Here is a 71342-nt window from a genome sequence, read left to right on the forward strand (position 1 = left end):
GTATTTTTACTAGAGATCAGGTGAATCTGACCATATATATACAGTGAGTTATGGGAGAATCTGATCATTTGCTGTTAACAAAGGATTAAAGAAATCAAATAATCAATGATCCATGTTCAATTTGCAAAAGTTAAATTAAACTGAAGGGTACAATATATACACAAATTAATTTTCAATTCTCGCCCATATATGAGACGAGGGCCAACCAAATGAACGGCTTCGATCATAGCATACCCGCCGAAATAACAATAATACAATAGTTTTCCTTTTGTGTCGCCGAAACATTTCGGCAATGAATATTCAGCTTGTGTCACATGAAATGCCCAAGTTGTAATCTTTTCCGTCCTCAAATGCCATTCATCTCAAGCCCCTAGGCCAAACTGATCCATATCGAATTATCGGTGATCATCGCGGTCCATCCAACGGAAAAATTTTACGTCTCGGAATCATTTTTCTTTCTAGAATTCGATCCCTCTCGTGTGCCAAAGTACCCACTCACCTGGCGGGCGTAAGTAACTACAGCTTTTGCCCATCTCTTGATCTCATTCTTCAACTTCTCGGAATCCAATTCCTTCAATCCGCCCGCTCCGATGGGAATCGAGACTTGTAGACCGGAAAAACACCGATCAAAACGCGCGGACTTACTGGGATTTTCAACCTTCATTCCTTCACCAGCCTCCACAAGTTCTTCTCCCACAGACATGGCTATGGTGCAAATATATGGTGTATTAATTCAATTGGGTTTTGATTGTATTTGGAGAATTTATAAGGTCTGAAATTTGGTATTGTTTTCATGGTTGTATCATTGAATTGACTTTTGAAATTTGTATAAACTGTGTGCTTTTTACTAGTTCTCCACACGCTTGGGTTAGAGAGGTTTCTTGGAAAATCTTTCATTCAAGTTTACTTGTCTGCCAAGGAATTAGCAATTTGATTGAGTCCAGGCACGGCCAACATCCGCATGTACAAATGTGGGAGGTGATCGAGTCCGTCAATCTGGACGGGTCCACGAATCGGAGTTTATTGTTGCAAGTCCCACCATGATCGAACGATCGTGACCCTTCGATTCATGGCCATCCTTTTAAGGTTTTGCAAGTCCCACCATGTGATCTCATATATGGTATTGTCTGTGTTTCATGAATTGTTGGCCCCAACCATCTCAGCCATACATGCGGTCATGATCGGGGCCGTTGATCTGGTGGTGGGTCCTAGCCTTTTAGGAGGTTTTCTAACTTTAAAATCAGCCCCCATTCCATATTTTCAAGTTTTGCTCTTCAAAAAGATAATCCAAGCTGTTCATTTGTTTGGCCACAACAACATAAATAGGTTGTAGTTTGTAGATAATCTTTATAGGATGATCCTAACCCTCCGAAGTATTTTTCAAAAAAAAAATACAGTGGGGCCCACTTCAAAGGATAATCCCAACCCTTCATTTGTTCAGCCACAAATTAAATAGGTCGTACCCGTTTCCATGGTTGTATCAATTTCGCAGTCATTACTTATCATATTGATGGAGGAGAGTATAGAAAATTAACTAAAAATTTGATTCCATTCAGAGGGTTGAGATGGATGGTAGTACCAAACACTGGAATCAAAATTATAACTGATTATCTTGACCATGGAATTTCACATTCCCCACCAACTGGTTATTATCAAAAAAATCCTTAGCTGCCACTATCATTTTTAATAATTGCACAAACTCAACTTGTCTTATCATTTTCTTCTGAACGGTTTGGTTTAATTTTTTCGTTGAGTTTATTGTCGGTAAATCCAGAATTTTTCTGCATTGAAAATAGAAATTAGTGAGAGGGGGAACAGAGGATTGAGGGCTACAAGTAAAATTAGTAGAAAGATGCAACCAAGAGAGGGGAAAAGAGAAGAGAAGCAACAAATTTGTGACGATCAAATCAGTTATCTTTCAGATGACATTCTCATTTCTTTGAAGGTTGCTCCATGCTCGGAGAATGTTTTCTATACACAATGTTACTTTTCTGATGACAATGATGCCAACATGCTTGTTGAGCTACTGATGAATCTGGCTCGTGTTGTGAGTCTCAAGTTACAGTTATTTGAATTCATCTCCGAGTCTTTGCACAGAATGAAAGTGCCAAAAGGTTTGCCTGCCCTTAAGCTAAAGAAGGTTTGCAAATGGCTTCTCTACATGCTGTACTGGAATTCAACCTAGTCTCAAATATTTATGCTGAGCTTTAGAAATCAACATAGTCACAAATATTTGTGTTGAGACTTTCCAGAGAAAAGTGTATCTTGGGAATTTTTTTTTTTTTGGGGGGGTTTATTTATGGAAAAATTGGGAATTTAAGGCCATTGCTTATAGAGAGAGCTCTGATTCCTCAGAACGACAATTCATTGAAAGAGCTATTTCAATATGCATCTATGAAATGCTTGGCTTTAACTTTTGTTTTTGCCTCCATAAAGAGCTTGAATTTGAATTTTGTTCCGGTCAATGTCTTTTCCGCACTCTCTTTGTTCATGTAGGCTGTCAACAGCTCTTTCAAACTAACACTAATATGATGAAGCTGTGTTTCAGATCATGATATTCACTTACCTCATTAAAAAAATACAATTAGTGCAAAATTGATTGCTAAATTTATTTGCCCCTTAGTTTTGTAAAGCAGTCACTGTATGGGAATATTTAAGGGAGTAGCTGCATTTGAATCTTAATTGGTTCATTTGTGATCGTTACCTACTCGAAGTTGAGACGTAGACATCTCGAGTGGTGATAGAATCTGCGTGAGTTTTGGAGGTGAGGTGTGTTTGTGTTGAAATTTGACATCTAATGCTACTACTTCACTAATTGTTGAAGCAAGCTACATGAAAAAGGGACATGCATTCCTTATAAGTTTATAACATGCCGGAATAATTCATACATATTCAATTCAAACCTATAAGTGAGAGGCTAGAAGTGGGTTTGAGAAGTTATGAGTGAGAATCGTACACTTTTACGTTTTTTTCTACAAGCTAGAAGTGGGTTTGAGAAGTTATGAGTGAGAATCGTACACTTTTACGTTTTTTTCTACAAGGCTAATGTGTTTATGCTTTTGTACGATTACATCAAATTGATTATTCTTTTACACCATTCTTCATAAATGTATTGAGGACTCTCGATAATATTGTGGTGGAAACTTGCTTTGAAGAGGGTTTGAGGCATGCTGCAAGCTTTCTAAACTGTATTGGAAGTTTAAGCTTTCAGTCTTTGGCCATCATTCTCCAATTTCTAGTTTAAAGGATCTTAGAATTTGTGTTGCATCAATTCCCTCCTATTGTCTTCAAGTTTTTAACGAAGATACTGGGGTGATCCCTTCCATCGAATGAGGTACTTAGAATCAGTATAGCGCCTTTCCGCATCATTTAGCTTACGGCTCTCGAATGCTACAGGTTGCTCTTCTTGCATCAACACGCCACCTATGGCGAAGTCCGACGCATCAGTGTGTACCTCGAATGGCTTGGTGAGGTCGGGAAGTCGCAAGACTGGTCCTTCGGTCACGGCCCTTTTCAGAATCCTGCATACATATAGTTTAGAAATTCTTGTTCACATACTTCCATCTTTTAGAAATATGTTTGAAAGCTTTAATTCTTGCAATACTAAATTATTGAAATTGAATGTAAATCACAAATCAATAATGAGACTCCATCATCATTATAGTTTTTATGGTTCTTGGATTCATCAATTTCTTCATCATACATTTGTTCATTGATTGTTTTTTGTGAGATCCTCTTATTTATCATACATTTCAAAAAAAAAAAAAAATCCTCCTATTTATCATACATTTCAAAAAAAAAAAAAAAATCCTCTTATTTATCATAATATTCATCGGAACCTGACTCTTCGTAAAATCGCCTTCTCTGTAAATTCCTTTTGGAAATTCTTCATATCCTTCTTCATTTTCGATGGCGTGTTTGATGAAATTGAACTCTTTTTACAGCCTTCATACGTCATTTCAACAGTTTGAGTTTGGTTCTCCAAAACTACTCAATGTTGATCCATTAAATTAAAACTTGTTGCAAATCAGGGGTTAGTGCTTAAGTTTCACCTTGGACACCTTTATGATGATTAGTGGAATTCTTTAAAAGATTATCGGTCTTCGTCAGTGTGGCCTTTGCGAATCCTTATCGCAACAGTTGAGTCTCATGAATAACTCGATCCATCTGTTTCATTAAAATATATACTTGTCTTATCAAGACATTAACAGTTTCAAAACATCGATTGATATTTTCTATCTGCCTCCACCAAAATTTCTATGACTACGATTTCTTGCAGCCATGTTACCAAATACCAATCCTAGATCGAACTTACTGCAATTCCAATTATGGCACAGCATAAATAGAATAAAAATGAAAAAATTAATGAAATTTATTTCTTCGATGGTCATCCTTCTCTGTTTTAGGCTGCCTTCTTTCAGTAGAGAGTTGCTGGTCCCCAATGCAATATATACTTATACTGTAGGATTTGCCCTACAGTAGGCAGCCTATTATCAGAATCACCTCTTTGGCATGCATGAGACTGCATATATATGTGGTCTGCAATGGGATTGAATTGAGTGGTAGTGTTTTAATCTTTAAAAGGAAAATCAAGGTTATAAAAATCAAAATAAACTTGATAAATGGGAATGATCATATTATATATGGTATTAGACTCTAGGGGGGCGTGGAATGGCATGCCCATATCAAACTAGAAAAAAACAATGACTGGATCACCTTGTGAATTGTCTCCTGTTGTTGTAGGATGGCGAGTCAGCCAGCCATGAATGCGAGCAGACCAGCAAATGCGGGGGCAACCGGTTGTTCAGAAGGCCACCTGTTGTTCCACTTGATTCAACCCTTTTCCTCGGTCACATATTTGGGGACCTGCTTCCAGTTGAGATATGTTTTGAAGTTGCAAGCCGTGGTGACCAGCACAACGGGGGCGGGGGCTGCAGTCCACCTTAGTAGCAACCTTTATGTGTATAGAAGGAAACGAGGTACATGTGGTGCAAGGTATGTGAGTGTAGAATTGGAAGCATGATCGGAAAGCCACTTTACATGGATACCCACACAGCTGAAACTTCAAGACTCCACTTTGCAAGAATTTGCATCCAAATTTCAGCAGAGCAAGCCCTCCCTGATTCTATAAAGCTTAAAACTTCCTCAGGGAGATCATTCAAGAAATTGTTTATGATTGGAAGCCCAAGGCATGTTCTAGGTGCAAAGATTTCAGCCACTCTTTGGAGAATTGTACCTTAATTTCTTCTCATTTGGTCCCCAAAAAGGTTTGGAAACCTGTCCAAAAGAGTGTAGTCCCTGAGCAAGCTAAGTCTTCTCCCGAAAATCATCATCCTACCTGTAGGAGCCTACCTCCTAATCAGAATCTTCTCTATAACAGATTTGATGCCCTCTGTGATCAAGGAAATATGGTATCCAAGGGAGCAACCATCACCCCGATTCCCCCAGATGCAATTGACAAAGGCAACGCAACTGGGATAACAAATGTGATTGATAGTAGTAAGCCCCCATTAGATAGTCCATTATCTAATTCAGCTTCTATTCCCTCTTCTTCCACTGGAGAACCCTGGAATTTAGTCTCAAAAAAGAAAGGGAAGGTTTTGCCTTTTGTTCCCCTCCTACCTGGGTTTCGAACTCCACCAGCTTTCAAAGGCCTTATCCCTGGAAGGTTCTGATCCTCAGAGGGCTGTAGCTGATTTTCTCCGGTCCTTGCTTGGTGGGTTGCTATAGTCCCCCCCTGCAGTGTTGGAGCTTTGTCCTTATTCGGGCTTGTCTTCTGTTTTTTTGCAATATCTTGAGGTTTCGCCCTGTTTTGTTGCTTTTGTTTTGGCATGTTGCTTCTTTGTTTCCTCCTTTATGTTAGGGGGTTGCTCTCTTGCTCCTTGTATATCTTTCGTTTTCTATTAATATATCTGGTCAGGGTCCTGCCTAACCCCAGCTTACCCATAAAAAAAAGGTATGTGAGAGTGACTACAAGCACACCTCTAAATTGGATTCAAAATGTTAGTAATTGATGTCTATTTGTTTTCGAAATCTTATATGTCTCATTGAGTCATATTTTGTTTCCACATTACCCTAACATCTGAATGCAATTATATCTTTATTTTGCACAATTTCAGTTGAGTAAATTCAATTTGAAGTTAAAAAGGTTGAGGTTCACTGGACATTCCACGCCCTCTAGTAGCCCTCTAGTATCAAACCCAAATCCCTAGATTTTTGCCATGCTATATTCAAGTAGAGAAATCATAACCTCTTAAGAATGTCCCACAATCTTTTGCTGTAGGTGTTCCGCTTCAACTAACATGACTGCTCTCTTATCCGAAAACTTTACTTGGTGTGTGTGTGTGTGAGAGAGAGAGAGAGAGGGTATTGTTTCCTCCATAAATGATTTCAGGTTTTTCTAGTTTGTCTTTAAACCATGGTTTCAAAACGTCCCATGTTTCTGTTCAAGTCTACATTTTTTTCTTATAAAGTCAATCAAAACTCCTTTCGACTCTCCTAGTTATTATGACCTCGGCTGCACCTTCCGAGTTGTCTAGGATTTGCTTTGTCTGCGTTTTGGCTAACATCTGCATTGTGAACCTCTGCTTTAAACATGATGATCACAACCGTCCGATCTGGTTTGATTATGGAGTTTCTCTCTATAGCCCGGACGGCTAGGATCATCCTATGGAAATGAGTTTTGAGGGCAAATCTATTTACATTATGGCCCATCAAATTGGCGGTTTGCGGTGTCGGCTGTACAGTCCATTTGGTGAATTCATCATAGAAGGGGATGACTTCATCACTGCCCTTTAAAAAAATTGGCAGATCTATTCACTCTATCAATTCAATATCCGAGCTGGATCTGGCGTATCATAAGAGATTTGCCTAGACTGTATGAGCTGTAGAGAAATTTCACTGAAGTAGTTACATCCAAGAGGTTTGAGCAGAATTTTCTCCCATTCACAGAGCCCTGAATGAGATGCTGTTTGATTATAGATTTTTATTACATTAACTTTGATGCAAAGGAAAAGAACCATAAACCTAAATTAATTCACTCAGAAGAACACTTAAAAAGGATTACATGGCACAACTATGCCCTAATATTCTCAGATAAAGATTACATTAACTTTCTGGGCTTGTAACACAGAGTAGATAGGTTTTTTGGTTCAAGGTTCTTAACATAAAAATCTTTTGGCCAGATACAGGACATGTAAATTCTTGTGGTTTCTTCTTCCTAACTGTTAAGTATATAATGCCAAGCATAATCGAGGGGAATGGAGAGCCTCATTACACGAAGACTCTCGACTGTAATGTTTTTCCCATGATGACCGTGCCGAATAAAAAGTTATCATGTGCATGCTTATTGTCAGTATCTCGTAAACAAGCATGAAAATGCACAAAAGTGACAAAATACAGGAACAGTGTAATCTGTTAAGTAAAGCCCCGACTACTTTAAAACAGGAATTAATGAGCCAGTAAAATGAAAAGAAGATGCACACAAAACAGAGAAAACACCACCACCTAAACAATCTTAAAACTAGGGTAAAGGTAGAATCAGGCAATAACAGGAAAAATACCACCTTCTAAAACATCTTAAAACAAAATAGGAAAAACACCACCACCTAAAAAACTTAAAACTCGGGTAAGGACAGAGTAAACATGTGATAGTGTAACGTAATCTACAATTTGGAATTATCCATTACAAAACTAATCTATAAAATGATTAAGTTTACTGACTAATATAGCCTATATTTCAGAAGTATACCAAGGCATGAACAATATGTTTGGGAAAATAAAAGATAACTTGAAAAATATGCCTAACATATATAATTTAGTTGTGAGATTGTAGAGAGCAGTTGGTCCAAGATGAATGTTCCCCATCATACCTTGGCTCATATACTTTAAATAGCATGAGCCTAAATACCTCAAAATTCTAGCACCGAGTTACCTCAGGTAAAAAATTACACTTACTGTTCAAATACTAAAAGACAAGAAACCTGAGCGGAAATATCAAAACATTGGAGCGTTGATATCATTTCCCTAATTAAATATTTGAATTGCAATAAATATAGAAGGAAGAGGGCAAGGGCGAAGGGAAGGACGGGGATGAAGTGATCATACTTCTGAGCCCGAGGGAAAGAGGAAGAAAACTTAATATCTTTATATTTGATAAGACTTGAGAAATTATGTAATTGATATTTGAATTTTAAATTTTTTAATAATGGTTGAGAGCTAAATGCTTAGATTTGAATGTATTGTTTTTTATTTATTTTTTTCATTTTTTAATTATTTAACGCTTCCCTAACGCTTCCTTTCATGCTTCCCCGACGCTTCCTTTCATACTTCCCCGTCGCTTCCTTACGCACTACTCCGTCACTTTCCTTCGCGCTTCCCCAACCCTTCACACTTCATGCTTCCCACCTTCACCGGGAGAGCCTTCATTCTCCCTTCATTTCCCACTTCCGCTTCCTATACTGGCAACCTTGGTTAAAACTCATCAATCGAATCATTAACTTGCCTGGGTAGACCAGGTTTTGTTCACCACAAGTGAATCAAAAACATGTCAAACCACCCAAATCAATCAACAATCATTCTGATTTTTCTCTCTCTCTATTGACAATAAAAATTAATTCAATCAATCAAAGACTCGACAGAGTTCAACCCACCTTTGCCCTGGGGAAGTATAGTCTAGCTATGAATTTTTAAAGCACTGCAAAGAAAGACACATAGAAGGTTTACAATAAAAAGATTGAATCAAGTAGAAATCTTGGAGCAATTCATAAGCTCGCTTGATTGACCATGAGTTTATAGAACATTCCATATAAATGTCAAATAGAAGGTATCATTGAAATAAAAAAAAATCAAATAGAAAGCTTACAATAGAAGGATTCAATTAGGTAGAAATCTTGGAGCAATTCATAAGCTTTTTGTTCTCCAACAATATAAGTTTTAGCTTTCGAAGAAAACAAAAACAAAGGGACATACAACAAGGACGTAAAACAATATGACGGATAAAACAACTTAAAGAAGTAAGATGCTCCCATATAGCAAGGTCCACCATATCTCACCCAAACATACCATGTGAAACCAGAATGCATAATGACTAACTTTAGATACAATCGGAGCACATCAGATAAAAGAAGCTAATAATTCGAGTAAGAAAGCTCAGAAGCCAAGCGTAACAGGTATATTTCATAGAAGACCATTTTCAAATGGTTCTTCTTACATGTTAGCTTCTCATCACCGCCAACAAAAAGTAGTTAAATAAATATATAATAAAGTAATTCTTTCCTCTAAACCCCTCAATTGTAAAATATTTTCCGACAAGTCATTTCAAATGCTGAAATAGCCAAAATGCTAACTTTTTTAAGAGATATTTCAAAAAGGTCCCAAAATACTACACAAAATTTACGTTGGCAAAAATTCCCTTCAATAAACTCAAATCATATTATTTGTGAGAGTTAATCAGAGCACGACAGATTACAGAAGCTAGCCATTGAAAAAAAAGAAAGAGCAGATAACAGAAGCTGATAAGGAAAAGCTCAGAAGCCAAGCGTAACAGGTATATTTCATTGAAGACCATTTTAAAATGGTTCTTCTTACATGTTAGCTTCTCATCACCGCCAATGAACAAAAAAGTAGTTAAGTACATAAATGTTAAAAAGTGTTTCTCGCTTATAGATCCCTAATTTGCGAAGTATTTTCAATCCAATCCCTTCAAATTATGAAATGTGGAAAAAATAACTTTTTAGAGAACAACCATAAGGTCCCTAAACACTACACCAAACTTATGTTAAAAAAATCTTTTAAACAATTATAAAACCAAGATTTTTTGGGAAAAGAAAGTTTGTCTGTGCATTACTCACAAAAAACAAATGAAGTTTTCAGAAGAAATCTAGAAAAAATCATGACCATTCCTCTTCTTTCATAACTGACTTATGGAGCAGATTTGCAGGCTGGTTTTGCTTCATGTTCTTTATCGTCAAAAGAACGACAGAAAAGTCATTCCCTCCCAGCTGGATCGAGACTGTCTTCTTGTTTACTAACCCTAGAGTCCTAGACTATTCAAGAAACAAATGTTGAATTATAAATGATAAATAATAATAACTCTTAACAGTTTAAGCTTTTGGAGTAATTGGTTGTTTGACATGGTAGCAGAGCAATTGCCTCACGGCAGGTCCTGGGTTCAAAACCCAACAACTCATTGATATTAATAATCTGTGTGCAAGGCCAAACCAAAAGAGAGAGCCCACTTCAGATTTTGGAGTAATTAGTTGTTTCACAGCAAATAAGGAAAACACAAATATGAAACTTTGGTGATTCTACAATAACTTGAAAAATAAACAAAATAAAAGCTCTCCATGAGATACCTGAATGCTTGAAGGAGTTGACATTGTGGAGTTGTTTTTCTTCACAATCTACCAGATCGGATTCCCGGGAACAGAAGCCATTTTACCTACAAGGTTTATATGAAAAAATTCAGAAAAAATAAGAAAATCAAAATTACCACAAATTCTGAGAGAAAAAAACAGAGCAATAAGGAAAAACCAAAACGTAGATTCAAAAGCACTCGTCGGTATACATTCATGGAAAAAAACTAAAATTCAGAGAGAGAAAAAAAAAAACAAAGTGAAGTCCAAAAAAGAGAGAGAAACTACAACAGATTCATAGAAAAATTGTCTAAAAGGAAGATAATAGGTAGGAAAAGCTCTTGTTAGAGCTCATTAATGGAGCAAATAGAGAGAAAAGCCCATAAAAACTCACGTGATAAGTGAGATTAATGTAAAGGAAAACATAGAAATGAAGGGAGGAGTTTCTCCATGGAGAGGAAGAGTCTTCGTTCGAGCTTAGCAGAGTAGAGATGACGAACAACCCTAGAACCCCATTTTATAGCAATCTCAAAACCCTAATTCGGTTGGGTTTAGAAATCATGGGTCTTGGGTTGGGTCGGGTCGGGTCGGGTTTTGGGTTGAAAAGCCCAACCCAATCGCCGGTGGAGCGAGGTCGGGTCGGGTCGGGTCGGGCTTAAAGATAAAATAACCCAAAACCCGACTCCAACCTTACTTTTATAGGCATACTACTAGTATCCAATCCCATGCTATGAATGGGTGTAAAATGGTGGGCTCAGTTAAATGCATAGGTTTGGATAGAAACATTGGACCCCACCTCATCAATAACATTAGTGGTAAAATGATGCGCCTCACCTTATGCATTAGGTTAGGTTTTTGTAGAGACGGTGGGCCCCATGCTAGGCATGTTCATTAAATATTGGGTTGGGCTAACCATTCAAAACACTCAATGCAGTTACTTTCTTCCATTAAAGTTTTTAAAGACAAAATTACCCTCAACCTTCTATATCTCACTCGACCATTGCATGCGGCCCCTCTTTGGGGTTGGCCTTGGCCTTACATGTGATTTTTTAATATCAATGAATTTTTAAAAAGCTTAAGATGTTGAGAAGGCTTTATTTAGTCATTTATACTTTAACACTCCCCCTCACGTGCGGCTCCTCTTTTTAGGGTTGGCCTAGTGGCACATGTGGCCTCTCTTGTGGGTTGGCCATTAGATGTGGATTTTTAATACCAAATGAAACAACCAATTACTCCAAAAGCTTAAGCTGTTAGAGATGGTGTCATTTAATCTTTTATACTATAACACACCCACTCACGTGTGTCCTTCTTAGGGCCCCTCTTTTTACGACTGGTCTACATGTAACCCCTCTTTTCGGGTTGGCCATTACATGTGCAATTTTATCATCAAGGAGGTTTTTTTGAAACCATGACCTTTGCTCTGATACCATTTCAAACGACCAATTACGCCGAAAGCTTAAGCTGTTGGTGTTGATTAATCACCTATACTTAGTCAACAGTTCCCCTCATGTATGGCCCCTATCTTTCTTTTAGGGTTAGCCTACACGTTCCCTCTTTTGGGTTAACCATTACACTTGGAATTTTAATATTAAGGAATTTTAAACACAAGAAGACCTTTGCTCTGATACCATGTGAAAACAACCAATTAGTCAAAAAGCTTAAGCCGTTGTTGAAGACGTTACTAATCTCTTATACTTCAACACTCCCCCTCACGTGTGACCCCTCCTTTTAGGGCTACCCTACACGTGGCCCATGTGGCAACTCTTGTGGGTTGGCCATTAGATGTGGACTTTTAATACCAAGGATTTTTTAACCCAGTATCTTTGTTCTGAGACCATGTGAAACAACCAAATACTCCGAAAGCTTAAGCTGGTAGAGTCGGTGTTATTCAATTATTTATACTTTAACAAAGTGAAGGCATAAAATTAATTTTACTCCCATTTTTAATTGGAAAAATGAGTGTAAAATTTGAATTAAGACCATTTTAAGTGGATAAAAATAGATCCCAAGGGCAGTTTGGATATCAATATTTTAAAATCCTGGATTTCCTCAATCCTAAATGGTAAACAAGAGAAGACCGTTGTTTTCTGATTTCTCGCCCCTCTTTTCGTCGAGCGTAAGTAGGAGATCATCTTGATTTTCCCGACTTTAAAAATCTCGGGAAGGGGGAGAGATTTCTAAAACCTGGATTTCTTAAACCAGGACAATGGATTGTAAAATCAGAATTTTACAACGCCTTCAAACTAAAAACTGGATTCTAAAATCCAGGTATCCAAACAGCCCATAGAGTAAAAAAGAACACAAGAACAAGATGTTCAAAAGAAAACAAAGAAAAAAGAGAACAGCACAGCCCCTTTCAAACGTACCAAAACCAGTGGCCGCTGGCAGTAGTTCTATTCCATTTACACGAAAACAGAGATTTTCTTGTTCCTGTTCAGACCCAAATCTTCTTCAGGCAATCTTTAAAAGATATATCTTTGGTAATTTTCCTGCTTTTATGTACCAATGTTTCTATGCAGCACATCCCAAATAACAACACATTCTCCTTGACGATTGCTGCATTTTCCTTTTTCGCTGTCCTTTTTTTAAGTAAACTAGATGTATTAAAAGACAAAAATCAATAATGACAGCGGCACGCCCTCATAATTAATATATTTATATGATAAAAGATCATAATTCTATATATTTTTTAATCTTTTTAATAAGATGAGAAAAAGGCGCACACTAGAACAAGAGGAACTCAAAGCTCTTATTGTTGTTCACTATTACCAGTCCGCCGATATGGAATGTAGCGGTGGTCTTTCGAAGCATTTCTCCTCCTCTTCTTCTTAAGGAAAGATTCAAGCTTTCCAGCTGCCTGCAGAATCATAAGAAAAACAAAATAGAGTGAAGAACAATAAAATACTATTGCATGGTATGGTCCAAAAAAAAATCTCATCACAGCCTATCACTCCCATGTACAGTTCAAAGACAATCCCGTTTATCTGCTGTTCATACATACCTTAAGATTGTTATATTTCTCAGCTAGCTCCCGTTCCCGTATTTCAGCTGCACAACCAGAAATCGTTTAGGCTCAGGAGGTGGTGTAAGTACATTTTGAGCGTGCAGGAGGGGCGGCCGTGTGTGTGTGTGTGTGTGTGTGTGAGAGAGAGAGAGAGAGGAGACAAACATTTCTTGAGATAAAAAGGTTGTTTCCCTCGCTTCAATGCTTCTCTTTCCTTCTTCTTATGTTCTGAAAGAATCTTGGCATTGACACCCTTTGCTGACCCTGAGTTCAGTTGGTTGTCCTGGAAAGAAAAAAAAATTGTGTACATAAAGAGGTCAACTATGAAGGAACATACCAGGAAGCAGAATATATCAAATAAAGTTCACTATCCAAGTAACATTAGAATCTAAAAGATATTGTATTTGTGCCACTCCCAGTCAGAAATGCTGTAAGAGAAATGCAGTAAAAAACTAATGAACATAATCTGGTCACAGCTTCATTCAAGCATGTCGGTTCATTAGCAAGCATGATGTGGTCCTAAAAACACGAGCAGGAGTGCGACAGTTTGTATAGGCATAGTTGTCAAACTCTTACAAGTCGTAAGAGTCAACTCTTGAGCGGAGTCTGAGTCACTGGGCTTTCGAGGCGAGTCACCGCCGTAGAAGAGTCTTACAAGTCGACTTGAAAAAAGAAGACTCTTACGAGTCAAGTCGAGACCCTAGGCCTGGGCTTTCTTGTTATGATGCTTGAAAACTTGGAAGTTGGAACTTAGAATTTAATTTATTTATTTATTTTTGGAATGGTAGGTGTTAAAGTATAAAAGATAAATAATGCCTTTCTCTAACAGCTTAAGCTTTTGGAGAAGTTAGTAAGTTAACATGGTATAAGAGCCAAAGGTCTCGAGCTCAAACCTCCTGGATAGCAAAGATCCACATGCGATGGTCGGCCTAAAGTGGGACCACATGTGCCACATGTTTGCCAAGTGGGCCACATGTGCGGGAGAGTGTTAAAGACTTAAAGTATAAAAGATAAATAATGCCTTTCTCTAACAGCTTAAGCTTTTGGAGAAGTTGGTAAGTTAACAGTAGGCAATTGCATTAAATGCGAAAAAAAGACTGAGGAGGTCTATACAAATAGACATCAAAAAAAGGAAGACAATAATAAGCCCCATTGCAAGGGTCAAGGAGGAAGTCAAATAGTTCAACTCTCTCCCCAGAGACACCATCTCTAGCTAAAGTATCCGCCACACCATTAGCTAATCGCCTAACATGATGGAAAGAAATCGATACATCCCCCACCTTGTCTTGGATCTCATCGAAGAAAGAGGCAAATCTCCAAGGGTAGGAATGAGAGCCACTTAGCCACTTCATCACAATGCGCGAGTTTCCTACCACTACCTTATTCAAATCTTGCAAGATCTCCATTGTCTTGGGCACCATATACAAACTCTTCTAACATTTCCCAAAGTTCCATCTTAAAATTCCATCATTTGAATATGTTTCCACACGTTTTTGTGCTTTTACAAGATCTCCATTGAAACCGAAATGTTTCTGTATCAGTCCCCACCGAAACCGAAATTTAAAACCTTCCCCTACTCCTCAAGAACCAACATTTATCAAACCCCCCTCCCTATAATCAACCTTTATTGATCTTTACCCTTTCTTTACATTCTATACTCATTCTTTATTAAATCTTTAACTTTCTTGAACCTTTCAAGGACATTTACCATTGATCAACCTGTCCTATGTCAATTAGACTCAGAACTACATATCCAGTGATCTCTTATCTGTCCTACATCATAACCTCGCAATAGAGATCAAAGCTACTACAAGACCAGGCACACAGCAATAGTTTAAAATAGTAATTCATAATGAATGCAGGCACAAAAAAAAAAGTCCATCAAAAGTTTCTTGAAAGAGGACAAATAGAATAGGCCACATACAAATTTAACATCAAACAGATTGGCAAGACAATTTAAAGCATCTTTCCAAAGTTGCAAGTTTGCAACAACTTACAATCCAAGAAACGTGATTCTTTAGTTCCTCAATTACTTTTGGGTCATTTGATTTTTTTATCAGCTTCTGTAGTTTCTGCAGAATCCAAAATGTAATAACAGTTCAGTACCAACAACAACAAAAATTATTTCGAAACAAAAGTGCATTGTATCACTTGAAGAAGAATCACCGCTCTTTCTTTAGGAAGTTCAACCTCAAATAAGAAACTGTATCTCTTCTTGAACCTATAAAAACAGAAATCAGAATAAATTTCACAGTGACATGAAGCTTACTGGAAAGTTGTTAGTACACTAGCAAAAATAATAATTTACAGCTTAGCTATCCAAAACATTGGAAAACACATCGCACAACATCCTGCCCTTTTCATCAAACCAATGATTGGTTTTATTACAGAGTAAAGATTTCCTAAAACTTCTTATTTTTGCCTCCTAGTTTATAAATTAAATTACCAAAAGCTGCAATATAGAGATGTAATTCTACTAAAACAGTGAAAAACGTAAAATGAAAGGTGTACACACAAACCATACACCATCTATGAACCTCGAAACCAATCACCTTAGAAAAACTTCTTCCATTGATTCACCTAAAAGACATGACACAATTACATAGTAGTTCTTACCTATGATTGGGCAAAAACATCAGCACAGTGATGATTGATTCATTAACTCCTCTGATATAGCAATTTGGACCAAGGTTTCATGTTTTGGTTTTGGTATGAGTTTCAGTCATGTTGTAAAATGGAAACAAAATCAGTTTCGGATGGAAATCCTGTAAAATGATGAAGACATGCAAAGTTGCAAACATATGCAAATGATAGAAATTTACGATGAAACTCCAAGAAGTTCTAAACTAAGCACAAATACAAACTCAAAAACCATTACATAGGCAAAAAACCCACCCAAAAGGGTCTAACACCATTGAACACCTAGTGACATGCCTGATAATATCATATTTCACATGCAATTCATACAAAAATATTTATACACATTGCATACAGCACAATTCACATGCAATTCGTATAAATATAATTCATTTTTACCACTAATATACTGGTGGTTTTGTTTTTGTTATGCATTTCGGTTTAGGTATGTGTTTCGGCGGGGAAAAAAACAAAAATATTTGGTCATTTTGTGCAGTTTTGGTGAAAATTTAAAACTATGATTTGGACCATAGTTATCACAATATAATTATGTGACACAATCTATATCTGACGTGCAACCACATTTAGCTTCTTGACGTGCCAAGTAACTAGGCTACCTCGAGCAAAGGTACAAAAACTAGTAGTCTGTCCGCCCTGCCCAATCTATATCTGAAAAAACTCTGCAGTCTGCACCCTTAGATGGCCTTTGTTCTTGAATATAGGCCTTTTTCATGGTGCTAGTGTATTGCCTTCTTTTGAAATTAGGTAGCAAACTAATTGGCCAGATTCTAAAACCTTTCTCTAGCAAGGTGGCAAAGAGCAAAAGAAATTGCACCGTGAACAAATTCTGGGTAGGGCATTTGAAATTTTTGCATCGCTAGACTTGAATTGTATAATAGGGGCTTCTCCTACTGGTTTGTTAATTCTTGGGAAAAAGGAAAAGGGATCAATATCAACAACAGATATTGATAAACTTGAGAAAGCCTAGTGCTATAAAAATAACATAGTACCTTTTATCTTCATTGTATTTAAGAATCTATTCAAACATCAACATTTGAACCTTCATGCCTACTATGATCCCTCTAGGTGTGATATAGGCTAAAAAAATCGTCTGAATGTCTAAGGATTCTTGAACTTTTTGGGGGGACTGAATTTTTTTTACTTCCGTGAATAACTCGATGAAAGCAAGCCCCCTTGTCCTTAGTAAGTAGTGTCTAGTTCTAAAACAAGAAAAGAAGCACATGGCAAAAATCTCAACATGAGTGTGTGTGTGTGTGTGTGCGCGCGCGTATGTAGAGAGAGAGAGAGAGAGAGAGAGAGAGAGAGAGAGAGACAGAGAGACAGAGAGAGAGAAAGTAAAGCTTACCCATCAACATCAAGAGTTCCACTTAAAGATTCAAATCGTGGGTCTCGTACTACCTGAAAAATGACAAATTAAATAGCAAAAACAAGACACAAGCAGTAAAAGTGTAACAATTAGCAAATTTGAAAGATGGAGAATAAAAAACAATTGCGGTGTTATCTAGAAGAGACTGGAAGCCCAATAATACACTTTGTAATCATTTTACAGAGCTTCATTAATTGGAAGGAAAAAGAACAAACACGTGTCACCAGCCCCTTAAAGAACTTCTAGCATAAAAGTCCACATCTAAAGCCATCTAACCACTGGATTTGCTTCCTCATGCACAAGTAATAGTTTTACCATGTTGGCTATGTTGCATCAGTATGAGTACGAGTGCCAGATTCGGCAAACCTCCAAAAGAAAGCTTCGTAGATTTGTAAAAATATTTCAATTAAATCTAAAGTCAATGTTGATGGGCATCAATATTAGCGAGAGGGGCCAGTAAAGCTCTGTTAATGTTTTGGGGTGTAAGGTAAGGAACATTCCAAGCACCTATCAGCCTCCCGATTTGCTATGGAAGGCCTTGAAGGCCTGTGTGGTATTCAATTGTTGAAAAAATAAAGAAGAGGCTATCGCTGTAGAAAAAATAAGACTTTATCTTTGGGTGGCAAAACCATGTAATCAAAGTTGTGCTGCTTAACTTGCCCCTTTACTTTATATCTCTCTTCAGATGTTTGGCTAGGGTTATAAGCCATATTGACCAGCTTCAGAGGGACATTGTATGGGATGATTTCAATGAAAAGAGAAGATTCCACATGGTCAGATGGGAAGATGACTTTAAGCCTAAATCTGTTGGAGGTCTGGGTATTAGAAATATTAAGGTGATGAATAGGGACTTGTTAAGCAAATGGATGTGGAGGTTTGGACAGATCTCACCTATGGCGAGAGGTGATTGCCAATAAATATGGTGTCGGGTCTGGGGATTGGCACTCGTTAGATGAGTATAGTGACGAGGATCCCCAAGTGCCATTACTTTTCTTCGATGCCCAAGATATTGCATTTGATGAATAGCCTTCAACCCGAATGTGCCATCCCGTGTAGTTCAATAACAGCTCTAGATTTTCAATCTTCTAAAAAGTCCATAACTTCATCCTCGTTAGAGTTTGCAAGGCCAATGGGATCTGAAGAGGAGAAAATGACGTCACCCATGCTGTCTCTGAGAACGCCGCCAATATCGGCCAGTACCAAGTTGCCCATCGAGCTACCACCAAAGCTTAACTTCAACCAACTGGGACCCGGAGAGGGAAAATTCTATTTTGTGATTTGCCTATTAAACTTCAATAAGTAATTTGTCTAGGTATTCAACTTACGAATACCATCACTCCATATCCTCCTAAGATTACTAGAAATAACAAGCACTAAAAATTTTAAAATTTCAATGCCCATTGCTACTACAAAATTCTTAATCTCATATGGTTGTATGGTGAATGGTTGAATGATATGGAATTTTATCATTACAAAACCTATAAGTTGTGAACCCAAAACATGTTGTCAAATTTCAGCATTTTGCCTAACAAGTAACAACCTAGTATATGCCCATGAGATCAACACAAAAGCAATGAAATATTCCACAAACGCTAAGCTTACCTTTTTGGGTACTTGAATGATTTGCCTGAACCTCCCCACGGGTTTCTTGCTACTAATCTCCATTGGTCTTCATCATAGATTCCATGATGAGATTTAAAACCCAACAACATAAAAATAAAAAAAAACATATAAAATTACAAAATACCTGTTCTTGTTTGCCCGACCGACCTTCCTCTCCGAATCAGGCTTAGAATATGAGGAATGAAAGCCATTAGAGCGTGCTTTCTGAAGCTCTTCAAATGAGACATCAGCAAGCTCCCGCTCTAGTTCATCTTCTTCCTATCAAGATTGATAACCAGTTAGCTAAAACAATGGGGTTCTGATGGAAGAGAGTATGGGTTCAAGTTGTTAATGAAAAACCTCTTCTGAAGAAGATCCTTGTTCGTCACTCTCCTCTACCATTTTCTTCCAATACAAGTGGCCACAACAGATTTCTTTGTTTGCATAGACGATAGGAGAGTTAGGGTTAGGGTTTTCCAAGCTCCTCGGGTCTAAGCCGTGTAGTTCGAAAGAACTCCGATTTTAACCCTGAGCTGCTTTTAGACCTGGCAAGCGCGTGTGCCGGGCCGGGTTTCACCCAACCCGTACGGGTCCATGTGGTACGAATCTTACGGGTTAATATTTTGTGAACCCAGACCCCACCCAGACCAGTACGGGTCCAGTTTTTTTTCCTTCCCCGCACACTATAGGATGATCCAAACCGTTCATTTGATGGGCCATAAAGTAAATAGGTTGTGCCTCAAAAATCATTTCCATAGAATGGGCAAAGCCCTACTTAAGTTGTGTTCCATCACATGGACGGTATAGATCATCTTATGATGTGGTCCGTACAGTACTTTCTGAAAAAATACGGGGCTAAAAAGGCTTACACCATATAAAGTTTCAATCATTTGGGTTTTTATGGGCACCCATGGTCACCCGCGGTTCCCCCAACCCATTCCAGTTTTGATAAGTTGAGCTCGGCTGGGTCAAATTTCTACAGGTCAATAATTTAGTGACCCAGACCTGTAAATTATGAGTGGGCCAGGTGGACCCGTGGGTCCGGTTCACTTTTTCCCGGGTCTAGCTGCTTTGCGTGTGAAAGAAATCAGGAAAATCCAAGTCATTCATTTGTTGGGCCAAAATAAGCCATAGCACAAATATCATTTCCATAGTATGATCTTGAGAAATCGTGGTGGACAACTGTGAATGCACGGCAGCACATAAATACGGTGGGGCTCTGGGTGATCCAAACCATTCATTTGTTGGGCCCTGATATTGATAGGGGTGCCCAGGAAATCTTCTCAATAGGATTATCCTAACCCTCTGATTTTGTGGAGGTTTGAAATTGACGGCAGAGTATTGAAACCTCACCGGACGGGAGAGTTAGGATCATCCCATGGAGAAGATTTTTCGAGGCATGCCCTATTTATTATAGGGCCCAACTGATGAACAGTTTGGACCACCTAAACAATGTGGGCGCTACACGTGCATGCCAGCCGTGCATCATATGCTCGTATGATTCTAAATTCTAATCCTCCGACCTATAGAGAGACCTATATAGTTCGGAAGGTTAGGGTCATCCTATGGAGATGACTTATGTGAAATAGCGTATCTCCATAGGAGCTACCAGTGCATTGATAATGAAATGAAGGTTAGAAGCTTGATAATGGGGCTCAAGAGGAGTAAGCATTTTCAAATTGGACCATCCATCAGAGTGTTTTTCAAAAACTTAAGTATCGAAAATGAGTTCGCCCCATTATCAAAACATGGTATTCGAACTGGATTTCTGAACCAAGCGAAGTCCAACAGCATTGAGATGAACCATACAATACTTCATTACCCATAAAAAGTGTTACAAGAAATCTGCAAATAAATATATATGTTACAACTTACAACTAAATGAAAGCTTTCATATGCATCTCAATGTCACCTTCCACTAATTAGGCTATGAAACTTCCTTAAGACATACATACAAGCAATACTTCATTACCCATAAAAAAATGTTACAAGAAATCTGCAAATAAATATATATAAGTTACAATTTACAACTAAATGAAATCTTTCAGATGCCTCTCAATGTCACCTTCCACTAATTAGGCTATGAAACTTCCTTAGACATGCATACAACTGGAACTGGTTGGTGATTTCACACATAAGTTGGCGGCCGAAGGGAGCTTTCCACGCCTGAGAGGGAGTTTATTCCCATGGGAATCACTTGCCGGAGAGACTGATCGTTGGTTAAGCAATCATATTAGCTTTAAACGCATCCTTGATCACACATTGCTTGAGCAAGATTTAAGAAAGCACAGATGTTCGCCCCATGTACCAAAGCCCTGGAAAAAAAAAAAGAAACAAAAAGAATATAATGTATTTTTTCAGGCGGAATTCCTAATATTCGGTATAAGTGATTTCTTTCTTCTTCTTTTTAGAGTTTTGAGGTAAGGCGACATGTCCTCTTGTATCTTTTGCTTAATATCAATAAAATTTAAAGGGGATTTGCCAGGCAATTTTGCAGAAAGCCATTTTGTGGCTGGCTTTTGCATGTGAGAACATCCACCTCATATGAATTAAATGAATAAGACAAAATATGCCCAAAAGTCAACTTATGTGGCTGTTCTCACATGCAAAAGCTAGCCGCGAATGTCTTCCTACAAAATTGCCTAGCAGATCTGAATTTAAGGTGCTGGCCCGGTTCATAGATAAATTCCGGGTTTTTCTTTTTTACCGAAAAAATATATATATATTTCATTCTCAATGCCAACATCTGAATCTATGTACTGAAGAGATCTGCAGCAAATTAAGGCAACAAGAGGATTTGGGCACTGATTATCAACACTGACATCATTAGGTCCCGTTTGTTTTGGATTTTGAGAACTGATTGTGAATCAGAAACTGATCATTGGGCTCAAAATAAAACGTAAACTTGAGTCCAATAATCAGTTTTGGACCCACAATTGTTTCTCAAAATCTGAAACAAACAGGGCCTAGCTACATATTGAATAAAATACAGTAGTGTTATTTACTTTAGGTGGGTGTGGTCGGGTGCTTACTCAGGGTTCTCTTTTAGAAACCCATATTCATTCGCCGTCTTGATGGCTTTCTGATATGTTTGCTTCATTGTATCCTGCCAGGAAAGGAAAAACAACAAAAAACAAAGAGGCAAGAAGTTTAGTCATTAGTAAACGCAGGAACTGAGAAAAACTATTATGATCTATTCAAATCAAATTTCCTTCTAATGATGTCTCACAAATTCTTTCTTAATTGGTAGAGAAATACTGTCGATGAAAATTACGGGTAACAAGAGATTACTACAGTTCATTGGATCTGGAAATAATGTAAAGATGATGGCAGAAAGCTGTATTTCATTGACCTACTAATGAGTTTGGAAAAAGTTTTGCATTACCGTGAATATATAAACAAAGATTTTAAGTTACTTACTCCTATCCCCCCACCCCCAAAACACACACACACACACACACACACACACATATATATGAGGAAAGTGTTCCTGCACAGCTGCGCTTAAGTGGCTTAAAAAGCCTCCCATTGGCTCGTATAGCGGGTACACATCAAATGACCAATGGGAGGTTTTATAAGCCACTCAAGCGCAGGGAGCTCCCTGCGCAGCTGCGCAGGAACACTTCTCTCTCTCTCTCTCTCTCTCTCTCTCTCTCTCTCTCTCTCTCTATATATATATATATATATATATATATATATATATATATATATGAGAAAACTGTTGGTGAGCTTAAGCGCACCAATCACATGGGGGCCCACTTTGTTAGGTGATCCAAAGCATTCATTTTAAAGTCCCTTACATGGATAGGGGGTGTACCAAAAATCAGCTCCATAGGATCATCCTAACCCCTCCATTTGTGGAGGACAAAAATGGACAGACACAAATCTGCCCATTTTTGTCCTCCACAAATGAAGGGGTTAGGATGATCCTATGGAGCTGATTTTTGGTACACCCCCTATCTATCATAAGGCCTTTAAAATGAATGCTTTGGATCACCTAACAAAGTGGGCCCCCATGTGATTGAGGAGCTTAAGCTCACCATAAGTTTGGTGAGCTTAGCAGTTTCCTCTATATATATATATATATACAATGTTTTGAAAATCGGAATCGAATCGTAAATCGTAATTAGGGTCGAATCGTATCGGATTGTAAATCGTATCGTAAATCGTAAGATTCATTCAAAAATATAAAAAAATATGTATAATAAAAAATTATAAATAAATTAAAGAATAAAAATAGCCAATTATTCATTTTTCATCCAAATTCATTAATTCAAACAGAAACTACCATGATAAGCATTCAATATCGTAATACAAATTGTTTGTTGACACACTTTACACATACTAATCATCTAATTCTCATCCAAAACCATGAATTTTGGTTAATAATCTTTAAAAAAAGGCACATGATCATATCAATTCTCAAAGTCTCAAACATCAAATGAGAAATATCAATCATAAAAGACGGGAATCAATGTTGTCCTTATTATGGTAGCCTCCCACGTCGACTCCCACCTCGATGTGAGTAGAAAGGAAATGAGGTTTTTTGAAAGAAAGACATATTTTCTTTTATACAAAACTTAATTTGGATAAATTGCATAAATCATATGAATCGTACGATTTACGATCGAATCGTAAGATTCAATAAAAAATCGTAAGATTCATACAAATTAAGATTCATCATGGGATTCAAATCGTTTTGCCTAAGAATCGTAAATCGAATCGTAAATTGAACCGTAAATCGTAAGATTTTCAAAACAATGTATGTATATATATATATATATATATATATATATATATATATATATATATAGAGAGAGAGAGAGAGAGGTGTATCTACTCATGGAAAAATGTGTAGCCATTAAACCATGGAAAAATGATTGAATTTTGTTGATCCTAATTGTTTTGATAGGTCTGATGGATAGAAAATATGATACAACATTTTTCAAGATTTATAACATGGGGAAAAATGATAATGCATGAAAGAGCCTAATCCTACCTGCAATTTACTTTCAAAGTCTTCCGGTGACCAGTGCATCAAATTGTACTCGTGATTCAATTCAAGTTCTCCAACTGCAACCTGCAATCCAATTGATTATATTTGGTACATGCTTAAGAAGAAACCTAGTCACATAACCTGTTAAGAGAAGTACTTTCATATACGAGCATAGACTGATAAGAGACAAAATAAGGAAATCCATTTTTTGGTAAGTAAGCTGGGTTTAAACATGAGACCTCGAGGTTGAGAAATAAAACCTCAACCATTGAGCTACAGGCCCAATCCCAAAATAAGGCAATCTTACTCTCAAATAAAATGTTGTTTAAATATCATCAGCTGATAAAGAGCTGCCTAAATTTTGAGCCACGGGCCCAACCAAGGAGAATATCATTCGATAATGTTTAAATGGCAGACATTGCAAAATTTTAACAACTATTTACTTCTTTTCCTGAGGGTTCAGTTTCCTTTTTTATTTCATTCTTTTTTTTCTTGATAGGATTTCACTGAAGTTTCCAATCAAACTTCAACATTTCCGTTTCCGTGGCGACCAAAACCGAATTCTAAATTGAAAATTAGAACCTTGCCCTTGAAAAGTCAAATTTTGAACAACAAAATGCATAAACATAGTACGGCGATGTTAAATTGTGCATAGGCTGGAGAAAGGGCATTCTTAGTCATACCCCGCCAGCACTAGCGGCCTTTGCTGGAGCAATCAGAACCTTAGCTTTCCTCAAAACATCAATTGCTTGAGGGGTACAAGGCATATTTGATCCTGGAAAAAATAGGGGAAATTATAATTATTATCACAAAAGAGAAGGAAAACTGGAAAACAGATATAAAACATTAAAAGGAATTATATGAGGACTTAGTACCTTCTATCAAAATACAACAACCTGAATTAACCAACGCAAGAGCATCAGATTGGTCAATTTCATTTTGTGAAGCACAAGGAAATGCAAGATCACACTGCTCGTTCCAAGGTTTTGCATCCTTGAAGTACTTAGCTCGAGAATACGTTTTTAGATAGTCTCTGTCCAAGACCAGAAATGTGAATCAGTGCAACATATAAGAGGAATGATAGAATGAATGGCGCCCTTGAAAAAATTAGCTACAAGGGCGTCCCCATTGGTCGGTTTTAACAAAGTCCATTTAAGATGGCGCCGAAAAATATGGAAACGGCTTTGCCATAAAGGCGCTCTGTTGAAACCAACCAATGGGGACGCCCTTGTAGCTGATTTTCAAGGGCGCCCTTCATTCTATCATTCCTCAACATATAATTGCTAAAAGTTGCAAAGCAAATTTAAAAAGGTTAAAGCAATAGTTGAGAAACATGGTGGAACCTCAAACTTCTTTGTTGAACCTTGATGTCCCTTAGAAGTGTCAATTTTGGATAATCAAATCCATCTTCATCTAGTAAATATCCCATGGAGTCTGCTAAAAGCATGAAGCACGATGTGAGCATTTTCTTGACATGCAATCTGTAAGCTATGTCACAAATATCTCCAATATATTCAAAATATTGCGTTTTTATCGCGACATTTTGATAAAACGACATAATCCCGAAATAATCCTGAGATTTTTAAAATATAGCGATATTTTCATTTTATCATAAAATATCGTGATAATATCACAACATTATCCGTATTTTTATGATATTTTTATTTTCTATTTTTCTTAAAGTTTATATATTTATATATTTTTGAATTTTTTATATTTTATATATGTTTTTTTGAATGAAAAAAAGGAAAATTAATATTTTTGTTTCCATGGCGACCGAAACCGAAACCGAAACCAAAATTTAAAACCTTGTACATAATAACTTAAAATAGACATAAGTAAAAAATATATATATGAGAAAAATAAAATATATAGAACATACATAAATTATCTATATATGCCTCTAATTAAATATAAAATTATGAATAATTATAGATGCAAATATTTATAAATAAAATCATGTAGAAATTTGAAATTAACAAACTCTAACTCTACAAACACACATTTCGTGTTTCCCTTGTGTTTCATATGCATCATTTCACTTGATGTTTTTGTATCGCCTCTAACGTATTTTCTAAGACATTCTCATCAGATTTTCTATCGATTCTCAATTTCTCATTTCTCTTCGATTGTTTCCCAGTGTTCTCATTTCTGTTTTACATTTTGCTTCCCGAATTCTTCCCAACCTGGCATCTATCGTGTGGAGTAGCTAGTGTGCGGCCCTATTCACTGATATCGCCTAGTCCCGTGTGGACTACAAAGGTGAGCTATATTGATTATTGTAAATCCTTCTTGTGAAATATGGTACAACCTTAATGTATGGCTGCTAAGCCCTTTCTGTGGGCTATTATGCTTTATTATAAAGACAATCATATCTTTTGGTGGCTGTTCCAGTGCCTTTGTGTGAGTTGTTATGTAGCCTGTATGGGGTGTTTCATAGCCTGTATAGACGGTGGAGGTTCAGATTATTGTGTAGCCTGTGTGGGCTATGTTGGAGCCTTTGTGTGTCCTGTTGTGTAGCCTTTGTGTGGGCTGCTTTGGAGCCTTTGTGTTGATTGTTGTGAAGCCTTTATGTGGGTTGCAGTACAACCTTCGTGTAGACTGTTGTGGAGTCTTTTTTGTGGATTGTGGACTCATGATCACTAAGAGGATGTGGACTCAAGGGGAGAGCATTGCTATGATAGAAGAGGTGTAGGATTTCATGCGATGACTCATACATGCGTGAGAGTAGACGTGATTAAGTCAAGTAATATGTGTTCCAAGCAGAACATAGATAATGATATCTATCCTCCAGCTTGAGGGGAAGTGTTGAAGACATGACTCTATTTCTGTGGGGCCCATTTTCGTGGGTAAGGTTTTTCCCATTCACTACATATTTGATAGAGCACTAGAAAATGAAGGAGCCCATAAAGTTTCTAAAGTTCTGATCAATCGTCATCATCTCTCTCTCTAAAGATGGAAACCCAGAGAGAGGGAGAGACATTCATCTCATATAGATCCTAAAAAGTTTTTATCTTCATCTTCTTCACTTCCTTTTTTCTTACTTTTCTTGGTTTCAATATCCATTACGCATGCGTAAGGAAATCCATAACAATACATGATTTATTTCTTCTATTGAATCTAGAAAATTTATCCAAGCATTCAAGGGTTACCTGATATTGTAATAGGGAGAGCACCAAACGAATGAAGCTTCTCTAGGACATGCACAGCTATCTTTCCCGCACCACTTACAACACATCTGTACGTGCAGAAGTTCAAATGGATATTACAAAAAAAGAAAAACTACAACCTTTTTCCTAGATGCCGAAATATCAACCACAGTATCAAAGCACTTCACTAAATGAACAAGTAAATGAGCCTACAAATTACAGATTATTCGAGTAGGTGGACATTTAAATTTCATTTATTCACCAAACGTATTAGAGGAAACCACAGTCAAGGCAAAGTCCCCCAATCCTTCACGATAAAATCAAAGATGCTGTTATTTTGTTAAAAAATAACAAAAGCAACAGCACCATTCAATATCAAAATGGCAAAAGAGATTTCTATAGGAAATGTGTATCAAAGATAAATCACTCATTAAAAATGTCCCTTACAGAGATCAAACGAAGCCATATCCAAAGACGGTATTACATAGTATAGAATAACAAAAAAACAGCATCTTCTTTACCAGAAATATTGTACGATTGCAAAAGAAATTTACAGAAGCAATGACTATCAGGAGATCTATTAAGTGTAACCTTAGAAGCAGGAACCTCCTCTCGAGGTGCCGCACCCACCTCGGAACCTCGATTCCGCACTCCTTAGGAAGGAGCTTCCAGGGAGCGCGACCCTAGAGAGACAGGAACTGCTCTAATAACGCTCACAGCTTACTTCTATTACTTTATAAGTCCCACAATCACCAACTTCCTTATATCAAACTCCTCCAACTCTTCAAAGTAATTCGTTGGAGAAAGCACAAAGGCTTGTGTATCATCAGAAGGCACGAGGAACGAGTGCACACAAATGAAGATGGTGAAGATGGTTAAAAATTAGCTTTTAGATGTACTTAAAATTTGAAAGATACATATGAAAATGGTTAGAAACTATTATTTTTTGATGTGCTTGAATTTTGAAAGATATATAAAGAAAATATTACATACACGCTCCGTTGGCGCTCCCAAACTTAGACTCTTCTAGAACCCACGCTTCCCCACCCCTGCCCCCACTTCGTGCTTCTAAGAGTGTAACATCTCTTTCAATTAAACAAGGCACTCAACCAATGATTATTTTGCCAAGGAGGGACTTTACAAATGGTTATTTTGTCGATGAGGCACTCTATCGATAGTTACACCATTTTTGGGAAGACCTCTCGCAGTTGAAACTGCATTGTAGATAAGTACTTTAAGTAGTAATTTTCCTATATGTTTGAAGTAAATTTTCTTTTAACAATACACAAAAACATTGGGCCTGGGAAAATATTTGGAAAGTATTATTAAATAATAACTTATAGAAGTTACGCACACACGTTTATATGTGTGTATGTAAATTTATTAATAACAAAACCAAATCATAACATTTTCTAAAAACAGCAGAATAATGTGTGTGTTTGCATTAGCTTCTGAGATAAAGTCAAAAACCTCAATCCTTTGATTTCTTTATTCATTTCCGCAAGTATTAGATGGGCAAAGAAAACCTGTAGAAAAGGCGGGGGCATTCATGAGAAAGCAACACAGGTATAATTTAGAGCAGAAGGTCAAAAAGTGTAAACACGGACGCCAATATAATGATTGAAATGACAGTGATCCCTAAGTAGCAGGTATTAGGATTCAGAAGAAATAAAGTACCAGTCCATAGCCAGTAGCTTCAGTCCGTAGCCTAAAACCTGACCAGAAGTTCTTTGGTCCTGTAAAATTTCCCTGCATAAGTAGAGCATACTTATGAAATTGTAAAGATAAAACCCAAAATATCCACTCTCCATGAATGCATATGTCAAAGAAATATTATAATACAAACATGATGTCATTTTCCTTTCCTTTCATTGCAGTAAATAAGATCGTGGAAACAACCAGTGTATAATAGTGGAAATCGCCAAAGTATTAATATGTGGTTCTTCCTTTTTAATAGAAAAGCGCACTTTTGGATACCAGAACCTCAAGCCAACAGTTGAGGAGACTCAAATCAAGACTACTACAACATGACCAAACAGGTTGTGACCATGGCTGATACCGAAAGTACCTTGAATCCATGTCGGTCCGAGATTTCTGCCGATTCCGAAATTTTCCGAAATTCCGGTAATTTTGGCCAAAATTTTGGCTAAATTTAATTATTCAATTTTTCCCTGGAGTTTAAAATTTTAGCCGAAATTTCGGCTAATTTGTACTGAATTTCGACTGAAAATTTGGTTTCGGCTGAGGCTGAAACCGATACCGAAACTGAAATTTTAAACCTTGGTTGTGACTTGTGACTGCACCACCTTTTGCAATAGGGCATTCATACTTTCCAGCATTCTAATGTATATAATTGGCAGAAGTATTTTCAATACGCAATCTTCATTTCCCAGGTAAGTGTGAAGTTTCAACTCTGGAATGGTATAAAGTTGGGTTCATCACCAATAGGGAAGAGACTCTTCAAGCTACTCCTTTTACACAATGCATTAAGGCAACCTTAAATCCAAAAGATACCAGCTTGAATAAGAAATTCAAGTATCTCATGCAAAACGAGAAACTGAATAGAATACCCCCATATTTTCAAGCATAGTAATATAGAAAGCATTAAAACTGTTCTTTCATCAAACAGGTTAGACTGTTAGTATGTTGGTGGTCTTTTGACCAAATTTGAAATAGTTTGGCGACAAGCCAAGAACCATCCTAAGACACCCGCTAAATTTTGGGCGGTAGTGGAAAGTTTTATGGAAATCTCAATACCGTCGACTCTGTTATAGTCTATCCTTTTCTTTTGATTCTCCAGCCAATAGGAGACAAGTACTATTGCAACTAGTTCGGCCAATAGAGGGTAGAGGAAATGATCTATTATCAGGGCTACGACCCAAAGTTTTTCACCTAAGCTCATATCCCCTTTGCTTTGTATTGGCTTTTGATTCTTTTAGAGAATTCAGGTTATCAATAAAAATAAATTAATGAAAATAATAATGACAGTCATAACCAATAATAATAAATATCTTTCTATCATCAAGTTCTGAAAGTTGTAGGAATTTCTGATTTTATCCTTACGCAACTTACAACAGCATACAAAAATGGGCAGGCATCCCCTGGTACACTCATTTGAAGATAATAATATCATGTAATAGGTCAAATTCAAAAGTTTGCCAAGAAGTTTCTGTAGCAATTATTCAGTTTGTTTCTAGACATTAGTGAGGAAGTGTCATAAATACCTGAAAATGACCTGCAAGGCGTCTGTATTGTCCAAAAAGGTAACCCATTTCTCGAAGACCAACACCCATATCTTCCGCAGGAAGGTCCTACAAGGATTTGATACATGAATATGACACGGAAGTGTCAAATGCATATTGAAAGATTTAACATTTTAAACCACTTAGAGCAGGCATTTTTTTTTTTTTAAGAGAGAGAGAGCAGGCATACTGACCAACTAGTTTCGGACAAAGGCTTAGTTGAGTTGAGTTGTGTTGAGTTTTTAGAGAGAGCAGGCATACTGAATCAGATAAAGAAAAAATCATTTTCTAATTACCTGATCGGGACCCAAATACCGATATAACTCATCCATATAACTTTGGCAAAAGCGCATGATCTGTTAGCATAGAATACACATTACACTTAGAAAACAAACTTGAACATTTGGAAAAAGGTTCGATCTCGGAACCATCCTACTACAGGATGCATTACCCCCAGAACAGTAAAATTCTTTTTTTTTTTTTTTTTTGAATGGTAAAATTCTATTCAAAGGAAACACCTATACCTCATTCTCACTTTTTCCTTTTGGATCAAAATCACTTCCTCCCCCAGCACCACCAAGTTTGTATGGTGATAAAGCATTTTTTAGAGTCTGCAGAGAAATAACACAATACAACATTGTAAATCTGTAATAAAAGTTAATTCAGCTTTCACCTACTTCATCCTAATAGTCAATTAATGATAATCATAACTAAAATGACCACAACAAACCCAAGTACGGAGAACGTGACCAGTTCCAATGCAACTTATTTTAAAAAAAAATCATCAAAATTCTCGAAAATTAAAACTTCAATCAATGGAACAAGAAATGGATGTAGAACATGATCACCCTAGTGAAAATGGGGATGACATCAACTGAAAGCAGAAGGAATCCCATGGCATATAGAGTTGAGCATTTCTTTATTAAGATGAAATTCAAGAGAAAGCTTACTTACTAGTTATTTCTTGCTTAAAACATGTGCAAAGAAATGGAAAAAACATATGCTTATCCGCTACCCATCTTAGGTGGAAAGTGATTAAGGCTCCACCTGAAAATGATATGGGTATTTATTTAGTATCATTAGGTGGAAAGCTATCAAGAATCAACCTCACACATGCATGGATCATTATCCACTACTCACCAAAACTCATATTTGGCAATCTTCCAAATTGCCAAATCATCAATTCCCATATGTGGGCAGGATCTCTATGATCCAATTCCCGCTAACATGGATAGATAGTAAGAATGAAACAGGCCATTATCTATCAATACAACAAAATAATCTCTATGACCCACGCTCCTACAGTTCTCGTAACTTGGATGGATGAAGCTTAGAAGTCTCAATCACGTAAATCAATGGTGCAAGATTGAACATTATTTATTTATGCAAAAGGTTATCTCAATCAAAATCAGAGGTTACTTCCTCCTAAAGAAGATGTAGTTTACGTAGTAAATCCCAATTGGGAGTGGAAACCCCGCTATTAATGAAAACCCCTATTAATTAGAAAGTTTGCTAATTTTATTCATTTCAACTTTGTATACTTTTGCATCAAATTTTATTTCGAACAGTCTTTTTTTTTATGTGAAAAAAAAAATGCTGATCCATCGATTTCAATATAAAAAAAAATAGAACAAATAGGATTGAAGCATACAGGGTAAAATCTTGAGCAGCAACCTATTTTTTAATGGCATCTTGAGAAGCAACCATGAACTATACCTGCTCGAAACCTAGAAATTTCGCAATATTTAAGTTCATCATTGGATGAAAACGAAGACCACCCCTGCAAGGACCCAACACCTGGCTAAACTGTATGCGGAAACCTCGATTCACATGCGCTTCTCCCTTATCATCAAGCCATGGGACTCGAAAGAGAATCATTCGCTCAGGTTCTAGCAAGCGTTCTAGAATGTTAACATATCTGAAACATATCAAGATAAAAAATAAATATAACAACACCACCTAGAATAGAAACTGCCCAAGATAAATATTTGTCATATGTAACTTACTGAGAATTTTTTGCTAGCACCGGTTCTAAAGAATGAACAACTTCTTGCACTGACTGTATAAATTCAAGCTCGTGAGGGTCCCTTCTCAACACGGCTTCAACAATTGACCCAGCAGTCTTTGACATATGGGCTTTTAGATTCCAATTGAGAGAAAAAGGCCACATTTAAAACCGGCAGAATTCAGTAGAAAATGGCAACAAATATGAATAATATAAAATTCTGATATAAAACATTACAGTTCACATCCTTAATCAAATTTTTAAAAGAAGAACAAATGAAGACATTATACTCGAATTGTCCAATACATCTACTTAATTATTCTTCCAGCCCATCAATATGAAACATAGACGGGGCTTGAAAAGTCCATCACTCAAACTAAATAATACAGAATATGATCCAAGAAATGGCATATAATTAAAAATTTAATACTTCATCATTCAAGTGCTTTTTGTCTGGATTACACCATGGTGTATCCTGACAAAATTACACTAACCAAATTTATATCAACCCCAAATCACAATGAAAAATGTATAAGGTTATACTTTCAGAATATGACGACCAGGCCACATCAACAGATCTTTTCAGTTGACGAAGGAAAAATGCCATACGTACCTAAAGCATATGCACAATGGATAACTAGGGAATCAAGTTCACAGAAACTAGTGTCGGTCTTCATAGGTGGATTCTATGCTTGAAATCAAGTTAAACTCTTCCCAGCTGCATGTAAATAGAACCTTTTGGTGTCAAGATGGGGCTTTTTGTCAATTGTGATAAGCTGCATTGTTGCATATAATTTCAATCAAAGGTAACACCAGGCATTCCAGATTCATTCACAAAAGTGATGAAGGTGGCCCTAAAATTGGATGACCACAAGAATTTTCCAAGGAGGATTAAACAAAGTGAAAGTTCAGCAAAATTTGCTTGGAGGAGATACATATGGACCTTGAAGAGATGTTTTATTATTTATATGAATCTTTTATAATTCACTGCATAATAAACGTAAGTTGTTCCTCTTTGTTTGTCCAGCGTATCTTATGGCACTGTCAGGGGAGACTTTTTTTACTTCATAAACTGACGTAATTTCTCCAACCATTTTCTACGGTTCCATGGTAGGCATCAATCTTCCATTTTTCTCAAAGTTTTTTGGGCTGTTTGATTCTAAAGTTTTTTTTTTCCATAAAAGTTTCAAGGTCCAGACTCCAGAGTAGGGTTGCAATTTTCTTAGAATAAATGGGATTTTTTTTTTTTTTTTTTGGCGACGAAAAAAAGGCCCATGCAAGATGAGTTGATCAAATGCTGGAAAACTCATTTTCCAGGGAAATTTTTCTTGGAAAATTTTTACTCTAGATCCAATAAGCCCCTTAGAAATCATATGCATATGGTGCAATGGATTCATATGTAACGATGAATACATGAAGATGACAATTTGAGTTGGGAGAGAATTTGAGGCGTTAATGGAAGGCTTTTACAACAAATTCTACGCTAAGGATGGCATTTGGAAAACTAAGTTCGTTGCTTCATCGATTTGATACATCAGCGAAGCTACAACAACTGGTTGAAAGGGGAATATGAAAAAGAGAAAATAAGAAAGGCATATCTTTAGAATTTAAAGGGATAAGGCGATGGGATTTTTGGGATTTGTTAAAAGTGATGGTTGTGGTTAGAGAATTTTGAACGAGGTGAATGCGACTCTCTCTCTCTCTCTCTCTCTCTCTCTCTCTCTCTCTCTCTCTCTCTCTCTCTCTCTTGAAAATTAACAGTCCAATTGCATTAAAAGAAGATATTACAGAATAGAGGGGCACAAGATGTCCCCACACCATGATTGTACATATCCTACATGAAGTCCCAGCAAAAACCGATATCCAAAAACTAAGTAATATTATCCACTAAACTAGCGTGAATAACACGAGTTGCGACCAAGAGGGCCCCCTCTTTTGCAAGGCCGTCCGCATCAGAATTGGCAGAACGGCATTTGTGCGTATTTTGGGCCAGATGACCCCTACAAGATCCCGGATTTCGTCGAGGACATATGAGAGGCACCACAGGCCCGTACATCAACTCGATGCCCAGGCGATAACATTAGCAGAGTCCCCTCAGTCCATTCTTAAGTGACAATCTTAACTTAATAATCAAAACTCAAAACAACATGAAGAGAGAAGGGGAGGCGAACAACTTCACAGACCCACTAAAAGGAGAAAGTGAGAGAATTCCTTTCCCATGGCCTTTATAACAACATTGTGTCAATTGCATTAACACACCTACTTGCATAGTACATTCACCAAGGGGCCTAAAGGTAATATCATGCCTAATATACATATCTATGTGTGTGTCTACACATGTTTTAAAAAGGAAATCCATGTGATTTATATACACCAAATAATGATGCATATAAGTCAGCTATGTTCAACACTGCCCCTCAAATTGATGTATTGGGTCATGAAGCAACAGTTTGTGAATCAAAAACCTTTGTGAATATATCCACAACCAGAAGAAACATAAGGTAAAGGGATACATCCTCTGGAAGAGCATTGTCGAATATAATGGCAACCCACCTCAATATGCTTTGTTGTCTCATGAAACACTAGATCGGTAGCAGCAGTCTGAATAGTAATCTTATTACATGCATAAAGAGGAGTTGATTGAGGAATGTAATGACGAAGTCTAAGAGAAGAGAGCAAAGCTAGACCACCTCGCTATGTGCTGATAACATAGATCGATAAGCCACTTCAGCCAAAAATTTAGAAACAACAACCTGCTTCTCATATTTCCATGGAATCATAGAATCTTTGATGTGAGACCATCCAATGCGCCATGGAGGATCAATTAGTCAAGAACATAGGGCTCCCAGTCAATGTTAAAAGAATTGTATTTAGTTTTCAAAGTGTTGTCTCCGTAAGTCGTAGGAGGTTAGTAAAGTCTTTTCCCATAAAAATCACTTAAGTTCTTTGAGTTATGAGTGTTTTAAATAGGACCCCACACATTTATTACGAAAAATTTAACTTGGGATAGAGTTTAAGTCATAAGAAGATATTTTAGTCCAAAAGTGTAAAGTTTTTTTCAGGGTTTTGGAATTTTTCTTTCTTTCCTTATATTTGTAGCCTCAAAGCACTTTTCAATGATCTGCAATGATGGAATGAATAAAGATCTGAAGTTTTTTTTTCTCTTTTGTGGATGTGATGTGTGATGCTTCATATCATGTCAATTCCTACCCTAAACTCTATTCTTTCTTTCTTTCTTTTATCTTCTCCTTCTCCCCTCCTCTCCCATCATCCCCACTCGGTTGGAAATATACGCCGACACCCCACTATCCTTCTCACTTCTAACATGATTTTCTCTATCACCTTTCTTTCTTGATCTTGATCTTTCTTGATTTTGATCTTTTTGTATCTTAATCTTTCTTGTTCTTGGTCGTGATTTATTCTTTCTCTCTTCCTCTTGGCTGTCATGGACTCACATCAATTTGGTATCAGAGCCTGGGTTCACATCAATTTGGTATCAGAACCTAGGTTCGAACGACTACTCGTAATAGCATGAATATGACAATAAGATCCCATGGATCGTCATCAATACATTATGAAGATTAGAGACATCAGGTCTTTATGGAGTTAATGGATGAGAATATCTTGATTGGGTAGAAGCGTTGGAGACATATTTATAGCAGCATAATCCAGGTGATAGCGAAATAGCTTGCATTACCATGATAACTTTGATCGGGCGTGCCTTAGAGTGGTGGCTAACTTTGAAATTTGAAACAGCATCGATGCGTAATGGAAAACCACCTATTATTCATTTCGAAGAAGAATCACTGCCTTCTTTGTAGCCATGGTGTTATTGGCATGCATCTAGAGGCTTCATTGTTAGCCCGCTACACCTTTGTTTCACTTTGGCCCTTGTTTTAGATAAAAAAAACATCAAAATGGAAACATTAGTAGGACAAAGTGATAAACTAATAAAGAGCTCCAATCAGTAGAGGGGGGAAGCACCCACTAGGACAAAAAAGTTGGTGATAAATCAACTTTATATATTGTTAAAAGGTGAAATTATCTGGAAAAACTATGATCACCAAAGCAGGTAAGGATAGCATGTAATCGGTAAAAAAATTAACGCACATTGCCCCTGAATGAGAAACCAACGGCATGCAAAAATCGCATTTCACTTCCAACCAAATATTGAACAAAGAAATTGCACGGAATACAAAACCAAATGATTAAGAAACGCAGGGTCTACTAGTATAGGGCAAGCATAATGGAACTAGATATGAACCTTTAACGAAAATAGGCCTTTCGACAGAAGGTTTATCCTTTAGTTCATGATCTTTCTTGATCTTAATCTTTCCTGTTCTTGATCTTGATCTTGATCATCTATTCTTTGTCTCTCTCTCTGGAATGTCATGGATGGATTCACATCAATTTGGTATCAGAGCCTAGGTTTGAATGGCTACTTGGGATAACATGAATATGACAAGAAGATCCTAGCCTATGGAACGTCATCAATACGCTATGAAGATTAGCGACATATCATGCTTTTAATGAGTTAATGGATGGGAATATCCTGCTTGGATATTTATAAAGTGTTGGAGACATATTTATAATAGCATAATCCAGGCTATGGCCACATAATTTGGCAAGACAACTTTGATTGGTATGCCTTAGAGTGGTGACCAACTTTGAACTTTGAAGCAGAATCGATGCTATTGGGGGTAAAATTTGGCAGCCAACCAGAGGCCGGATGTGGCATCCACAAGCTTAAATTCAGAAGAGGGTAAAAGGGTAACTTCACAGCTCTTCTGGAAGCCCTAGAAACCCTAAAACTACCACCTAAAACCACATCCGCCAAAGGATAATCTTGGAAACCGAGATTCCAGGAAAACTAGCCAATCAAGAGAGAGTCCCAAAGAGGCAACTTTTCTAATTGGCTTAGGGACTCTTGCTCTAAAAAGAGGGGACCAAGGCCCAAAGGTACGGATTCCATTCTCCTGCTTTCAATCCACTGAGCCCGCTAAATTCGTATCTATTGCCCATTCTGACTTGGGCATCGAAGAGCCTCCCCGGAGTCCAAACTCTGGAAGCTTTCTGACGTTTCTTCATGTCTGAAGTTGCAGATCTTCGATCTGGTAGCCATCTCAGCATCGCTTGCCACTCGAGACCTTCAGCCCAAGTTTCACCGGCAACAAATGCATAATGGGAAAACCACCAATCATTCATTTTGAATAAGAATCGGTGCCTTCATTGTAGCTATGGCGTTATTGTTATGTACCTAGGGCACTATCGTGAAGAGGCCAAACTGCTAAGAAAACCCATACCGAGTGACTTAGCTGAAATCCTGTCAAAAGCCAGAAAACAGGGCTTTTCAGTTTTCTTCTTTAGAAAGAGAGTTCGTGTACAAGAAAGAAAAGAGAAAATAGCATTCTCAAAACTAAACTCTTTTTCTCTTTCAAAAACGGAGGATTGGCATTGGGCCAAGATGTATCTATCTACTCTTTCCAATACATTTTGGTTGGCACTGAACCGTATTTCTCACTATTACATAAAAAAGATAGATGATTGCCTCTGTGGAATTACTGCCTTTTCGATAAAGTGGGAAGGGATATTTGAATGCCCCCATGGCAAGGAAAGCACCCACTAGTGCATAGAAGTTGGATATAGATCAACTTTATGCATTATTAGAAGGTAGAATTATCTAGAACAATTATGATTGCCAGAGAAGGTAAAGAGAGTATGTGATCGGTAAAAAATTCCATGCACGTTTCCACTTAATGAGAAACTAATGGCATGAGAACATCACATTTCACGTCCAACCAAAGATTGAACAAAGAAATTGCACAGAATACAAAATCAAATGAATAAGAACCAATAGGTTCTACTAGTATAAGGGCAAGCATAATGGAACTGGATACAAACCTTTTACGAAAACAGGCCTCTCGACGAAGGGTTTATCCTTAGAAGCCAGTTGAAGCCGAAGAGCCTCCTTGTGAAGCAAACTATTGTTATGCTCTTCGAGTGCACTCATCTGCATATTCCTACTGCCTTCATTCCCATATGGATTTCTTTTGTGTTTCCTCCCATAATCCCTACAAACAGAGCAAAATATCCTCGCGGTTCCATCTTGAACATGAACATAGGCCCACTTGTAGGTATCAGTCCATTCTTCCCTCCATTTCTTCACAACTTTCTTCTTTCTTTTTGACGGTTGTAGCTTCATCATCTCTTGATCTTTGCCCTGACAGGCCAAAATATGATCCTTGTTCTCTTCTTGGTCTTCAACAATTGGTGGTTCTTGTGGGACCACCCCGAGAGGGGTGCTAGCAAATGAAGTATCGTCATCGCCATGTCCTATCTCCAAATCAATTTCTTCCCCAATTTCCCTCACCACCAGATGATGTCGTTGTGCCTGCCTAAGCATATTGATCTCATCCATCGCAGAATTCATCCCTAAAACGCCCCTCGATATCAACATTCAGTCTAAAGATCATACTCTCACCTTACATACTCACCCCACATATCTCACTGCAACTATGATGATTCCCTCCCTCTTCTCACCATCTAAACTTGAAAAAAAAAAAAAAAAAAATTTCCTCTCTAATATCAATGTTCAGTGTACAAAACCAATCCAAATCCTTAATTCACCCCTTTTCTCCCCAAACACAAAAATTCCGTATCTAATACATCTAAAGCCATACTGACTCCAACTTGAAATCAATAAATAGGAAAAACCCAACTCAGTAATAATTCTATCAATAAGATAAAGTTGTTCATCCACTGAATAACACCCAAAACTGACCTCAAAAAAACCCTTTTTCTCTATAAAAGCTCTCCTCCTTCCTGTCAAATTCAGACCATCATCAAATTTTTAAAAAAAATTGACACAAATCAAATCCATGAAAAAAGCCAAAAAATTTCAAATACACAATATATTCTATGACTATAAAAACCCAGAATTGAAACAGAGAAAATAATAAAAACAAAAACATACATCGAATTATTAAAGGATAAGAGGAGAACCCAAGTCCTAGTTTTAGCTGTTCTTGCAGTCCTTATACTCTTACCATAAAACTCAATTTTCCCTTCTATTTGATGGGTTTCTTTTCCCTCAATTGAAGGAAAGAGAGTGTGTTTCTCTACGATGGGTTTGTAGAATCAGCTCTCTCTTTCTCCCTCTGAACCCAGAAAGATCTCAAGGCTTTCCACATCGGGCTGTTTTATTACTATGATCTTCCAAGCGGAGAACATACACAGATGTAGTTCTTCCACCTGCAAGGCCTCTTCTTGTCAATAGAGTCATCACATTTTCGTGAATGTTGCAAATCGGGCCATGCCATCAATTTGTGACCAAAATACCCACCCTACATTGTTTTTTACTTTGAAGACCAAAATATCCTAGTGCGTGAAAGGACAAAAGCACCCTGCTAGGGAAACCGGGAGTGGAATTGAAAAAATCCCTCCACACCACTATGCATCGGAGGGGTAGTTTTGCCATTTTAAGGAAACAAGAGGGCAAAAGAGGAAATGACTGCTAGTGTGGGGAAAGGCTATTTGTTGAATTCCACTCTCGGCCACCATATCATTATTCAAAACAAAAATTACACTGTCAGTGATATGTTTTGAATGCTCAATTACACTAGCTGCGCATCCACCCTTGATATTTGATCCAACAACAGCCCACTTTTTCAGCTTTTTAAGAGGCTGCCGTTGGATCATTTCATCTTCAACTTTTATGACTGCAAAAAAAAAATATGAGTCCACCCTATCAAAAGATGATGTGTAGATTGGTGGGCCCTCAATATACATTAACTTAGACAGTTAAACCTACCCATCAAAACATGAGGCAAAATTATGGGCCCTTATGGGTTCAAGTTGAGTTGGTGGGGCTCACCCTATCAAAACATAAGCCTCACGGGTACTTTGGTCTTTTAAAAGGTAATATTCATCTTTTCTCACCCGACGGGGCTAGGACACCAACCCTTCCGACACGAGCAATCGCGCATGTTCTTTGGAACCGGCCATCAATGCCACACAACGGCACCAACACGAGCAATCATCCGCGGTGAAGTGGCCTTACACGGCCTTTTGTCTTCCCTCCCGACAATTTCAAGCACTCTTTGACTCTCTTTTCAAAGTCCTTTTTATCTTTCCCTCGTGATACTTGTTCACTATCGGTCTCTCGCCCATATTTAACCTTTGACGGAACTTACCGCCCAATTTGGGCTACAGGATGGGTATTTTGGTCTTTTGAAAGGTAATATTCATCTTTTCTAAGGACATTTTGGTCAGAAAAAATCTACAATGCGTATTCTGGATTTCTGGTTACAAAATCGTGTGCCTTTTTAGAGTTTGCACCCATTAAAAACAGAGATTTGCTAGGGACAATTGCAGAAGGCATTTCACGGGTCGGTTGTTGCATGAGAGAGCAGCCACATAGGCTCACTTTTCAACAGATTTTGTCTTATCATTTAATTCATCCGAGGTAATGTGGCTGCACCCTCATGCAACAGCCATCATCCCTAGCAAATCTCCTAATAACGCTGTATTTGCTTTTCAAATTACAAAAATACTCACTTGATGGTGGTGATTGACGAGGGAAATTTTCAGTTTTAAGGGAGACTCATCATTGAGGAAAAATAGGATTTTGATATAGAATGTGTATTTAATGCCTTTCATTTGAAAGGAAAAAACAAAGTTGATGTTGTGAACTCTATTCAGTGTAACTGATTTTGAAGGTAGCATTTTGGTCATATTCCAAAAATAGGGGTTTGCTAAGGTCCATCGCAAAAGGCTTTTTTCGTGGCTGGTCTGTTGCACTTCAGACCAACAATCTCGTGAATGGAGACAAAAGCTGTTGTCTTCATTCATGAGGTGGCTGGTCTGACGTGCGACAGACCATACGCGAAAAGCCTTTTGCGATTGACGCTAGCAATTCGCCCAAAAATATGTTGATCAAGGCATTTAATGAAGATGAATGATTAGTGCACCTCATGTGCACCTTTGGTTCGAATCTATTTCCATGGGAAATAATTCATGAAAAAACATGCCAGGGTGCAGTATATTTGCAAGTTTCCTTTAGATTAGGAGAAAGTTTTTATTTTTGAAAAAATGTCCATAGAAAATAAATTTAGGCCCTGTTTGGATTGCAAGAATTTAATGGAAATTTTTTGAAAATGAAAAGTATTTCTAAGGGGCCGTTTGGATACGCGGATCTTAGAATCCGTCGATCGAGAGAGTAGGAGATCGTCCCTTGTTTCTAGGTTTTAGAAATCTCATGATGGGGGAAGGATTTCTAAAACCTGGATTTCTTACTTATAGTCCGATTGTAAATTCCCGAATTTTACACCGCTTTCAAACTAAAACCTGAATTCTAAAATCCACATATCCAAACAGCCCTATATGCGGGAAAAAAAGATAAGTTGAACCAGTTCTATTCACTTGTAATGTGAAGGGACCTTCAATTTATGATGATATTCCTCCAAATCAGCCAGCCATATTATTTCCTCTAATTATTGGAAAGAAAAAAAAGAAGGTTGAAGATGTTATTGCAATCCAATCCAAACAAGGCCTTATAAATTTCATTTTCTAATTTCTACGGAAAAAATTATAATTAAAATTTCCATGCATCCAAACAGCCCCCATCCGATTGCAAACTGCAAAAAAATGTTCTTAGGCCATATTTGGAAACCATGCTTTGTTTTACACGATAAATTAGATCGTCGAGTGTGAGATGGGTAGGGAGGGTGGGAGAGGGAGACAGTTGAGAAGGCACGAATGAGTAGAGGGCGAGAATTGGCTAAAAACAACTAAAAAAGCTAAGCCAATATCTGTCCAAGCATGAATCAGCCCAAACTCAACCTAAACTGCTAAAAATCGACCCAAGCTGCACCCTTATCTCCCAACCTCCCTCGCTATCGAGAGGGGTGAGCTAATATTCCAAGGAAAAAAAATCATGGCAGCCAAACAGCTTTTTGATCGGAGTGACTCTGGGGCCATCGGACATCTGAGGTGAGACTAATACGTGGATGGCCTAGATTAATTTTGACCGATGTACGTGATTGTCCGAGCACCTAGTGTGTCTCATGGATAATATACCACGGTGCATCGCCTAATTATCAATCTGTATCAAACCAATATTATCGGGATACCTTACATGTGTGGCATGTATATTTATCGACACTATCGAGATTCACAAATAGCTATACATGCAAAAGAATGGGGAAAGTGAACTAGAATTTGCATTTTATTTATGAGATCATGGGTGGCTTGAACTTTCAACTCTTCTCACAATCGAATGTCGCCATTTTATGAAAAGACCCTTTTGCCTTCCAGTGTATATGCATGTCAATAGAGTCGTGTTTCTTCTTCATCTTCTTCGTCTGCTCTGTGTTCCTTCTGCCGGTGACAGCAAGAGAGCACCACCGGACGAGGGTTCCTTCTTTCTATGTCATCCATGCACATGTAAGTTTCTAAACTTCTCTGATCATCGATGAAGAAATGTGTTCAGACCAAACTTTAAAAAAAAAAATCAAAACATAGTTGAAGAAAGCATGAATGAAATAAATAGGGAAGATTCTGGTCGAGCAGGTGAACTTTGAACTTTGGGGTTGAGCCGGTAGAAATTTGAGCTGAAAGGAGGCTCTCATTGGACTTTTGCCCGCTAATAATGCACTCTGGTGATTTTCGGCTCAAATTTGCAAGGGTGCATGTGAGTTTAGAATCCCTCTAATTTTAAAAGTTGGTGGGTTTTGTACTTTAATTGCTGTGTTGTTGGATTATATGGGCCTTGTATGTTGTGGGCCCATATGTGGATAGATATGGGTTCAAATTTTGAAGTGGTCAATGGTAACGATCTTGTCAATGGCCTTTAAAATGGAATAGCCATAAATAAAAACAGTTTAATCATCCTAAATCTTCATTTTGGTTAATTACTGTGGCCAAAGTCTATCGATGGACGGTTGTGATCATCCAATAAATAATATTTTTACCGTTGAAGGATGATTGAGACCGTCGAATCAATGGCATTTTTGTAGTGGTTGTTCATCCACGTAGGGCCCACCTCACTAGATCCATATTTAGTGCCGTCGGCAGGGAACCAAGATGAGGATTGAGAAACGGGGATGATAAATTCGCACCCACTATAGGATAATTCGCGCCGCTTCAAAGGAGGGTATGTCATTATCATATACTCATATGCGGTGTTTTTTAACGTCAATTCATCTTCAAGGGTTGCGAATTATCTCTACAGGGGGTGCGAATTTATCATTGCCCTTGAGAAAGACTAAGAGGTGCGGGGCCCACCATTCGAATACATCCAAGAGATACGTGGTCCCACAAAACTAGAAGCCGACGAAGCCCATCAATTGGTGGCTTTTATTTCAGTCTCTCTCTCTCTCTCTCTCTCTCTCTCTTGTCTTGTGTTCTCTCTTTTCCCTCCTTTTTATATAAACCCTAACCCTAGTTTTCTCAACCCTCTCAAAATCCCTTTTCTATTTATCTGTTCTATCTTTTTTTGCAGACTCTTCAAACCCTAACCCTAATCTCTTCTTCGCGGATTCAAAGGCAAGTCTCTCAGAAAATTTCCTCTCGTTTTTCCCTTCCTCATCTCTCTCTTTCTCTATATTTTTTTCTTTTACATTTTAGTTGCAGGCGCTTCAAACCCTAACCCTAACTCTAGATCTCTGATTCATTTTTTTTTTCTTGTGTAGAATGGGAGAAGCAAGGGATAACGATGCTTACGAGGAAGAGCTTCTGGACTACGAAGAGGAGGAAGATAAGGCCCCTGACTCTGTAGCGGCCAAGGGCACCGGAGAATCAGCTAAGAAGTAATTTTTTTTAGTCGATTTTGACTTGATTCTTTTATTGTATTTTTTTCTGAAGTTTGATTTTAGGGTTAGGTTAGTTGATCATTTTCCATCGCTATCACTGGATTTAGCTGTTGATGATCACTTTCTTTTATTTTACCCAGTTATTTCCAAGTAGATCTTAGGTTTTTTTTGGGGTATCTAGAGGGATATAATCATAAATTGAAGGTCCCTCTAGATAAAAATGGAATAGTGTTTGTTCAATTTATGTTTTTCACGTCTAAAAAAATTATGAAATTTTAGAAATATTTTTCCTTTCCAAACTTTTCCAAAAATTTCCTGCAATCCAAACATGGCCTTAGAAACGAGATGCTTCGTCAGACTTCTGGGTTCTTTCTAGAATCAAACATATTATTTTTAATTTTTTTTTTTTGGGTTACTACCGTTTCCCAGATGAAGTTTGGATCTTTGTCTTTGGCCTGGAAACAAGTCTTTGCTTGGTTGTTTTCAGTGTTTGGGTTTATTTGCTGAAGTTTCATGTCCTGATTTGTTATAGTTGGTGTTTTTGATTTCGATCTGATGTTGGGTTTATTTCATGTCTTGGAAAAATAGGTCTTTTTGTTTAATGTGCTTTTATATTTTTTGTATGGTTGCATGTTTTCATAGATCTGAATTTTCTCAGTAGAGTTATTCTAGTCGGAGATGCTTCTTCCAATTTGGCTATGGTTTGCACTCAGACGAGAAGAATGTAGTGGGATTTTTCGTGTAGTTACTGACTTACTTCAAAAAGAAAACTAATTTGTTATCTTGGTTTTATTAGTTCGAAGAATTTCAATTTATTTCTTCATGGTCCTTAGTTGGTGGATGATTTTGAATTCTCAATTCTTTGAGAAGCTGTGAGCTTTGAGCTTTCATGCTTTAGTATGTCAAAACTTTACGTGATTTTTAGGTTGCTTGTTTTGGTTGATGTGGTATCTTGTTTTCTGAGTTTGTTTGGACTTTGAGATTTCCCTTTCCTGTACCATTGCACGTAGTCAACTTCAGAGGGACTATAAAGAGCTTGATGGTTCAGAATGCCATTTTTTCAATGCATTTATTTTTCTTCTAAGGTCTGAGTATTGTGTCCATGTGAGGAATGTAATTTTTCCCTCAGTATGTTGTGCATTTCGGAGAGGTGAGGTGATATTGAAGATGGCAACTGGATTCTGGAGGTGGACAGTTTGAATGCTTAGAGACGGTTATGTGAGAAATACCTGTTGGGGCTTTATCAATGCCTGTTTTTTTCCTTTTCGTATTCCTATATGCATTTTTTGAAAATTGTGAAGATAGAATAATTGTAGATTCTTTGTAGGGCTCATGGGATTAAGAGGTGGCATTGACCACACTATTCGGGAGAGAACATTTTCTTTATTTTTTTCCTAATTTGCCTTGCTTTGGTGAAATTCTATCTCAGGTTTATGAAGACACAACAACCCATTTTTTGGTTATATACCCAGTATTCTTTGTTATCTGTATATCATATTGTTTTGTCCTTTGGCCATCTCGCTTCTACAGGACATTCTTTAAGCATTCGGTTACCTAGGTTTTTATTGTTGTTTTTTTTTATCTTGACACGGGTATTCCGTCAATGCAAATGAAGCTATCTATTACTTGCTCAGGGCCAAGTGATTCTGGGTGTATCCCAATTTTTTTTTTCTTTTCTGTATGTTCTTTCTTAGTGAATCTCACTTTGTTGTTGTGTTTTGGTGAGACCTATATGTGTCAGCCAAGTTATATAGCTCCATAGCGATTTCTCACTTTGATGTGCATTCTGAGCTTCCGATCATTATTCTTATATGCACATGTGTAGCTGTTTTGTGCTTCATTATTTTACACATCAGATAAAAAATATTGTGGATGGTGATATTGTTTACATCCTTAGTTTATACATCTATTGTCATGTAGGGGCTATGTTGGAATTCACAGCTCGGGGTTCAGAGATTTTCTTTTGAAGCCGGAACTTCTTCGAGCCATTGTTGATTCGGGGTTTGAGCATCCTTCAGAAGGCAAGCTGTCAACTAATTTCCTCACCATTTCCACATTCGAATTTCCTTAATTTATCATGAGGAACATGCTTGCCACTAATTTTCAGAACATTAAAATGCTCATGTGCTAAACAACTATGAGAACCAACTACTTGCAGAATTTGGGATTTTTTCCTGACTTCATGACGCTTGTCGTTTATTATTTTATTCTGTTATTTTGGATTGATGGATGACTTGCCTCTCTTATCCCAACACCTACCTCTGGAGCCCTTGCCTTTGTAATTAGAATTTTCCCTAGAATTGCAACTGCACATTCTATATTATATACTATATAAATTCGATTTAAAATGGTCTAAACTGTCTTTATTTTGGATTGATGGATGACTTGCCTCTCCTATCCCAAAACCTACCTCTGGAGCCCTTGCCTTTGTAATTAGAATTTTCCCTAGAATTGCAACTACACGTTCTATATCATATACTATTTAAATTCGATTTAAATGGTCTAAACTGTTGATGACAGTGATGTGAATCTAGGCTGGTCCCCCAGTGCATAGCGATATAGGAAACAAGAGGATTAACAAATTGACTTTAGAAAAGATGAACCTGTGATGTGTATGGAAGCCCTGAGCAGTCCCAACATAGCACCAATCAACAATAGATGATGTTTGAAGTGGAAAATACAGTGAGAATCTGTTCCTGTGAAGCCCAAACGAAAAGAAAACTGGCATAAGATGAAAAATCGGCCATAAGGCGGTGCAAATCTGAGAGGAAATAAATGAAATATCTCCACAAACTGCAGGGTGCATCTATGGTGTAAGGAATTTATGCCAGCGATTGAGGGAGGGGTAAGAAATTAGGAGAAAGATGGCAAAATGGGACAACAAACCACTCTAATAGCCCCAAAAGCTCCTATGGTGTAACAGTCCCTAAACCATTCCAATAGCCCCAAAAGTTTGCAGGGACAACAAACCACTCTAATAGCCCCAAAAGCCTCAGGGACAACAAAGAGAAGTGTAGGTGATCAAGAAATAAAGAGTGAGCCGCCAGGAGAAGAATGGAGGGATGCAGATGAGATAGAGGGAGAAAAGAGGGCTAGTGCAACCGGATGTTGCAATCAGTCACACGGTTTTGGAAGAGGATCAAACCATGTGGAGTAAAGAGAAATAAGAGAGAAGGGGAAAGAAGAAAATAGGGAAAGAGGAGGAAGAGAAGATAGAAAAGAAAGAAAGGAAGAAGAATAAAGGAGAAAGAAAGGAGAAAGGAGAAAATGGAGAGGGGATGTGGATACCTTGCGCAAAGGAGGGGTGGATAAACTCCACTTGCGGCTGCTTATTGGGGGTTGTACGAAAATCACATCAAAATTTGGGCTTCTCTCGTTTTAGACTTTCTTGTATAATGTTTTAAGTGATGAACTGATAGAACCTCCTACTAGCCAATAGGATATAACATAAGTGAGTTGGTCTACCTTAGAAACCAATAAAATATCAGATTACATAACTCATCGGTTAATGACTTAAATGCCCCTACTTAATGGCCAAGGGAATAGACACACTTAAGGCTAATAAGGTCAAGGTATGAGATGAGGTGGTGTGGGATCTTGTGATGTGGACAACCCTCGCTTATAGGCTAAAAGAATAGCAACAACTAAAATAGAAAGAATTTTGACGGGAGCTCACTCAACAATCTGGGACTTGCGAGAGTGAGGAGTGTTTAGATACGGAACCATGAAGGGAATGTTATTAGGTTGTACTTGGGACCGATTGTAAGAATCTATTCCAGTGGAGCTGAAATTCATTCTTTTCTAACCGGTCATAGGATATTTACTAAGATATGCAAGGAGTGTTGTATATCGAAGGAGATTCCTTCGACGCTCTCTTGGGAGAAATGCAAAAGCATGGGACGGTAGCAACTGGCAAGTTACATTAATGAAGTTAGAGATTTATGAAGAAACCGTTCTTTTCATTTTAGTTTTATTACCAGAATTGCTAACAAGTAGCGATTGAGCATACTCTTTGGCTAAATCCAGTGTCACAAATATGTCTTGGAAATTTCTTGGGAAGTGTATGTCTTGGGAGATTTAAAATTTTCTGTTACTCGAATTCAGGTCTATATCGGAAAAAAAAATTCAAAATAGAATATTTAAAAGAGGAAAGCATTCCTGCGCTGTAGCACAGTTACACTCCCTGCGCTTAGTAAAGAAGAGGATTTCTACTGGTTGTTAGATGTGGGCCCCCTTCGAAATGAAGTTATCTTTTGACTTTCATAAAATGACAGTCGAGTCCAAGCCTCTTTAACGAAAAGAAAAGAAAGGACAGCCGTGCCCCCCTTCTCCACTAAAACCGGCTGGGTAGAGAAAAAAGCCCTAATCTCTGCTTCTTTAGTCGCAACCCTCGTCGGCTCTCTCATTTTGCAACAGGGAGAGGATCTTCACGCTTCAACAGCCCATCGGCTGCACGAACCCAGATTTTCTCTTTCTTTCTCTCTCTCTATTCTCAGCCCGCTTCTCTCTTTAGAGTTAGATTTAGGGTTTTGTTTAAGCCTAGGGTTTTCTCAAATCTTGTGGTTTTGTTAAAGATTTGGGTTTCGTTTAAGCTTGTTCTTGGGAGGTACAAATCTAGGGTTTCTATTCGATTATGGAAACCCTGGCCATGTTTCTATTCTATTTTGTCTCTCTCTGTGAAACCATCCTGAAGTATTTGGTAGGTCTTCACCTGTGAGATGATTGCATCCTCAGTTGTGTCTGTAAGTAGTTAATCCATATGTTTTCTGAAAGATTGATCCTATTAATTCTATTTTTTCTAAAGATTGATCCTAGAACACACGTTAATCCAATTGCATAAATGGAAGTGTTGCTCTTCCCTTTAGGTTGGACTCGGATATGAGGTTGATGTGGAAGAGCTTTGATGTTCAAACGCAAGAGACTGGAATGCCATTTAGGTCATTAATTCTCCTAAAAAAAGAGAAGCAATCTTCGATGGAAGTGGAGAGATCTACAACAGAGACAGAGACGAAGCTTAGGGGTTTTTTTTTTTTCGCCTCTGGTTTGACAGAAGGGGAGTAGTCTGGATTTAGTCAAGATTCCTTCTATCTCTTCACGAGCAGGACCCACGAAACAAGCCAATATGAGCCTATATTTTTACTAAAGCGCAGGGAGTCTAACTGCGCTACAGCGCAGGAACGCTGTCCTCTAATTAAAAATATAAAATAAAAATTATCATTAAATTTTTTTTTGAATGGTAAAAATTATCATTAGATTATCACGATATTTTTCACGATAAATTATAAAAAACGAAAGTATCACTATATATATAAATCTCGGGATCATTTTGGTGTTTTCTTGTTTTATCAATTTTTTTGTTATTTTGAAAAATTCAGAAAAATTTGTGACGATGACTAAATCGGATGTTCACAGAGAGGACTTATGTGAGGGGAAACCACTGCCCACCTCTTTGTATCTAGCTTAATAATAACAGAAGTCTGTTATCTTTTCCCCCCAAAAAAAAATCTTAAAATTGATACAAACTGTACTATAATGCTCACGATAAACATTTTATCCATTGACACTATTTTTCCTGGGATTCATAGTGTATGTGACCGTACATACACTTTTCTTGTTCGTATAATCCAACTGAAAAGCTGGATATATTATTCGATTTGTGTTGCTATTGACTGATCCTAATCCTTACGTTCTTGACTGCTGTAGGCTGCATCATACTTGTTTACCTAATTCTGCTGTATTGATTTTAGGACTTTCTCCTGGTCTGTTACATTTCCTCATGTTATACTTTTTATTCATGGCATATATGTTGCTATAAGTTGTTTATTTGATAATTTTCAGGTAATACACTAATTCCATACTCCTGGTTTTGGAGGAGAAATTTGGTTCGTAACACTTTCCATTAAAAGGATCCGGAAGATCATTTTTTACTTACTGAGGGTTCCTTCCGTGCAATTTTGTTTGCTTCTCCATCAGTGCAACATGAGTGCATCCCTCAAGCTATCTTAGGAATGGATGTCATCTGTCAAGCAAAATCCGGGATGGGTAAAACTGCCGTCTTTGTTCTCTCAACCCTGCAACAGATTGAGCCTGTTGCCGGTCAAGTTGCCGCACTTATTTTATGCCATACAAGGGAGTTAGCTTACCAGGTTTGTCTTAAGAGCCCTTGGCTTGATCTTTATACTTAATTTTCTGCTGGCGTATTTTGTTAAAATTTATCGCTATTTACTGAATTAATTGGTTCTAATTTTGGGTAGTATTATCTGTTGTTACGGTCACAGATCTGTCATGAGTTTGAGAGGTTTAGCACATACTTATCTGACATTAAGGTTGCTGTCTTCTATGGTGGTGTCCATATCAAAATTCACAAAGATTTACTTAAGACTGAGTGCCCACATATTGTTGTTGGGACACCTGGGAGGATACTGGCACTAGCAAGAGATAAAGAATTGGCATTGAAGAATGTGAGGCATTTTATCCTAGACGAATGTGACAAAATGCTTGAATCACTTGGTATGGTTTTTTTTTGTTTTTCTCTTGAAGTCATTTCTGACCTCGGACATCGATCCTTTTAAGGTTTGATAGTCCTTTATATCCAGATTATAATCTATATACTTGATGTCTTAATTTTCTTGGCTGTTTATTTTCTCTAGACATGCGGAGAGATGTGCAAGAGATTTTCAAGATGACTCCTCATGACAAGCAAGTTATGATGTTTTCAGCGACACTCAGCAAAGAAATCCGCCCTGTCTGCAAGAAATTTATGCAAGATGTAATATTCTGTTGCCAGTACACCTCAAATTTAGAAGTACACCTCAAATTTAGAAGTCGCCTTTAATTATGCCAACTTTCTGCTGGGAAAATTTCAACAATAACAAATTTAGCGGTGTTTAGCGTTTCACTGCTCCAGTGTCCTCCACGTTCCATTTAGCTTTACTGAATCTAGTGTGTTTTTACTATAGGTGGGTTTAGGGTTTTGTTGAGTTGACCCAGTTTGATCCTTGTATAGGATTTAGCAGTTTGAATGTTAATGTGATGATTGTCTCATGTTTTTTTTTTGCTTCATTTAGTTGGGCTTGTTCTGGTTTACTATCTCTATGGGGGTGGAGTTATTTCTGTGGTCCTTTTTGCCCCTAACTTACTGTATTGACCATAGCAGTGTGTGGGGGCTTTAATACAGAAGGGTTTCGTCTGGAATTACAATGCCACGTGTAATAATGTGATCTACATTGGGTGAAGTATACTGGGAAGTATACTGTAACGATGGCTATAAAAGACGACCAGAGCTCTGAAGGTCAACCCAACAACAACAGCCGATACGAGATATTGAGTTAAGATAAAACATAGGATAAGATGAGCTAATTGATGGCTCCTAGCCTATACCAAAACTTCCGATTTTACCATTTCACTACTTTTCCAGTCAAACCCTTTTCTGTGCTACAATCCACCCATACCATACATGGAAACCAGAGTCTCGGTTCGCTGAAACCCCCGCCTCATTGCCAGATTTACCGGTGGTGAAAGCAAGTTTCTCTAAGAAGGCCTAATGCTAGTGTGTTCCAAATCAGACGGAGTGGAATCTATGATGCGAGAGTTGTTGGTGCATCATTGATTTGGTACTGGATTCAGTTAATATGTGGACACACTCTTAATCTACTTTAATGTAACATTTGTTCCGTTTCAGCCAATGGAAATATATGTGGATGATGAGGCCAAGTTGACATTGCATGGTCTCGTGCAGGTATCTGTTAGCATCTTAGTTCTTATGATTTGATAATCGTTTAATAGGCTTTTTTATGATAATCATTTGCTGACAATTTTGTTGATTTCCTGGCAGCACTACATTAAATTGAGCGAGTTGGAAAAAAATCGCAAGTTGAACGATCTCCTCGACGCGTTGGACTTCAATCAAGTTGTCATCTTCGTCAAAAGTGTCAGCAGAGCAGCTGAGCTCAACAAGTTGCTTGTGGAATGTAATTTTCCATCCATCTGCATCCATTCTGGAATGTCACAGGAGGAAAGGTGGGGAACATGAACCTAATTACAGTGATTTCACACTTAGGTGTAATGCTTATACTAATTTAACTACTGTTTTTTTTTCTCAAAATATTGTCTAGTATTCTATTTTTTTTCTTTAGATTTTTGATGTGTTTTTCAACCTTTGAAATTTGAGGTCCTGAACAAGGAGGATACTTGACTTACACATCTATGTTCACAAGGTAGCTTTATATGATACCTGTGGATGAGAAATTAGAGGGATTACATGTTTTTCTTTCTTTTTAGAATGGCTAGGGAGGTTCTCTCTCTCTCTCTCTCTCATGGCTAGGGAGGTATATGTTTGCTTTTGTAATATTCTTGTTAGGAAGTTTGATTCGATTTTTTCTTTTAACTTTCATTTTGCACATTTTGGGAATTTCCAAGGAAGGATATTTCGTAGGAGATCCTAATATTTTTTGTTTATTTCAGGTTTACAATGGGTAAAGACATTAAAACTATGCTTAAAAATATGAACTTTAAGAAAAATATTAGAAAAATAAAAAACATAATGAAATTATTGTGACATTTTTGTACAATAGAAGTGAAAATTATTCTGATATTTTTTAGAAGGGCGATGGTATTTTCACCCCCCCACCCCTCATTACGCATGCACCCCCCCCCCCCCCCCCCCCCCCTTATAAGGTGATTTGACGTCAAAAAGCGTTAAAGTTGCCCACTTTTTGATGTCAAATCACTTTATATGGGGAGTGCATGCGTAATGCAGGGGGAGTGAAAATATCATCTCCCTTTTTAAAATCTTGGCATAATTTTGCGGCTTTTTATTTTTTTGTCAAAATATACCAAAAAATTGTGGTATATTGAAAAAATTAGACATTTGTGACTGTGGTAGTTGTTTTTTTTCTTATGCTATACCATTTAACCTTCATTTTGCACATTTTGGGAATTTCCAAGGAAGGATATTTCTCAGGAGATCCTAATATTTTTTGTTTATTTCAGTTTTACAATGGGTATAGACATTAAAACTCCACTCAACTCGACTCGACTGAACTCAACTCAACTCAACTAAGCCTTTTGTCCCAAATTAGTTGTGTCAGGATTGACTAAGTCTAATCCTGACACAAACTATGTTTAAAAATATGAACTTTAAGAAAAATATTAGAAAAATAAAAAACATAATGAAATTATTGTGACATTTTTGTACAATAGAAGTGAAAATTATTCTGATATTTTTAAAATCTTGTCATAATTTTGCGGGTTTTTGTTATTTTTCAAAATATTCCCAAAAATTGTGGTATATTGAAAAAATTAGACATTTGTGACTGGTAGCTGTTTTTCTTTCTAATGCTATACCGTTACTCTCCTGTGATTGATTAGGTCATAGTCAATTGGAATGCTGGCTATAATGGGTTGTCTGAAGTGGGTTCCATATGCAGGTTGACAAGGTACAAGGGCTTCAAGGAGGGGCATAAAAGGATTCTTGTGGCGACAGATTTAGTCGGCAGGGGCATAGATATCGAACGTGTCAACATTGTGATCAACTACGACATGCCCGATTCTGCTGACACTTACTTACACAGGGTCATTACTTGTTCCATTCATGATCGCATCCATGGTTTTAAATTTATAGGCTGAAATACTGAAATTTCGGGAAAGTATAATTAAATTTTTTTCCCCAAAATTTCGGCCGAAATTTCAGCACAATAATGAAATTTGCTTTTTTTAACTGAATTTGGGCCCAAATTTCTGAAACCGAAACTGAAATTTTAAACCTTGATCACATCCACACCCGGCACCCTTGTTATCCTTGATTTTCACTAACCACTGTTTGTCTGGGCAGGTTGGCAGAGCTGGACGGTTCGGGACTAAAGGTCTCGCCATTACATTTGTATCGTCTGCTTCTGACTCGGACGTTCTTAATCAGGTTTGGAATCCTCATCATTCATGTGTTACTCTGCCCCTATGTCACAAATATCTCTGATATTTTCAAAATGTCGCATTTTTATTGGGACATTTTGATAAAGCGAGGAAATCCCGAAATAATCCCGAGATTTAAAAAATATAGTGGTATTCATTTTTATCATAAAATATCGCGATAATATCACGATATTATTCTGATATTTTTATTTTATTTTATTTTCTGTTGAATTTTAATTATATATATATTTTTAAATAATTTTATTTTTTAATCATTTTCCCGATATAAACCCTAAAAAATAGCAAAATTTAATATATCCCAAGATTTTCCCCTACCGAGAAATTCCCTAGAATGATATTTATGACATCCCACTGTTTGAATTCTGCTTGTTAATCTCAAAATGTTGTCACACTATGTCAGGTTCAAGAAAGGTTTGAGGTAGACATAAAGGAGCTTCCGGAGCAAATTGACACTTCCACATACAGTAAATTGTTCTGATTCTCTGTCCATATGTTACCTACAGCTATTCTATGGTTAATATAACTTGAATGGCTTTCTTTTAGATGGCTTAATGGTTTCCCTGTGTACTTTATAAGGAAAAGTACAACCAGCAAGAGAACATTTGGTGGGTCTACTGGTTTGAAGATGCAAACAGTTGATCTGTTAGGTCCTAAAATGGTTGGGTCACATAGTAATTATGTCCTTTATATTACTTGACCATAGTTATTGAAAGCGTCCCCATTAGTTAGGGAGCATGCTTCCGAGGAATTGCAGTGGAAATGAAGCTCAACTTGGCCCGCCCGGCACAGCATGACATGGGCCGTGCCGGCACGACACGAATTGCTACAGTGACATGGGTCGTGCCGGGCCGTGGGTTTAGGCACGCGGCACGAAACGGGCATGGCACGACAAAATCTGTTAAAAAGTGAACCTATGTGGCTGTTTTCCCGGGCCGCACAACACGTGCCGTGCCGTGCCGTGCCTAACCTCAAGCTTATTCGTGCCGCACCGCCCGTGGCCAAATCGTGCCGTGCCGTGCCGGCCCTTGGGCCACGTTGGGCCGAGAATTATCCACAGCACAGACCATTTGCCACCTTGATGTCATACCATATTTATTCAAGAAGAAAGTTCCAACTCCAAACAAAAATATTTAAATTTGAAAATCTCCAACTATCACTAAATAAAAGAAAACCAACAGCAAATAATTACCCATTTCTGAAATAAAAACATACAAATTAATGAGCTAGTGTGAAGAGCTTGTTCACAGAAGTGTTTCCTCTTGCAAAGCTGGATATGCGAGTTTGTTGTAGTCCGGAATAGCAAGATTGTCATTTTTAGCGACCCGGATCGCAATTGTTCCACATTTGAGTAACATTGTTTTTGAACCCTCTGTTTTCTGTAGATTCCTTCACCTCCGCTTTATTACTTTCTGAATTGCTCATTTACAAATCCACTAGTTTAAGGGTTTGAATGGCTCAATGTGGAAGCTTTTTGGGGCATGGCCCATCACTTGTTCTCTTGCCAGTATCATTTTGGTTTCTGCCATCTAAGTTCAAACCCTGAATTCTCTTTCTGTATTGCAGTGCCATCATGATGATGTTGCAGGCATGGATCTTCAATGTAATTTATCAACAGTGTGGGCTTTGGTGATGGACGATGGGAGCGAACATACATGAAGTAAAAAAGATAGGATTTGTTCTAATCTGGTACTTTTATATCACTCTTTTGGCTGTTATAGAGAGTGCACGCGAGGGAGAGTTCAAACAAGAGATGGTCTTACTTCGTTTTTGGTACTTAATGAGCTTCGTAGACTCTTAACAAAGTGGATTGGCATCCATAGTATCAAGACTGTTTTATCATTTCTATTAAAGTCTTTTTTTGTTTCTATCTTTCAAGGTTGATAGTACTGGTAAAATCAAATGGAATTAGAATGTTGCTGCTGGGTAAAGTAAGATTTAACGATTTACTCTTTTACTTGTTTAAGATCTCAAGTTTAAATTTTTGGTTTTTCTGACTCCAATATATATTGATGTTGTAGTGCTAGAAACTATATTGATTTTCTCAATATTTTGCTATTGATGTTCTAATTCTATAATGCATATTGATTTTCTGTAATCTGGGGGTAGCTTCTAATACCCAGGCCATTTTTGACCTTTTTTGAATGGTGAATACTTAGGCCATGTTTGGCGACCGTGAGTTTATTTTCCATTGAAAATTAGCTTGCCCAATGGTGAGGGTGAGACGGCGAAACCTGAGAGGATTGAGCAGGATGGTAATAAAAAAGCCGAAAAGCAAGGGGAGAAAAACAAGAACACTCAAATTCCGATTTATTTCTACTCATTTGTGGTCACTTCTCACCTTGTCCTCATTGGTTCCTTCTCAAAACTCTCATACTTTCCTCTCTACCAGACTACCACTCTCTCGCCACTTGATTAAGTAAGATTTCATGGGAAAATAAAATTCATGGTTGCCAAACATGGGGCCTTAGACGCGGGTAAATATAAGCAGCTGTTCCCTGTTCGTAGAGGTGCAACTCGGGTCGGGCGGGTTAGGTTTTCCAAAACCCTACCCTACCCGAGAATCACCTCGGGTCGGGTTGGGTCTAATTTTTAAGAGGAAAACCCGAGATTTGTAAACCCAACCCCTACCCATGATAGTTTCTCGGGTTGGGTTTTCATTTTTTAGCGTAGGATAGTGACTAATATTAAAGATTGTAGAAAAATAAATAAAATCTTGACACCAAGAATCTCTAGATTTATGTCATCAAGTGCAAGTTCAAGGGCACTATTTTTACATAACAGACATGATCACCTCAATGAAAACAGTTGTATCAATATATTGGAAAATAATTTTCTATGTTATTCAGGAGAAGAAAGCCACTGTACACCCATTGAGTCAGGTCAGGTTTCAGTTTTTTTTCTTTAAATCCGGCTCTACCCAAGATTGTCGGGCTACCCAGGACCCATGATTTCTAAACCTGAACCATGTTATTTTTGGATCGGGTCAATTCGGGGCGGGTAAAACCAGACCCAAGTTGCAGCCCTACTTAATCTAGATTACGACAACTAATTGTCAGCCCAAACCTATTATCGTGGACTCAAAAGTCAAAACTAAACCTAATTATAAGTCCAATAATTGGTTTTGGACTGGCAATCTTTTGCAATTATCTAAAACGAACTATCAAGATAGAAAATGATAAAAATACTAAAAAGATAGGCTGTTTGGCTCATTCCTATTAGACACCCTCAGGGTCCCACTTTTGCCTTGGCCATTTGATATTTCCACACTCTCATTAAGGGGCCTTTTGGATACGCAGATTTTAGAATCTTGGATTCCTACAAATTATAGTTGGGAGACTAGAGGAGACCAGCTGTCGTTTTCAGTGTTCTCGCCCTTCTTTACGTCAGCAAGAGAGCAGCAGATCATCCCATGTTTCCAGGTTTTAGAAATCTCAGGATTTGGGAGAGATTTCTAAAACCTGGCTTTCTCACTTAAAATCCAAGATTCTAAAGAGAAGTGAAGCAGCCGGTCTCCTCCTATCGTTTCCCAACTAGGATTTTGAGGAAATCCAAGATTCTAGAATCTAAGATTCTAAGGGGCCATTTGGATACACGGATTTCAGAATCAAGGTTTTTAGTTTGAAAACAGTGTAAAAGAGGGTTCGTGATCAAGCTGTTGTGTGTTGTCGGTGTTTCTTGAATTTTAAGTAAGAAATCTAGGTCTTAGAAATCTCTCCCGCATCCTTAGATTTCTAAAATCTGGAAACATGAGGTGATCTGCTACTCTCTTGTTGACGGAAAGAAGGGCGAGATGACAGAAAATGACAGCTGGTCCAGTTCTTCTCGTCTCTCATCTACAATTTTGACGAAATCCCGGATCCTAAAATCCGCATATCCAAACGGCCCCTTAGATACACGGATTTTAGAATCCAGGAAACAGTGTAAACAAGGGTTCATGATGAAGCTGCTCTACGCTGACAGCACAACCGTGCTTTAATAGTTGCATAAACGCAGCTTGTCTTCTCCTTTTTAATTGGTTTGTAAGAGCTTTTTGAAAACTGTAATAACCCTTGACAGCTCTTTAAATAATAAAAGACTAGATGGGTCATTACAATTATCAAAACATGGTTGTGCTGATATCATTTCCCTTTTAGCAATAATAGTAACATGATGCGAATACAAGTTTTAACCAACTTCTCTGTTTGGCTGTTGATAGCTTTCTGGTTATTGCAACAGCCAATGAAATATATCTAAAACAGAATGTTAATATAAAAAAAAAAGGAGCACACATATCATCTCTCCTTCAACCTTTACCCGGGAAATGTCAAACTTGATATGGGTTCCTATATAAGTTATGTTAGAAAGTGCAGACTGGTGCCATGAAATCTTACACAATCTATTGGGTTATGAATTTGTGACCTGGGTAGGAGAAAATTCACCAAAGGAAAAATGTAAAATAGTAGATTCACCAGTTCTTCCAGAGGTTTTCTCAATTTAAAACTAGAAAAGACATGCATTCTCACATTGTTTTAGATTTCAATTTCAAAAAATTGACAAAAATAAATTAAATTGAGGCTGTGTAATCCGAAAACCCTTCAATGAACAGAGTCCACTTGAAGTGGAAGTTCTAATGCACAAGTATTCCTCATTTACTTGAGTCCTATTGGGGTTTCTTCAAAGCAGGGTAGAAAATTGTAGAGGTTATAAATAATAATTCAACAACACAACAATTTTTTTATCATCTACACCAATGGTAAGTTACCGTTCAACTGTAAAAGTAAACTGAGAGTAACCTTTAAATGGAAACGACTCGAGCTTTATACATGCAAATGTAAGCCATATGCCAATCACCTGAAGAACATAGAAGCATCTATAAGTATAAAATTGTAAAGCACAGATCGAAATCTATGTAGGGGTGCAACTTCAGTCGAGTCGGGTTGAGCTTTTTCTGCAAAATGAATTGGAATCAACCCAAACCTGACCAGATTTTATGGTAAAAGCTTAACCCAAATTTCCAAAATTTGACCTAAGTTGCACCCTTAAATCTATGAGATAATCTTGAAAGAAGAGGCACGCTTACCTCCCCCAGAGAGCTTTGTGATGTCTTCTTCCCTTTGAGGAATCGGATTATCATCGTCATATTGAATCCATTTCCCTGGACCAACAGCCATTTCTCAATACTTGAAAGAAATACAAATGATGTATGAAAAGGGTTTGTTCTTTGAGTTGACACTGACCACTTTCTTGTTTAACCCAAGCGACATAATGCCCGGAGTCGGCACTCCTCCCTTTGTGAGTCAGCACGGCCATCAAGTCATAAATTCCAGTCAAGTGCATTTGTTTATCGGACGATGCAGCTAGTGCATAGAAACATGTGTAGTGCATGATTAGAATGGACAATCAACAGAAACCTTGTAAATATACAAATGGATTAGATACAGCATAGAAAGATATTCTAGAGCTCCCATTGCCCAGATATCTATATTTCATTACCTATCATATAGCCTAAACCTGACATGATAAAAAGTTCTATATTTCATTACCTATCACCCAAAGCATTCACTTGGAAGCAAGGTTTTAAATTTTGGTTTCGGAATGCGTTTCGGTGCTCACGGAAACAGAAATTTCGAAATGTCAATCAAAATTCGATGAAATCAATAAAAGGTAATATTTATCTCGCCTGAAATTTCGGTGGAAATAAAGTAACGTTTCGGGTTTACCATATTTCGAGTTCGATATCCACTGAATCCGAAATTTCGGATTTCTGTCGAAATTTAAAACCTTGCTTGGAAGGCCCCTCCATGGATAGGGTGCGGCCCAAAAATCAACCCCATTGGATCATCCTAACACTGTGTGTCCATGTTTTTGCCCATTTTTCCCCTCCACAAATGGCAGGGTTAGGACGATCCAATGGGGCTGAATTTTGGGCCACGCCCTATCCATGGAAGGGCCTTCCAAATGGATGGTTTTGATCCCCCCAAAAATGTGGGCCCCCACCCTGTTTCTGCACTCGTGTGCAGGTAACGTACCTGCACACTTGTGCAGGAACAGTTTTCTCATATCTGTGTGTGTGTGTGTGTATAACATTTTGAGAGAGAGAGAGAGAGAGAGAGAGAGAGAGAGAGAGAGAGAGAGAGAGAGAGAGAGAGAGAGAGAGAGAGAGAGAGAGGGTTCCTAAACTCGAGTCCAGATAAGCTTATCTGCGCTCGAGTGAGAGAGAGAGAGAGAGGGGAAAGGGTTCCTGCACTCGAGTCCAGATAAGCTTATTTGCGCTCGAGTGTAGAAAACAGGATGGGCCCACATTTTGGGAGTGATCACCAAAGCATTAATTTGGAAGGGGCCCCGTCATGGATGGCGTGTGTACCAAAAATCAGCTCCATTGGATCATCCTAACCCTTCCATTTGTGGACAAACAATATCTGTCCATTTTTCCCTCCACGAATGGACACACTAAGATAATCTAATGGAGCTGATTTTTGGTACACACCCCATCCACGACGGGGCCTTCCAAATGAATGCTTAGGATCACCCCCAAAATGTGAGCCCACCCTTGTTTTCCACACTCAAGCGCAGATAAGCTATCTGCACTCCGAGTGCAGGAACCCTTTAGGTTTTGGTTTCGATCATGATGGAAATGAAAATATGTTGGAAGATATGGAAACATGTCAGTTTTGGACGGAAATTTTGGTGGAAGTCTTGTAAAACTACGGAAGCGTATGTAAAATGATGGACATTTAAAATGACACTTCAGGAAGTACCAGAATAACCACGAATACACACTAAAAAACCATCACATAGTAAAAAACCAAGCATAATAGCTTAAAAACATCGAATATCTAGTAACATGCATTATCGCGCATGTCTAATAATTCAGTACATACCACATTTCACATCAAATTCATATAAAAATTTATACGTTATACATACACCATATTGCACATGCAACTCATATATATATAATTATGTAATGCACATTGGTATAACATACCACTAATACACTACGGTTTTAGTGTTGGTATTCATGTCAATGAGGATGAAAACAGAAACATTTCAGTCGTTTCTTGTTACTTTTAGTGGAAATTTAAAACCACGCTTCTAGAAAAGGCCTCCAAATCACATTGAAGGAGCCAAAAAATTCAATGGCCTATAGTGGTAACAGATAACTGCCACTTGGAATGCAGTTTTGCTATTTGGCAGAGACTTCAATCGACTCTCACAAAAATTCTGCAGAGAAGTGTCTCAGAAAAACAAAGTCTTAACAAAGTTGAATATAATGACTCTTTGGTTGCATCGGACAATATCCACATCTTCAAAATCCATTTAAAATATGCAAACTTTACAGAAGTAACAAAGCATGAAAAATATTGCACAAAAACATTTTTTATTGATTATATTTACCTTCTTGGGAAGTTACTGCGGATGGTTCTCCATTTTCATTGGAAAATCCCTGCAGATGGAACCAACAAGAACCCGTTGAATAAAAATTCAACGAAATTCCATCCAACAAATATGATTTTCAATGCAGCCATCTATTTACATAAAAAATCACTCTTATCCTCCACTGGATAGACGGAAATGTTGTGTACCTCTGGTTTCAGTATCTTCACATCGTTGTCTTTCGAGCTACCATTCTTGTCCTTGGCTTTCAACCCAAGCTTGGTATTTTCTTCATCTCTTAGAATCTTATGTTGGGAGGTTAACAAAGACAACAAACAATACAAGGATGAAGAGCACCAACAGATAAATATGCTTTCATCAAAGGCAGATTGGATGTGTTTTCAAAAATTTAAACAAAATAATTACGGTATAATGAAGAAGCACTACCTGGCGAGGAGAGTGCAGCTGTGAGCGAAGTTCATCTGAACAAAGGTCAAAAACATCCAACTCCAATGGGTAATCCACTTTCTGCAAGAAAAGCACGTTTAAGTTCTGTGTCACAAATATCTCCGACATTTTCAAAATATAGCATTTTTATCGCGACATTTTGATAAAACGACAAAATCCCGAAATAATCCCAAGAATTTAAAAATATAGCAATATTTTCATTTTTGAAGTGGGATATCTTTCGCTATCTTGGTTCAATCCTACATGAGGAATGAGAGATTGAAGAGGATGTTAACCACAGAATAAGAGCAGGTTGGTTGAAGTAGAAGCATGCTTTAGGAGTTCTGTGCGATCGTAAAATACCTATCAAGTTGAAGGGAAAGTTTTATAAGACGGCTGTGAGGCCAGCCATGTTGTACGGCTCAATATGTTGGGTCACCAAGAAGCAACATGTGCATAAGATGAGTGTAGCGGAGATGCGAATGCTTTTAGATGGATGCATTCACTTTTAGATGGATGTGCGGCCAAACAAGGTTATAACGAATTAAAAATGAAGACATCCGTAAAAAGGTGGAGGTGGAGGAGAAGATGAGAGAGCACCGCTTAAGATGGTTTGGGCATATCCAATGTAGGCCTTTGGATGCCCCAGTGAGAAGAAGTGACTCGTACGAAGTTGGTGGAGTAAAAAGAGGTAGGGGCAGACCGAAAACAACTTGGGTAGATACAGTGAGGAAAGACATGAGGGCTAGGAACATAACAAAGAACATGACCTTCGATAGGATAGAATGGAAGAAAATGATCCATATAGATGAACCCAACTAGTATCACCTGTCAGGAATAGACTTAGTCAATTTGAGCCGGGTAGATCCTTTCACATTCTTCATGAAAATTTTCTAAAGGATTCATTAGCCGACTACAACTAGTCTGGGACAAAGGCTTAGTTGAGTTGAGTTGAGTTAATATTTTCATTTTTATCATAAAATATCGTGATAATATCACGATTTTATCCCGATATTTTTACTATATTTTTTCCTTAAATTTTATATATTTACATATTTTTTAAATAATTTTATTTTTTATCATTTTTTCAAATATAAACCCGAAAAAAATAAATAATACTACTTCACACAAAGACAATAGAAGCATATAAAACCAGGGAATGAAATGGGCCACTTGTGAACACAGAAATTAGATTCCCAACACCACCGGTTGGCTTCCAGAGGCACCCATAAAAAAATAAAGGTTTTTATGAAAGAACATAAAATTTGTAGAATAATGAGTGGAAAGAGATAAAAACCACATTACCCGCAAAATCTTTGCCTTTTGATTTGACTCCCTTTTCCAGAAGAAGCGGACAAACTGAACAGTCAAATACCTGGAATATAATAAGCATAAGCAATCTCGCAAAATGAAAGCTGCCGTAAATCAAACCATATGGAATTTTTTTATTCTTGCCTAGGCAAGCCATTGATGCATGACTCTTTCAAATAAACTGCACTGCGTCCCAAGGAAGGAGAAACCTTCTCTAATTCTGATTTCAGACCCTGCATGGATTGTATTAGCAAAGGTATTAGCTGCTAGGAGACAATATCAAGTTGCATCATGGAAGAGCCTATACGGAGCAAAGTTGTTTACAAAAGGAAAAAGGATTACCATGAAAAGGAAATTGTGGTGGACTGTGAAGGAGAATTTCTCTGTAGGGCATTACTTAACATGTAGCAAAGTCTTTTAGAACAGTATGGTACAAAAGATGATACCGTACAGACATATTATTTTTTGCTTTGTTACGACTGAACCTGTTTCTTTAGTACGTAAGCTGAGATTGAACCATGACCTCAAGGTTGTGACCACAGTTTGGGTTTAAGACATATTTTTTAAGGAATTATGATGTAAACAAACTGACGAATTGGCTTGTCTTCAACTTCGATAATACATTCCTTATACAAAAATAATTGTAAAAGAGTGTGTATGCACATACAGGTTTAACATGCAATACATTCCACATACACGTACACAAACATACTAATGGGATGAGAAGATTACAAATTTGCTCAACCATCTCCTTATACCTAATTTTTTTGTTTGACTGATAAGACCCAAATTGTTGCATCTTTGACATCAACCTCGATTTTGAGCAATTTGTAGGTTTTAGAAGCATGGATCATGTTCCTGATGAACTTCTATTGTGAAGAGACACTCCCTATGAGGATGAGGTCTTATCAAGAAGCCCATATTTAAGAGGTTACAAATTTTGACCCCGAGTTGCAGGCTGGCTGGATCTTCCTGATTTTGGATTTTGTTGCTGATATCGAAAGGGTGACATTTGTAAGCATTCGAATTGCAAAGTTATTATTGCATCCATCATATCTGCCACAAGATCAACTCAATGCCATAATTGCGACTTGTCATGCATCGGTTTTGTTAACTACCATTAATGCTCCTAACACATTTTTGAAACAGAAGTACAATGATTAAAGAAACTAAGTCCCACTGTGACGCACATCAGCAAAAAAATCTAGCAATGACATTCAGAGATTGTAAGAGCTAAACATTTTGCAAGTCTGTATCATTAATATAAAAAATGTATTGATTTAATTATATAAATCAACATGTAAACTAACAAGTACAAATATTACAATATAAAATTAATATATTTTAGGGAAATGATATCAGCACAACCATGTTTTGATATTTTTAATAACTCATCTTGTTTTCTAGTATTTAAAGAGCTGTCAAAGGTTATTACAGTTCCCCAAAGGCTCTCAAAAGCCAATTAAAAAAGAAAAGACAAGCTGGGTTTGTGCAATTATTAAAACATGGTTGTCCTATTAAAAACATGGGTTTGTACTTATATTATTATATAAATTGTATTGCTCAAAAAATATTATTAACTAAATTGTAGAAAACTATAAAACAAGTTCACATATTCATGCAGTACAGTTATTAGTGGAGTTATTTTTTTCTCAGACATTTATACCCCAGTTCCCTTCATGCTATCTTTGGGATGAAAGTCTAATAAACATAGATCATGTTTGGATGCACCAAATATTTTTATCAGAAATGGGCTTGTAAATGCACAAAATAATGAATACATTCAGAAGAAAGATGCAAACATGGATATACGGTCATCAAAATTTTCCAATAACTTAAAATGAGAACCATGAAAGATATAAAAAATCCCTCATCCAATCCTCGCTGACATTCCAATGATATTTAAGAAAAGGCACAATATTAACAATATTAAAGCACACTATAATCTTCAAAAAGTAAACACAGAAGGCATGAAACTTGGCATTTGCTTTTTTTATAATAAGATTAGAAAAGTCTTTCCAGAATTAACACTTACATGTTTTAGCCCCTCATGCAAATGGTTCACTTCGTGTGAAATGTGGCATTTGAGTGAATATACTGATTCTGTTTCCGAGTTCTCTTCACCACTTTCCGCACAATGGACCCTGGAACCCAAAATCATCTTGCAAGGGTTACAGACCAAAACTTATAATAGCAAGCTGTAAAACATAAAGTAATTCCATAGGATACTAGCAGTATGAACCTAGTTCTGGGTGTCAACTGTCAAGACTCCAGATCAAAAAGTGTTGTAGGAGAAACTCTTCAAGGATGTTATATTTTACATCAGATATTTGGAAATAGCTTCTATGCCAATGCAAATATCCATAAAAGAAGACGAAATTAAAAACTGCTCTCTCCATAGTCAGCATAGACATTAAAGAACCCAAACCCGGCACACGACGGTTTAAAAAATGTTATGCATCCATACCTGCTGACAAGTTCAATCCCGAAGAGTGACTTCACAGCCTCAGCATTTTCCCTTCACAACAACAATATAAGTAATTAATAAAGCAGTCATATAAAAGTCTAATATTAAATAGTAGGCTAGCACACACATAATCACACACACACGCAGAGAGAGAAAGATATATATCGCACACATACACACAGATGTGTGTGTAATATTGTATATGTATACGTATATGCATATTAACATATAGGGGCGCTCCTTTCTTCATATTAGGCTTCTGAGTTGTATTACAATCGTATGCTACAAAGAAGAAAGGGCGCATCCGCACATGATTAAACACAAAAATACAGATAAAGGTAAGAATGGGCACAAGTAAATGGCTATAGCCAAGGACAGAAAGGGCTAGATGCCCATGATTGACAGCTGATGAACTGCCTACAAGGCTACAAGTAACAAGCCAAGGCTGATACCAGAAAACAGATGGTTCTTCAACCGTTTATGTGGGATTTACCCACCTGTTGGGATTCAAGGGCCGCCACCTTGAAAATTCACCCTAATGGAAGGGTCGATATTATTTTTTCCCTCAAATTTGAGGCTCTTTTGGCACTAATATTTTGTGACCTTTACATTGTATTTGAAAAACGAGTGTTCTCCCCATGATGGCATTTTTTTCAATCATATTTTCATCGCCTTGACAACACGTGATATGCATCTATCTTCACCACATCACGTAGAACTTCATATTTTTCTGTCCAATTGCATCTTGGAGGAAAAGAATGCTCTCTCTCGGGGATAGAATTACCCTAATCAAGGAGGTCCTTGCTTATCTTCTCATTTACTATATATCGGTTTGTCAAGAGAATCGAACAAATTCAAAGAATTTTTTTCGTGGAATGACAGTGAGACTTCCAGGAAGTATCACTTAGTAGATATTTGCAGATCCCAGGAGTCACTATCTGGGGTGATTTTAGAAAATTCAGGTCACTTTTCCAAGAAGGAATCAGGTCCAGGGTTGGCAATGGCTGAAAAATCAAGTTCGGGCCGGACGAATGGTGCAGTGGAAGATCCATGAGGTTGCAATTCCTGAACTTTTTAGGATGACTCTGAAGAAGGATAACAATGTTGCAGATTCTTTTCGCAGAGTCAACGAGAAAGTAGACTATACTGTTAAGTTTTGAAGAAATTTCTTTGAATGGAACGTTGAGCAGCTCGCCTCCTTAGCAGAATTAACTTGATTTACATTAGGAGACAGGGTGTAGATTGGAGAATTTAGAGGTAGGACCCTAGCAGGGACTTCTCGGTGTCGTCCTTTTATTCTCATCTGTTCGACTTTGACCATTAGTGTTCGGCTCATGCAAGGAGAGAGTGGGTATCTAAGGCCCTTAAAGAATAAAGGCATTTTGTTGGATTACATGTCTGGACAAGATCCTTATTGTTAATCATCTTCGTCACCGGGAAAAAAATTATTGTCAACCATTGCGCTGTATGTATTGCTGATGTTGAGTGTTGACCATCTCCTGATCCATTGCAGATTTACACGAGATTTGGTACTATATTTTCTCCTTTTAGGGTTAGTTGGGTCATCCCGGTTCATTTTTGCTGAGTTCTTGGAGGCCTTCTAATTTTCTCCTTGGTCTTCTATAGGCAGAATCCTTTGGCACCTCACTTTTGTTTCAATGATTTAGTTTGTCTAGGAGAGAAAAAGAAGTCTTCAAAGGCGTGTCCAACAGCTGAAACGTATTCAAAGGCAAACCTTCTCTGCGGTGATTCAGTGGGCCTCATGCTTGATTTCCCAGTGAGTATGTCCAGCAAATCCTGGGATGAGATCATGTCGAGTGTTTGCAAAAGGGAGCGCCACAACCCTAGGAGTGATTGAGGACATGACATAGAGATTAGACACGTTTGGTATCCCACACATGCTAATAAGGCTAAAGACTTGCTTTTTCTGACGTCAGTAGAGTTGCAGTTTCTGTCTTTGGCTTTCTTCCTCCTTAAGGTCATCCTGTCGTGGGTTCTCCTATTTCTCTTTCTCTATTTTTTGTTTGTTTTTGTAGCCTTTTTTTTTCTTTGAAACCTGCTCGGCCTCTTTGTAAAAAAAATGTAAGGTCCAAAACATTGTGAAGGAAATTTTCCCACTTTCTGGGGTGAAATTACTGTTCAACCCACTTTAGAAACTTGGACTTAAGCACAAGAACTCTACCAAGGTAAAAAGGAGTCGACTCATGTGAGTCAATGATTAATGTGGTCAGCTTTTCATTAACTCAGGTGAGTCAAACGAGTATTTGATTGACTTGACAGCAAAAACTCAAGCTTGAGTTGAGAAGCCAGTCAACATAAAATCTACTAGACTCAGGCGAGTCTATGATGACTGACTTGGGGAGTTTTTACAGTGGTTCAATCCACTAAAAACTTCAAAAGAGAACTAGAAGAACAGGTTCAAGTATGGTATCCTAATATCACAATTTTTTTCAATCAATTTCAATTGCTAGAATGAAGGTCATAGAGACTATGACAACCAGGTATGAGTCCGTACTCATTCCTGGGAACAAAGATACGACTCAACTCGGATACAAATACTGGTATCACATACCATAAAGCACAAGACATGTATAAATAAATTACCATAAAACTTAACTAAATTTAGCTTAGAAGATGAAACTGCTAACAAATTTAAAATAGAATCAATAAGAGTGGTTATAATTGCAAATGTCATTAAAAAGCAAAAAAAGCATGAGTTAATAGAAGACGGTGACATATTTTTGGAACATGAGCAACAACAATAACCATTAAGTATAATGGATGAGGATCGATTCTGTATTGTGTTGGACACGATAAGTTAAGCCACAAGTCTCCCGATATCATAGCTTATAGATGCATGCATTGCCACTTTCAATAAGATCTAACACAAATGAAAATACCTTGATTCTGGTGACTTCAGAGATTGAAAAAGTGTATACATAAGTTGGGTCCAACATTCTTCAGCATCCTATCAATCATTTGAGAAAAGCCAAGCCAAACTCAGTTAGCAAAAAAAAAAAACAGGATATTAAAGTCAAGTGTCTTAGGGCACGTTTGGCTACCATGAGTTTTTTTTCATGATAAATCGGGGGTCTCCTAGAGGAGATGAGGGTGAAGTGGCTAAAAATCAAGAAACAAAAAAAAAGGAAGCCAGTGTCTCCGGTGACGAGAAGCGGTCAAAAAAAAAAAACTCTACTCAAAATCCAATCGACTGTTTCCGGATTTTTTGCCGCTCATCATCACTGGAGACACTAGCTTCCTTTTTTTGTTTCCTGATTTTTAGCCACTTCACCCTCATCTTTGGAGACCCCCGATTTATCATGGAAAAAAAAAATCACGGTAGCCAAATGTGTCCTTAATACAAAATTAAATACCTGTTGCATGAAGGCACCATTATGCTGCTGGCCGAACTGAGGGTACTTCTTACGTAATACCTGCCCAAAGGATGCGGCCAATTGCTATAAATGAGAAAATAACGTAAAATTCTAATGAAACATGAAGAATTTTTTAGCAGGGTGTAGATGCAAAACAGGTCAACCTAATGTCTATATAAAGATATACCACAATTGCACCAGAAAATACACTCATAAATAGCACAAGATCTTTGAAATGCACAACTATTATATGAATGAAGAAAGCATTCCAGTTAGTAAACAACATAGTGTATTTTCGAAAGCTATGAGCATCCTACTTTCCTACCAGTGAGGAAGATATAAAAAGAAGACGGTACAATGATAATGTACAAATGTTTATGGATTTTGTGATTTCATTAACATCATATAGCAGTGATAGACAGGGGGGGACATTTTTTGTGATTTCATCCCTTTTCATTATTTTACGAACATTTTGCACTATAGTTTTTCACTTCAACCATCCCCTATCTAATTGGCTTAATCTTTCACTTCCCCCATCCGGAATCTGCATCCGTGTTTATAAACACCACACTCAATACTTGTCGTGCCTGGATTCCCAATTGTGCTGCCATCAAAATTGAGTTTAGTATAGGGTGATGTGGAGGCAGACACCATATGATGATTGTCATTGTCAACTTTTTCATTCAAGAATCTCCACACTAAGGATGGGGAGTGGAGAACCCAAGAGTGAGGCAAGATAATTGGTATGAAGATTTGAGTAGGAGGAAATTTGAGAAACTATTTTTAGCAGCATGGAAAGGGACAGAGAACCAGGATAGGATGGCTTCCCAATAACATTATTTCAAGCGTAGAATTTTCTTAAAGAGGACACTACAGGGATACTTAATGAATTTCATGAGAGGAGATGCATTGACTATTGACAAGGAAGTAATTTACATTCATTACCTCATTATTTAAAAAGCTACGTTACATCGGTAAGGATACGAGTGTCGGAATCCGACACAGGTATCGAGTGTCAGATTCGGCAAACCTCAAAAAGAACGATCCGTGGATTCGCCAAAATATTTTAATCAATTCTCAAATTTTATTTTTTACATAATAATATGGTTATAACAAGCAATATATTGTTACTTGTTAATCCCCATTTCGTAAAATAATGTTAGATTGGTTATTAAAAATGAGCAATTAACAAAAAAAAAAGTTAATATATAAGAGAACATTTTCCAAATCATCCCCAAAATTAACTTATTTTATATTCACTTTTGTTATTTCATATTAAATCACAATTTTACCCATGTCTCTTAAACTTGATCAGTTTTCATCTATTATAAACACTGTCCCACAACCTCCTTGGGTGGGTCCCACCGACGAGATCCTCCTTCCTTAGAAACCCTCCCTTTCATCTTCTCTCCCTCCTTCAAAAACAACACGAACAGTGGCGTACGCTCGACAGAGCTCCATGAAGTGCTTATTATACACCTTAGTTTATCACTTTAGTACCACTTGTATATGGACCTTCTCCAACTCCTAATATGTCTTCGCTATCTCCAGCTTTGATAGGCCACCTTCCACTCAAGACCTGGTATCTGATACGCCCACAACGAAACCCCCTAGGTTTCAGACGATTTGATTTCTATTGAAAGCTATGCAAAATAGAGGAAATAAAGAATAGTAGCATAGCAAATATTGATGGTATGTAAGGGATGGAAAACCGTTATGCAAAATAGAGGAAATAAACAATAGTAGCAGAGCAAATATTGATGGTATGTATGTGATGGAAAACCATTTCATAGACGAATTATATAGTTTTCGATTTAAGTTCGTTCTTATTTTCTGAACCTGGAGTGCAAAACATCCACCATCAACAAGGAGCACAGTCAAGAAAGGAAAAGAATAGTTCCAAACCAAGGAAGCAGGATTCTTCCCTGGGAGCCTTCGATTCCCGCTCTGGCAACCTTGAGCAGGATTCTCCCCTGGGAGCCTTCGATTCCCGCACTTGCAACCTTGTTCCAAACCTTCCCAAACCCTTGAGAAGAAAACCCCATTTGAACATCGTCAACCAAAGCTCCTCCCTTCCCCTTTTTATATTTATTTTTGAAAGATGTTTTGGATGACCAGAGATTATTCTGGTGGAGAAAACGAATGAGAAGAAGATCGAGATTCTGTGCTAAGGTGTATATTAAGAGGACGTTACAAAAGAAGAATAAATACTTGTATGCCATTATATGAGGTGCACGGAACGAAAGCAAGGTTTTAAATCTCAGTTTCAG

The 71342-nt window shown here is 37.6% G+C and overlaps 4 protein-coding genes, 1 long non-coding RNA gene and 2 other non-coding genes across 10 annotated transcripts in view; 1 reads left to right on the top strand and 6 right to left on the bottom strand.

Annotated features, from left to right (window-relative positions):
* Positions 1-3020: 3020 nt before the first annotated feature.
* LOC143846130 (uncharacterized) lies at positions 3021-11005 on the bottom strand. The gene is made up of 3 exons (XR_013234660.1): positions 10750-11005; positions 10356-10441; positions 3021-3521 (listed from the first exon to the last, which is right to left on the bottom strand). It is a non-coding gene; the product is annotated as an uncharacterized LOC143846130 (long non-coding RNA).
* On the bottom strand, positions 9146-9235 carry LOC143847604 (small nucleolar RNA R24). Its single transcript, XR_013235133.1, has one exon. It is a non-coding gene; the product is annotated as a small nucleolar RNA R24 (small nucleolar RNA).
* LOC143847603 (small nucleolar RNA R24) lies at positions 9523-9612 on the bottom strand. The gene has a single exon (XR_013235132.1). It is a non-coding gene; the product is annotated as a small nucleolar RNA R24 (small nucleolar RNA).
* A 1974-nt stretch (positions 11006-12979) lies between the features above and the next one.
* Positions 12980-20439, bottom strand: LOC143846134 (rRNA biogenesis RRP36-like protein). Its single transcript, XM_077354555.1, has 9 exons — positions 19346-20439; positions 19131-19264; positions 18986-19052; positions 17363-17415; positions 15526-15580; positions 15357-15431; positions 13525-13642; positions 13357-13403; positions 12980-13212 (listed from the first exon to the last, which is right to left on the bottom strand). The coding sequence occupies exons 1-9, from the start codon at positions 19385-19387 to the stop codon at positions 13105-13107; spliced, it is 699 nt and encodes a 232-aa protein (XP_077210670.1). The 5' UTR covers positions 19388-20439; the 3' UTR covers positions 12980-13104.
* Positions 20440-20778: 339 nt separating this feature from the next.
* Positions 20779-39684, bottom strand: LOC143846132 (uncharacterized). 4 transcript variants are annotated; one of them, XM_077354552.1, is made up of 17 exons: positions 39424-39684; positions 39159-39199; positions 38279-38920; positions 32379-32508; positions 32089-32290; positions 30897-30983; positions 30669-30728; positions 30355-30441; positions 28808-28879; positions 28601-28656; positions 27134-27219; positions 25325-25418; positions 24857-25014; positions 24665-24756; positions 23985-24065; positions 22018-22091; positions 20779-21300 (listed from the first exon to the last, which is right to left on the bottom strand). In XM_077354552.1, the coding sequence occupies exons 3-17, from the start codon at positions 38832-38834 to the stop codon at positions 21225-21227; spliced, it is 1911 nt and encodes a 636-aa protein (XP_077210667.1). In that variant the 5' UTR covers positions 38835-38920; positions 39159-39199; positions 39424-39684; the 3' UTR covers positions 20779-21224. The 4 variants fall into 4 exon arrangements, with proteins under 4 accessions (XP_077210667.1, XP_077210668.1, XP_077210669.1 ...); XM_077354553.1 differs by having other exon boundaries at positions 39351-39684; XM_077354554.1 differs by having other exon boundaries at positions 25325-25415; positions 38279-39199.
* A 4080-nt stretch (positions 39685-43764) lies between these two features.
* Positions 43765-56071, top strand: LOC143846137 (DEAD-box ATP-dependent RNA helicase 15-like). The gene is made up of 12 exons (XM_077354558.1): positions 43765-43921; positions 44068-44184; positions 46108-46208; positions 50161-50333; positions 50466-50697; positions 50838-50956; positions 51869-51925; positions 52022-52206; positions 53616-53760; positions 54020-54103; positions 54518-54581; positions 55681-56071. Exons 2-12 carry the CDS (start codon positions 44069-44071, stop codon positions 55689-55691), a joined length of 1287 nt encoding a protein of 428 aa, XP_077210673.1. The 5' UTR covers positions 43765-43921; position 44068; the 3' UTR covers positions 55692-56071.
* Positions 56072-58646: 2575 nt separating this feature from the next.
* The window catches only part of LOC143846142 (ubiquitin carboxyl-terminal hydrolase 6-like), a 27409-nt gene continuing 14713 nt past the window's right edge, over positions 58647-71342 (bottom strand). The window contains exons 7-18 of the mRNA XM_077354561.1: positions 69073-69132; positions 68599-68666; positions 65699-65749; positions 65267-65375; positions 63376-63464; positions 63226-63295; positions 61921-62001; positions 61683-61778; positions 61495-61543; positions 59334-59453; positions 59177-59251; positions 58647-58947 (exon numbers count right to left, since the gene is read on the bottom strand). Coding sequence (XP_077210676.1) covers positions 58892-58947; positions 59177-59251; positions 59334-59453; positions 61495-61543; positions 61683-61778; positions 61921-62001; positions 63226-63295; positions 63376-63464; positions 65267-65375; positions 65699-65749; positions 68599-68666; positions 69073-69132 — 924 coding nt within the window. The 3' untranslated portion in view covers positions 58647-58891. The remainder of the gene's footprint in view (positions 58948-59176; positions 59252-59333; positions 59454-61494; positions 61544-61682; positions 61779-61920; positions 62002-63225; positions 63296-63375; positions 63465-65266; positions 65376-65698; positions 65750-68598; positions 68667-69072; positions 69133-71342) is intronic.

This window comes from Tasmannia lanceolata, unplaced genomic scaffold, assembly GCF_043159265.1.
Source record: "Tasmannia lanceolata isolate RefF3 unplaced genomic scaffold, GAP_Taslan_0.1 ptg000015l, whole genome shotgun sequence".
Taxonomy (NCBI): domain Eukaryota; kingdom Viridiplantae; phylum Streptophyta; class Magnoliopsida; order Canellales; family Winteraceae; genus Tasmannia; species Tasmannia lanceolata.

Coding starts and splice junctions, on each gene's coding strand:
- LOC143846132 (XM_077354552.1), bottom strand. CDS start 38,834: ATGTTGATATCGAGGGGCGTTTTAGGGATGAATTCTGCGATGGATGAG. Junction 32,509..38,278: donor GAGGCCTGTTTTCGTAAAAG/GTTTGTATCCAG, acceptor GGAATCTAAAAG/CCCATATGTCAAAGACTGCT. Junction 25,419..27,133: donor TCTCCCTATTACAATATCAG/GTAACCCTTGAA, acceptor TCATGCTTTTAG/CAGACTCCATGGGATATTTA.
- LOC143846134 (XM_077354555.1), bottom strand. CDS start 19,387: ATGGTAGAGGAGAGTGACGAACAAGGATCTTCTTCAGAAGAG. Junction 19,053..19,130: donor GGTCGGGCAAACAAGAACAG/GTATTTTGTAAT, acceptor TCTATGATGAAG/ACCAATGGAGATTAGTAGCA. Junction 13,404..13,524: donor ACCTTTTTATCTCAAGAAAT/GTTTGTCTCCTC, acceptor CTGGTTGTGCAG/CTGAAATACGGGAACGGGAG.
- LOC143846137 (XM_077354558.1), top strand. CDS start 44,069: ATGGGAGAAGCAAGGGATAACGATGCTTACGAGGAAGAGCTTCTGGAC. Junction 50,334..50,465: donor CAAGGGAGTTAGCTTACCAG/GTTTGTCTTAAG, acceptor TTACGGTCACAG/ATCTGTCATGAGTTTGAGAG. Junction 53,761..54,019: donor CTGACACTTACTTACACAGG/GTCATTACTTGT, acceptor TTGTCTGGGCAG/GTTGGCAGAGCTGGACGGTT.